A 61,309-nucleotide genomic window follows, 5' to 3' on the forward strand; every position below is an offset into this window, starting at 1 on the left:
ATCGAGCCCCGCATCGAGCCCCGCATCGAGCCCCGCATCGAGCCCCGCATCGAGCCCCGCATCGAGCTCCCTGCTCCGCGGGAAGCCTGCTTCTCCCTCTCCCACTCTCTCTGCTTGTGTTCCCTCTCTCGCTGTGTCTCTCTCTCTCTCTGTCAAATAGATAAATAAATCTTAAAAAAAAAAAAAAAGAGTCCCATGCTCTACCACCTGAGCCAGCCAGGCGCCCCTTCCTTTGTTTTGTTTTTTGTTTTTAATTTTTTTACCATGTAGGCATCTCTAAACAATACATTATTTAAATTTGTTTGTTTTTGAATCTTTAGATTTACATGCCATTTGCTTTGCAATTTGCTTTTTGCACTCAACATTATGTTTCTGAAATTCATCCATGTTGATTTTCACTTCTGTGTCACAGTGTTCCATTTTATGAATGTGTCACAATTCGTGCAAATTCCTGTTGATGAGCAATTGGAATTCTTCCAGGTGCTATGCAATCACCAACAACGTTCAGATAAATGGTCTTGACTATGACTTCTAGCGCACGTAGGCAAGAATTTCTCCAGGGCAGGGCTGTCCAATACAACTTACTGTGATGATGAAAATGTCCTGTATCTATACTGTCCAATATGATTGCTTGTGTAGTTACTGACCACTCGGAATGTGACTACTACAATTGAGAAAGTAGATTTTAAATTTAATTTAATTGTAATTAACTTAAAATTAAACAGCCTCAAGTGGCTAGTGGCTACCATACTGGATGGAGTAGCATTACAATATACACCCGAGAATAAAGTTGCTGGGTTATAGAGTACGTGTGACTTCAACTTTATAAATATCAACAAATGTCTTCCAAAGTGGCAATATTAGTTTATACTTTCACAAACACTATGTAAGAATTATCAACAGTAGTTTTTAATGTCTGCCTTTAAAATTTTTACCTGTCTACATATTAAGTGGCATCTTATCACAATTGTATTTTCCATTTCCATCATGACTGTTTATTTGCTAGTCATGCTTCTTTTTTTGTGAAATGCCTATTTTGTCTTTTTTTTGAAAGAGAGGGAAAGAGAGAGGGTCGGGGGAGGAGCAGAGGGAGAGGGAGAGAGAGAATCTTAAGCAGGCTCCACACCCAGCACAGGGCCCCACATGGGGCTCCATTCGAGGCTTGACAGGAGGTTCCACGCAGGGCTTGGGGGGCGGGGAGGGGCTCGATTTCACAACCCTGAGATCATGACCTGAACCGAAATCAAGTCAGTCACTTTTTTTTTTTTAAGATTTTATTTACTTATTTGACAGAGAGAGACACAGCGAGAGAGGGAACACAAGCAGGGGGAGCGGGAGAGGGAGAAGCAGGCTTCCCGCGGAGCAGGGAGCCCAATGCGGGGCTCAATCCCAGGACCCTGGGACCATGACTTGAGCTGAAGGCAGATGCTTAACGACTGAGCCACCCAGGTGCCCCAAGAGTCAGTCACTTAACCAACTGAGCCACCCAGGCACCTCTAGCCAAACCAATTTTAAAAAGGTAAATAACCCAATAGAGAAATGGGTAAAGGACATGAGCAGGCATTTCGCAGAAAAGAAACATGAACAGCCAATACATTTATGAAAGGGTGGACACCCTCATTCTTAATTTAGAAAATGAAAATAAAATTTCACATCAGGCTGGCAAATTCTTAGAGTTTGAGGATACTCAGTGCTCATGAGGGTGTAGGGAAATAGGCACCCTCGTGCATTGTTCTGGGAACATAAATAGGGCAATGAGGCAACACCAAGCAAATGTGAAAATGCACACACTCCTTAGTCCCGGGTTTCTTTTTTTATGATTTTATTTATTTATTTGAGAGAGAGACAGAGAAAGAGAGCACAAGCTGGGGGAGCGGCAGGCAGAAGGAGAGGGAGAAGCTGCCTGCCCCAACCCCGCCACCCCGATCAGGGAGCCTAATGCGGGGCTCGATCCCAGGATCCGGGATCATGACCTGAGCCGAAGGCAGATGCTTAACCAACTGAGCCACCCAGGCGCCCCAAGTCCCAGGTTTCAAGTACCACTTCATACAGTGCAGACAACACAGACTAGCAGTTTCTTCCCCCTCACTCACAAATGACATTCAGCACCACCGAGACGGACACCGACTGGTCGCTCTGCAGCTTGCAGGTAAAGGTGACTCCGTTGTCATTTTCACTGATGGAAGAGACACAGACAGAGCTGGAGCTGATTTTGCTTCCAGATTTCAAGTCCACTGTCCCCTCTTCTCGGTACCAGAGAAGTTCTTCCTCCCTGGTGTGGTTTTGAACAGCACATTTCAGAGATTCTTGGGAGCCAAGCCAGGTCCAGAATATAGTTCTCAGTTCTATCGTCCACAGTTCAAACAGAACCTGGGAGGGCAGGTTACCATTAAAGTAAAGTGAATGATCTAAATGGTATAAACAGGGAATAGTTTAAACAAATCACATTACACCAGTGCAATGAAATACTCTGCAATATCTAAATAATTAAAATAGTCATATTCATCTATATGATTTTACAAGGGAAAATCTCCATAATGTAATATTAACTAAAAGAAGGAAAATGTTTAAATGATGGTTACCAGATTTTGCCGGACATTGGAGCCTGACGTGGGGCTCAATCTCACCACCCTGAGATCATGACCTGAGCCGAAATCAAGAATCAGTCACTTAACCGACTGAGCCACCCAGGCGCCCCTGTCTATTTTTCTATTAAGCTGGTTGTCTTTTTCCTATTTATAATTAGGAATTCTTTGTATATATTTTAATATTTTTTTTTTTAAAGATTTTATTTATTCATTTGAGAGAGAGAGAGAGCACAAGCTGGGGGAGCGGCAGGCAGAAGGAGAGGGAGAAGCTGCCTGCCCCACCCCGCCACCCCGATCAGGGAGCCTGATGCAGGGCTCGATCCCAGGACCCTGGGACCATGACCTGACCTGAAGGCAGACACTTAACTGACTGAGCCACCCAGGCGCCCCTTAATATTTTTTTTTAATTAAATGTGTTACATATATCCTCAGTGTATCCTTAAAAACATAAACCAGAACAGGTCTCTTCACTCCTTTCCATTGCCCTTAAAATAAAATCTAAACCTCTTTCTGGTGTAGTTAGCACTGAAGTTGACGCCCCACAGCCATCCCATCCATCTTGCCTCAGGAGAAGCAATGCAGTTTGGGGAATCGACTATTGCACTAGGGATAGGCTGGATGGATGGATGCAAGGGTAATCCCCTTCCCTTAGCCAATGACCAGTTCAGGAAAGGACACATGACCTCATTGCAGACAGTACAATTCAGGGTGAAATTTGCCAGATGCTTCTGAGAAAGATGGTCTTAACTCTTAGAAAGAGGTAAGAAAATGCCAGACTTTTTCCCGCTAGACTTGAAAAAGGAAGCATGAGGGGAACAAGGCCAAGAATGGTGCTAACACTGTGGATGGCAGATCCTGGTGCCGGAAGGAAGCTGGGTTCTTTCTGACCTTGTTGGTCACTGCTTGTTCTATACTGAGGCCCTTGCCCTTCTTTCCCCTTTCCTTGCTACTTTTCCCCAGAGATCCTCCTCACATGGCCAGATCTTTATTGCCATTCAGTCTCAGCCCGAATGGTCACTTTCTCAGAGGGACTATTTATGCTCCCACTATCTCTGACCAGTCACTATCACATCATGTTGTTTTATTTTCTTTATATCGCTATTGAAATTATCTGCATTTGTTTATTATGTCTCCCCCACTAGAATGTAAACACCAGGAGGGCAGGAATCTTGTCTGTCTGTCTTTCCTGTGTATTTCTACATCTAACACAGAGCCTGACACACAGTAAGTACTCACAGAATATTTTTTGCATTAATCAAAAAATAACGATTAATATTATATTTCATTTTCTCTACTAGATTGAAGCTCCTCGAGGTCAGGGACCAATGTGTTACTCATTTTTGTATTTCAAATGCCTAGTGCAGTTGCTGCCAAATAGTAGATAGTTCAATAAGCTGTTGAATAAATGAGAGAAAAAGGAGGAAGGAAGGAAGGAAGGAAGGAAGGAAGGAAGGAAGGAAGGAAGGAAGGAAGGGAGAGAGAGAAACGAAATATTTGGGAGAAATATAATACTAACCTATTGTCTTTTTGGGCAATATCACTTGAAGAAAATTTTCTCCCATTCTGCTTGCTACCTATGGGGGAATTTTGTGGATATAGTAATATCCCCATGAATAAAAGATGCATGACCTTCACATTGCTTCAAGTCTGACTATCAACAATCTTTTCAACCTTATTTCTTACCACCTATATGTCTTCTTGCCTCCTATCATTTGCTCTTGCCACACCAAATTCTAGTGCAGTTGAATTTTACATAAGGGATACATTCCTGAAAACTACGCAAAGTCCAAAATATCCATAACTCAAGACTATTTAGCAATAGTATTTAGCAAGACTATTTCGTGATAAATGTAAATTTATTGAAGGGAAGGTACTATTTTACTAGCTAAAATGACTCCCCCATCTGGCAACAGCAAAAGTAGTTTTTTTTTCCTTCCTTTCTTTTCCTTCCTTCCTTCCTTCCTTCCTTCCTTCCTTCCCTCCTTCCTTCCTTCCTTTCTCTCTCTCTCTTTCCTTTTCTTTCTTTCTCTCTTTCTTTCTTTTTGCATAAGTACTTTCTGATTGACTGAGCCACCACCAGCTTTGAAAGTATACCATTTCTGACAAATGTTAAACATTGTGAAGGCTTCACATTGCTTCAAATTTTGTGCACGCAGTAAGATGTTATTGGTAGTTTATAATGAGCTATTTCAAATTTGTATAAATAAAATACTCACAAAACTTGACCGGACTTCCTTACTTTTCCTGAATCACACTCAAGCCCATTTGTGCCTCTTTGCCTTTGCATATCCTGTGTCCCCTGCCTGGAATGCTCTGAATGGCTAGCATCCAGAACAGTGAGTGAGTGACAGAAACGTCATATCCAGAGGAAGGAATAATATTGCTGATATAACAATGTTGTTCTAGAACATGGACAATGTTTCCAAAAAAAAAAAAAAAACAAAAACCTCAGACATGATTTACAACTGATGTCAAATATGTCAAACACTTTGAATCTGAAGGAGGGGTAGCAGGATTGGATTAAGCCTACATGGAGTTTAGGAATGGCGGGGAAGGTAGAAGTCCTGAATTGTCAGTTACCTATACTCAGATGGGTACATCTGGAGGAAAAGTGTAGTGAAGGGATATGGGTTCCTGTGGTCCCCAAGAGTCCCAAGATTCAGTATCTGAAAGCCTTATCCGAGTCAGCTCCTGCTGATTTTACTCATTTGGGGAGGCAGGAATTTGGGGGTTAAGGGTAGGGAGGGGTGTAGAAGGAGAGAAGTAGTCCTCCCAAACTGCACCTAGGTCACCCGAAACCAGGGGATGAAAAACTAAAATATAAATAAATGTAATAAATGTAAATGAGTGAAGCAAGCTTGATATAAAGAAAATTATATGGGCTCCCTTCACTTTTTTTTTTTTAAAGATTTTATTTATTTGACAGAGAGAGAGAGACAGCGAGAGAGGGAACACAAGCAGGGGGAGTGGGAGAGGGAGAAGCAGGCTTCCCGCTGAGCAGGGAGCCCAATGTGGGGCTCGATCTCAGGACCCTGGGATCATGACCTGAGCCGAAGGCAGACGCTTAATGACTGAGCCACCCAGGCGCCCCCCTTTCACTTTTTTTTTCACTTTTGATAGAGAAATGACTATCGTGGGGAAACAATATTTTCAAAAGAAGCCAGTGGCCCAGATTTGTATACAAAACCTCCCAATTCTAAATATTGGCTCAAAAATTTCAAAACACCATGCAGGCCAAGCAATACATCTAAGAGCTGAATTTGGCCCAGCAGAGCACCAATATGTGACTTCAGAAGCTTACTGTCAGGTTTGGTGAACTATCAGAAGGCTTCCTGATCAAAGCAAATCTCAGTGTTAACTAGGGCAACATTTATTTATGATTATTTTAATTTATTTTTAAAATTTCAGTTCAATTGGGCGCCTGGGTGGCTCAGTTGGTTAAGCGACTGCCTTCGGCTCAGGTCATGATCCTGGAGTCCCGGGAACGAGTCCTGCATCGGGCTCCCTGCTCGGCAGGGAGTCTGCTTCTCTCTCTGACCCTCCTCCCTCTCATTCTCTCTCTCAAATAAATAAATAAAATCTTAAAAAAAAAAAATTTCAGTTCAGTTAATTAGCATATAATGTATTATTGGTTTCACAGGTACAGGTCTGTGATTCATCAGTCTTAATAACACCCAGTGCTCATTACATCACATGCCCTCCTTAATGTCTATCACCAGTTACCCCATCCCTCCACCCCCTCCCCTCTAGCAACCCTCAGTTTGTTTCCTATGATTAAGAGTCTCTTATGGTTTGTCTCCCTCTCTGGTTTTGTCTTGTTTTATTTTTTCCTTTCTTCCCCTATGATCCTCTGTTTTGTTTCTTAAATTCCACATATCAGTGAGATCATATGGTAATTGTCTTTCTCTGAATGACTTATCTCGCTTAGCATAATACCCTCTAGTTCCATCCACGTCGTTGCAAATGGCAAGATCTCATTCCTTTTGATGGCTGCATAATATTCCATTGTATATATATACCACCTCGTCTTTATCCATTCATCTGTCGATGGACATCTGGGCTTTTTCCATAGTTTGGCTATTGTGGACATTGCTCCTATAAACATCTGGGAGCAGGTGCCCCTTAAGATCACTACATTTGTATCTTTGGGGTAAATACCCAGTAGTGCAATTGCTGGGTCATACGGTAGCTCCATTTTCAACTTTTTGAGGAACCTCCATACTGTTTTCCAGAGTGGCTGTACCAGCTTGCATTCCCACCAACAGTGTAGGAGGGTTCAACTAGGGCAACATTTAAAAGTAGAATACTTGAGTTACATCCTAATCCAGAATTCCATCCAACACAAAAATCTGGTCTTTTCCATCAGAGTAAAAGCAGGTGACCAACACATGTCGAAGACTGGTGGACAGCACAGAATGGGGAGCCAGGATGCAGATTTCCTTGAGACTGGTCCTGTTTGCCTTAACTGGGGGGAGCCCATGGAAACAACAGGCGGTCAGCACATCTGCAATGGCAGGTGGCACCACTTCACAGGATTTATAAAGACTTCCTTTGCTAATATTGGGGACTTCATACTAGAATTGTTTCTGGTTGCTTTGTTCTATGAGGTGTCACTGGGCCCAACAACATCTCTTCTGGATGGAGTTAGAGGGGTAGGTCCTAAGAATTCTATTCTTGGGGAGATGTCTTTCTGGATGGGTCATTTGGGGTGAGCCCCCTGGGAAACCAGTTTTCTTCCACACTTTGTCTCTGTGCTCGCACGGGGGCTGCACACATGGGTGTGAGTTGCTGGGTGGAAAGCTGGTACTAAGGGTGCCACCCTGACAACGAAGGCCAAGTAGGAGACCTGGTAAAGCGATGATAGGAATCTCTGGACATGGGGTGGGGAAATGTATTCACTGGCATGAAAAGGGTGGCACTGGCTGCAAAACTGGCCCCTCCACCCTCCCCAGTGATTCCATCCCTCCTCTTTTCCTGGGCTCTTATTCTAGCCATTATACCCTCTGGCATCTGGCATCCCTACTGGTTCCTGCCTTTCGTCCTCAAAGTAAACATAACTTTTTCCTTTCTCCGAAAAGAGCTTCCTTGATAGTTCTTCCCTCTCAGCTTCCTGCAATGTGGCTCCTGCCCACTGCACTCTTCCACGAAAGCTGCTCTCTCTCAGCTCACCTCTGATCCAGTTGGCAAACTTTCCTGAAGCTTTCAGTCTGCTTCACCATCTTCTCCTTGCCTTCCTGGATTCCAAGACATAACACTCCATGTCTTCTCCTACCTCTCTGTCTGCTCTTTCTGTCCTTTCCTGCAGTCTCCTCTGTCTTCACCCGTTTCTTAAATGTTGCTGTTTCTAGAGTTAATGGTATCTCCATATGGCTTCCTTGTAATAAACAGTAAAAGATGCACCATACTCTGAGCACAGCCCTGGGCCAGGGGGGTGTGGCTTGTCAAGCAGAGCTTGGACTAGGCTTCAGGTCCTATTCACCCCAATCAGCCTGGCACCCTTGTGCCTCGAACACCCTATAAAGCTGCATGCTGCCACCCAGGGTATTACCCTCAGTCCTCATTCCTTTTTTGCTTTACTCTCCTTCCCTCTGCAACCTCATTGACTCTCATGGTTCCAAGACTGGCGTGTCTTACTTAATCTCTGGACATCTTTTCATTTATCTCCTGTACTTTTGTTCTTGGAGGTCCTGTGGGTGCCCCAAACTTGCCAAGGCCCGAACTGAACTCATTATCTGCTTGCTTACATACTCCCAGTATGTAACAGCTTACAAACATCTATTTTTCTGTATTCCCTCTCTGGGGTAATGACACCACCACCCAGCTTCTCATTCAACTGAAAACTTTCCAGATTATCTGTGTCTTTTCCCTTTCCTCAGTTTTTTTTTTTTTAAAGATTTTATTTATTTGACAGAGAGAGATACAGTGAGAGAGGGAACACAAGCAGGGGGAGAGGGAGAGGGAGAAGCAGGCTTCCCACGGAGCAGGGAACCCGATGCGGGGCTCGATCCCAGGACCCTGGGACCATGACCTGAGCCGAAGGCAGACGCTTAATGACTGAGCCACCCAGGCGCCCCTTTCCCTTTCCTCAGTTTAAGGATCATCTCCCAAAGGCACTACTGGAACAGCCTCCTAACTAGTTTCTCTATCTCCAGAATCTCTTCCCTCTAAGTCACCCTTCTCATTGGGTTTCTTTCTTTACACAGAGTTGAGCATACTGCTTCTTTGTTTAAAAACCGATTCTTCTAATTAATCATAGGATAAACTGCAGATGCTGGGGCATGGCATATAAAACCCCTCATATCCCGACCAAACCTATCTTTCCAGTTCTGTACCTTGCTCCTGATCTCAACACCTTCCTTGCTCTTAACCACATCAGACTATGATGCACAGTTTCTTCAACATGGTTTTGCCATGTGCTTTAATGCTCTGTACCTTTGCTGGCAACTTCTGTGCCCTTACTCTGTTTTTGTTTGTTTGTTTGTTCATTTTTGCCTTAAAAAATCCCATCTACTCTAAGATTATGCTCACTTGTCATCTCGTTTTTCGGGCACTTCTGGCCCTATTTAGTGCTTCTCTCCTCCCTGGATCTACAGTATGACTGGTATGCTAGTATAGATTGTCTAAAAGTTATTTTGCATCCTCCCCACTGCATTGTGAGTTTCTTAAGGGCAAGCTTAAGCTTTGTTGGTCTCTCTATCATCAGCAGCTTGCTCTGTACCTGGTACATGGAAGATATTGGATACAATTTTTTTTTTTAAAGATTTGATTTATTTATTTGAGAGAGAGAGTGAGAGAGAGCACATGAGAGGGGGGAGGGCCAGAGGGAGAAGCAGACTCCCCGCCGAGCAGGGAGCCCGATGCGGGACTCGATCCAGGGACTCCAGGATCATGACCTGAGCCGAAGGCAGTCACTTAACCAACTGAGCCACCCAGGCGCCCGGATACAATTTTTTTTTTAAAGATTTTATTTATTTGACAGAGAGAGACACAGCGAGAGAGGGAACACAAGCAGGGGGAGTGGGAGAGGGAGAAGCAGGCTTCCCACGGAGCAGGGAGCCCGATGCGGGGCTCGATCCCAGGACCCTGTGATCATGACCTGAGCCGAAGGCAGACGCTTAACGACTGAGCCACCCAGGCGCCCCGATATTGGATACAATTTTATAAGTTGAATTGGGCAGGATGGTGAGACATCATTTTGTGAAGGACCAATGATTTTTTTCAGCATAATATCAGCCTGTTCCTTTTCTTCAGACATCAGAAGAATCTCAAAATAGAGGGCACCTGGGTGGCTCAGTTGGTTAAGCATCTGCCTTCGACTCAGGTCATGATCCTGGAGTCCCAGGATGGAGTCCTGCAATCGGCTCCCTGCTCAGCCAGAAGTCTGCTTCTCCGTCTGCCCCTCATCCTGCTCATGCTCTCTCACTCTCAAATAAATAAATAAAATCTTAAAAAAAAATCTCAAAATAGGACAGTAGATGAGCCCTGTTGGAGATAGTTATGTCATATCCCCAAACTTTGGCTAGGTCTCTGTAGAGACATAGAGATTGTGCTTTCTCAAATAACTAGTTTCTGAGTGTGGAATTTTCCAGATAATGGGGTACCTTAGAACCAGCGATGATTTTCAATCTAGGACCTAGGTTCCGGGTTCCACAATAGACTCTCATTGTTCTGAGTTGCAGAAAGGGTTTTCAATAAGGCAGATGTATTTGTATTTGCTTTATCATCTGTGGGCCCCATCCCAACATCTCATTAAAGGTTGAGATTTCAGAGCACGAAAAACAATATAAAAAAAGGGCTTCGAAATGTCAAAACCTTCTAAAACAACTGACTCATCCTAAAAGCCCGTGGACAGGATAGGGGTGCTCATTTGCAGGCAATACAGTGTTGATGCGTCGGACTGACCTCCGTCATTCCCCTTAGTTAAGCCCACAGTACATGCTGGGCTAAGCAGGAAACGCTCGCTGACTCCGTGAAGCCCAGAATGGGTAGTTTCCTTGAAATGAGCAGATGTGTATTTGTAGAACCGTGGTAGTAGCTTCTGAGTGGGTGCGAAAGAGCTTGGTTCCAATTCTCCCTCAAATACAGGAACTTGGTTCTGACTGGAATCCAAGCAACAAGTTGCCATCGAAAATGCAGTGAATGGTCAGCGAAGGATGCCCATAGGAAGAGCCTTTGGGAAGTGTGTGTGTGTGTGTGTGTGTGTGTGGATCAACCCATCCTAAGCGTGTGTGTGAGAGAGACAATCAACCCTTCCTACGCGTGTGTGTGTGTGTGTGTCGATCAACCCATCCTAAGCGTGTGTGTGAGAGACAATCAACCCTTCCTAAGCGTGTGTGTGTGTGTGTGTCGATCAACCCATCCTAAGCCACGCTTAATAATGCAGCCCGTCAGCTCCGCCCACTGCCTCGAACGTCCTTTAGGCTCCTGGAAGGGCTCGCTGGGTCCAGTCCCCAAGGCCAGAGTATTCGGGCTCTGGGCCCGGCGCGGAACCGCTCGGCCACCCGGCAGCTCGGAAGCGGCGGCCCGGCGGGCCAGGCGGCCGGCGCGGAGGTGGGGAGGGGGCGCGGGCGGGCGGCGGCGCGCGGTGAGCCCGCCCGGTCGGCCCTCCCCCGGGCGGGGCCAGCCCACACGGCGCTGACTCAGCAACGCGAGGGGGAGTTTTGTCCCTCCGCGGACCCCGTTTCCCCGGGCCTCAGCCCTCCGCCGCCACCGAGCCGGTTCCCCCTTTCCGGCGCTCGGGCCGCGAGCGGCGGGTCCGGCCTCTGAGGCAGCGAGCTGCGGTGTAACCCCGGTGCTCCCCACTGAGAACCCCGAAACTACCGTTCCCCAGCCGGGCGGTGTGGCCACCATGAACAACGCGGGTGAGGCGCCGCTCTTCCCCGCCGAGGCCCTACCGGGTCCTCTCGGGGGTGCTCGGCTGGGCCCCGGAGGCCCGGCGGCGGGGGGAACCGGGCCTGGGACCGGGGGCGATGGCGGGAATGGAGCTTTGTGGGCGGGCTGGAGCCGGTTTGGAGGGAGACGGCGCTTGCGGGAGGTCGCCGGTCAAGCGCTTCGCCGCCGCAGGGGTCAGCTCCGGCTGCTCGGTCTCCCGAAGTTAGAGCCAAGCAGTGGGAGTCTCGGATCAGCCCTCTTCAGCCTCCTTCTGGTGTTACAAATACCATTTGGTCTTCCAACAGGACTGAATTCGGAGAAGGTAGCTGCTCTGATTCAGAAACTGAATTCCGACCCTCAGTTCGTACTTGCCCAGAATGTCGGGACCACCCACGACCTGCTGGACATCTGCTTGAAGAGGGCCACGGTGCAGGGTGCTCAGCATGTGTTCCAGCACGCTGTGACTCAGGAAGGCAAGCCAGTCACCAACCAGAAGAGCTCAGGTGAGGTCTTCCAGCTCCTTGCGCACTTCTCTTGACCTTCCTGACAGTGCCCCATTTTGATGTCTTAAGAGTGGTCTTGAGTAGAAGTTTGTGTTGAAGGAACTTGAAGTAAATTTCCAGAGAACAGGCACAGGGAAAGGCAGGTCCAAGGGCATTACCTTGGGACTTGTTTTGGTCCTCTGTGCCTTGATAGTGTATCTGCTTTGAGCACTTAAGTGTCAAGTCCAGGGTCATCTGTTTGAATGTAGTTCACTATATTCTGTCCTGAAGTTAGGTGACGGTAGCCTGGTGTCTTGGAGATATGTGTTCTTGGTACAAAATGAACCATGCAAAAATGCTCATGCTCTAGAAACTCCCCAAGATGTTCTTGCCCTGAAGGCCATACACGCTGTGGAAAAGACACCATTTAATTGTATCAAAATATCATCAAATGTTATTTTTAAGTAGGCTTTTTGGTTGCAGTTTGAGCAGATATGCTAATGGGCTCACTTCCTGCTAATAGACCAGTTTGTAATATAGAAAAATACTCAGTTCTCATGCCTTACTGGTCAAGAGCTCTTGTTTTGGTGTCTAGCACCGCTGTCAGAAAAACAGCTACAGTGAAAGATTCCTGGATAACCAATCTTTCACTGTAGCTGTTTTTCTGACACTGGTGCAAACTGGTTATTCTTATATCAAAATTGTACTAAAAGAACTTTTTAAAGTGTATCCATTTAAAAACTACTCCCAGTCTATTTTTTAAAAAATATTTTATTTATTTGAGAGAGAGAACACAAGCGGGGGGAGTGGGAGAGGGGGACGCAGACTCCCCACTCAGCAGGGCGTGCAGTGTGGGGCTCAATCCCAGAACCCTTGGATCATGACCTGAGCTGAAGTCAGACACTTAACCGACGGAGCCACCCAGGTGCCCTACTCCCAGTCTATTTTGACAGAAAGCAATCAGTCCTTGCTGAGAGCCAGTCAGAATTCAAAGTGTACATTTCATATGGATATATTTTATTGTATGTAAATTATACCTCAATAAAATTGATTTTTAAATGTTAAGGGAAAAAAAGCTATGACTTTGCCATAATTACTGTTTTGCCATAGCAGGAAGTGCTTGGGATAGTGTGGACTGTCAGGCTACAAATGATCCAGTTAGTAATGTCACAGTGGTCCTACACAGTCAGATTGCAGTGACCTCTTAGGGAAAAGCCTGGAAATGTGCCTCTGGAATAGATCAGGTCTTATATATTCTGTAGTATCACTTTTATTTACAACAGATACAAATAGCACATGAGCTATGGAGTTTATTTTGGTGTAGTTTTCACATTAACAGTTCATCCAGATTTTCTTTACCGGGAAATAATTTATATGAGAGAGGTGGCATCCAGACAAACCCAAGGTAGAGATGAGCTCAGTCATTAGTGACTTTCAAAAACCACTTATTTTTAATTGTTTTTTCTTGTTACAAAATTGTTATTTTTTTTTAAAAAGATTTATTTATTTCTGGGGGCTCACAGGCAGGGGGAGGGGAGAAGGAGAGGGAGAGAGAATCCTCAAGCAGACTCCCCTTTGAGTGTGGAGCCTACCGTGGGCTCGATCCCAGGACCCTGAGATCATGACCTGAGTCAAAATCAAGAGGCAGCCACCTAACTGACTGAGCCACCAGGTGCCCCACAAAATTACTGTTCTTCAATGTAGAATATTTGCAAAATACCAACAGTATATATTTTTTTCTGTCAGGTCTTTATTCTGTGTGTGTGTGTGTGTGTGTGTGTTTAATATAGGTGGATACCTTACGTATTGTTAGGTAACCTATCTGCCTTTTTCACTTACCCATATAGCATGAACATAAGTTCATAGCAGTAAGGAAGTTATGCCGAAATAAAAGTCAAGGTTTTTCCCTCTGAATTTTCCTTTAGGAAAGAGAGAGTTACCCTTTGTTTGAGGCCTACAAAGATCCTCATAATGAGCACTCTTGGTTAATTCATTTTGAAGTAAAATACAATTTGGCAAGCACTTTACTCTGAAATGACCTCAATCTGTGCTAGTTTGGGATGTTTACAGAGATCATTTGATTGAATCAGTTTTTTAAAAAGGTGAAAAATTTGAACATAGTATATTCATAGGACAGGACCTCACATGGAAATGTTGGGTATCATTATAAATAGGCTAAAGATCACTTAAATCAGTACAGGTGATGGTGACATTGTAGAGTTTGTGATTATCTGCTTACTCGACAAGTGAAGAATATGATTGTAAAATTGACACTGGGATACAGTTTTCAGGGACAGCATCAGCATCATGCATGAATTCGAAACATTGCTGTGACTCAAACATACTAGATGGAAGAAAGATGATGTGTTCTGATTGTAAGAGTGGGTCTAATGATGGCAAAAGCACTGATACCAAGATGCAAGTGAAGAGTGAATCTGTGAAAATGACATATGTGAAAGTGGAAAAAACAATGCTGTATCAATTTATTAATGTTAACATGATTTTAAATATCTATGTATTTAAATTACTAAATGTTGTAGGTGGACGTTTACTATTTAATCTATATTTTTCAATGCCTGTATGATCCAGTTAGCTAAAAAACTTTTTCTTTTTTTTTCTAACGATTTTATTTTATTTATTTTTGAGAGAGAGAGAGTGCACCTGTGTGCGGGAGAGGGGGGCCATGGGGGGGCAGAGGGAGAGCGAGAACCCCAAGCAGGCTCCACACCCAGTGCAGAGCTCAATGTGGGGCTGTCTCACAGTGAGATCATGGCCTGAGCCAAAATCAAGAGTCGGATGCCTAACCAACTAAGCCACCCAGGCGCCCCTAAAGATTTAATTTTTTAAGTGATCTCTACACCCAATGTGGGGCTGGAACTTACAACCTTGAGATCAAGAATCTCATTCTCTACTGATTGAGCCAGCCAGGCATCCCAACAACTTTTTCTTTTGAATTCTCTATGGGAGAATGGGGAATGACTTATATTAGGGTCATCTTATGTTGAAGCATACACTATATCTTCCAGATTAAAGGGTAGGGTCTTTTTAAAGCTTTTGTCATATATTGCCAAATTGCTCTCACATCTTTTGTACCTGTTTAGACCTCTATCCAGACTGTATAATAATGCTATTTCCCAAATCCATCCCAATACTGGGCATAATCAGTTAAAAAATAATGTATCCCCATCTAACAGGTGTCTTATGATGAACTTCAAAAAATGTTTCTTTGCCATTTGTAATTTTTTTGGCCATTAAATTATCTATTCATGATCTCTGCTCATGTCTTTCTAGCAATATTTCTTTTTCTAATGTGATTTTCTTAGGTGATTTGTATTGGATTCTTTAAATGATATGTAAAAAGTTTTTTTCATATGTTAAGGATATTAAGCCTTTGCATATATATTTCAAATACTAAGTCCTACCTTTCTTGTTTTGTTGTTGTTTTAATCTTTCTGTTCTTTCTGATTTAGTTTTAAATTGTTCAAGATCTTGTCATGCATTCAGTTTTGGGAAACAGGGATAGGTCAATGTAATCTATGTGAACACTCAGTCTAATTTCTTGGTTTGCTTTCTTGTTTCAGGGCGATGCTGGATCTTTTCTTGTCTGAATGTTATGAGACTTCCATTCATGAAAAAATTAAATATTGAAGAATTTGAGTTTAGTCAATCTTATCTCTTTTTTTGGGACAAGGTAGGGGACTGATCTTGCAAGATTATCGTTTCAGTATCAACCTTGGTAGGGACGATCTCTTCACTTCTTGCTTTTCCAGTTGTAGTTTGCTTTCCATTATAGGCGGGACACCACTTATTCTGATTTCCAAAGTATCAAAGGTTGACTCTTCAAAGGCAGAACTGCTTTTGGTTGGTAGGTGGCTACTTTTTGCAATGGAATAAGTCTACTTACTGACTCACCTACTGCATCTTTGTTTCTTAACTTATTTAAAATTTTTTATTTTGTTTTTAATAATTATTCCTTTTACCATCTTTATTTAGGTTACTTGGTCTTTCTAGGACCTAATTTCCCATCTCTGGGTAGTACTTGTTTGAAAAACAGTAAATAATTTTATTTCATTTTTTAGTTTTTAAAATGTACATCATATAAGTGTTCATTAAATGTTTACTGATTAAGACTCTAAATATCAGATTTTGTTTCAAAATCAGTGCATTGTTTTGGATAAACTACTGGAATGTATCTATAGAAATAGAAGAAGAAACTTTAAATATTCTTAGGAAGCCAGATACTGATATTTAATTAGCAACTTTAGTTTAAAAATACCTACTATGGTGGGTCTGTGGTAGGCCCAAGACTCCTGTTGTGTTGCTAATGCCAATAAAAGTATTAGCTCTCTGTCCCTTTAATTTTATTTAACTTCTCTTATCTAGGTTGAACGTTGTTATTTCTTCTTAAATGCTTTTGTGGACACAGCCCAGAAAAAGGAGCCTGAGGATGGTAGACTGGTGCAGTATTTGCTTATGAATCCTGCAAATGATGGTGGACAATGGGATATGCTTGTCAATATTGTTGGTAAGAGCCTTTCTGTAATGGAACTGAAACTCAGCATGCTCAAGCAAGGCTTTGTAGTTGGGCATGGGCCATTTCTTTGGTGGTTATGTACCGAGTGAGTAGAATTAGTCTCCCAGAAGGGTATACAGTTAGCTCTAAGAACCTTTATCTCACACTCTCACCTTTTAAGTACCTTTCTTAAATGAGAGGTAAGGAGATAGCTACTGTGAAGAGTTGGTTGGAGAAGAAGCGGTTGTATTAAATAGAACTAACTTTCTATGAAAAAGCTTATCTCTTTTCCATTAATGTAATCAAGACACATATTGAAACTGCAACTGTTTAAAAATATCCTCGTCCAAAAAAGTGTCTTTTGGGAAAACTTCATCATGCTGAGCACTTTACAAAGTATTATAGATAAAAAGAACGGAATTCACTCTTAGATATATTGATAAATATACAGATTAAATGACCTGTTTATTAATATGAAGCATAAGGTTGTTAAGTTTTCTGACTTAGACCAGCAAAATACGGCCTGTTCTTTAAAGCAATAGCTATTTTTGCCACAGTTTCTAGTGCTGGAGTATGCTTTTACCTTATTGAACACCAAAATGTGTTTTCTTTTAGAAAAATATGGTGTCGTCCCTAAGAAGTGCTTCCCTGAATCTTATACGACAGAGGCAACCAGAAGGATGAATGATATTCTGAATCACAAGGTGCAACATATGGAGCAGGGTGGGATTGAATTTAGTATACTTATCTTAAAACTCTTAACTAATTTTCCAGGGGGATTCCTGGGCATTTCAGTATACACAGTTTATGTACAAGGTAGCTACTCAGTGTCTATCAAAGGCAATGTAGCTACGTATTAACTTTAAAAATAATTGAGATTAGAGGTTTTTTTCTTTTTAAAAACCTTCTACTTTTATTTCTATTGATTTAAATGTTTTCTTATGGGTTCTGAGGAAAGAGAGTCCCATGCTTAAAATGGGCCGTAAGCCCATTGGATTCTAGTGGAAGTTGGCTGGGAGAGCTTTATGTTCTAGTAAAACCAGAGAGAACTATTTGTGAGACTTCCTTAAAGAGTATGCAGAGTTCTGAGGCATCCCCAGACCACATCAGTGTAGTTTATCCACCCACTAAAGATTTGTTGTGGTCACTGAACTGCTTTTTATTGCTTCAGTTATCTTAGTGAATCATTCTCTTTCTCTACATAACCCATTTTCCCAAGGCAGGATATATATATATGTGTGTATATATATATATATATTTTTTAATTAATTAATTTATTTTTTTGAGTAAACTCTACACCCAGTGTGGAGCTTGAACTCACAAACCCAAGATCTAGAGTTGCATCCTCTACTGACTAAGCCAGCCAGGCACCCCCAAGGAGGGTTATAAATCTTATAGGGATGCTGCTCTACCAGCCAGACATCTTTTTTGAGTACTGGGAGTTGCCAGAATCTGCTCTCTTGATCTACAAGGCTGAAATTGGATTTGTCACCCCTGGGAGAAAGATTACATTTTAAAATCAACTATAGATGTGTTTCCCTAATATTAGAAGTAGGTTATTTTTCACCCAGGAAACTCAGAATTCTTATCCACAAGTTAAAAGATCCTTAATAGTATATCTTTGGATTTCATTTTAGAGGAGAGCAAGATCCTTTTTAGAGCACTTGGTTAGATTTAAGACTTTCCTTTATCTTAGGTACTTTCAAAATTGAAAACAACAAAAATGAAAACTATAGGGTTGGCATAGCCATTGTTATAATTATTTGGTAAAGGAGGAGAAGTGAACAACCAGTAAAATTCTAAATAAAAATCTACTCGAGTGACTTAGTGGCGTAGTCATCTTAAGTTTCCTGCTTTTCCTAGGGGTGACAGGCGTTACGGAATCAGACGTTTTCCCCATAGCCAGGCACATACTATCCCAGAGGGTATCATCAGTTGCAGAACAGGAACAGTTCCATCTAGAATTCTTTGGGAGTAAGCCATGTTTTTTCCCTTTATGGAAAATTTTTAGCTATGTGTGTAAGTGGACTGGTTGGGGAAAAACATACATGTTTTTATGAACTTTGCCCTGGATCTTGGCTTAGTTATACTTCAAAAGAACTAGGAGTGGTCTACCAGGCTCGTTTACAGTTGAAGTTGGGTTAACTATTTGGAGTACTGAATAAGTTTCTGTCGTAGTTGAGAGAATTCTGTATACGACTACGGAACCTGGTACACAGTGGAGCGACCAAAGGAGAAATCTCAGCCACACAAGATGTCATGATGGAGGAGGTAACAACAATTATTTGGATTTTTTGTGATTGTTCTAAAGAGCTCTCAAAATATTTCCATCGGTTAAACTGATTAGGAAGCGTAGTCATTGCAGTAAATGTAGAATTGAATTGAAAATTACTTACTTTACAGCTGAAAAAACTGAGGTGTAAACTTTGTATTTTAGTATGGGACTTGCATTTAACATCTTCTGATTCTCAATTTAATGTTCTGTATAATTCATTCTTTTATTCATTTCATGAATATTGAATACCTGCTAGGACTTTGGCACTAGGGATACAAAAAAGAGAAAGACATAGTCTCTACAAAGTATTCGATCTCTTGGAAAAAGAAACACATGAATAGTTATGGTAAATCCTGTGTCACAGGTTTGTAAAAAAGGATTTTTTAGTCCTCTAGGATTCCCTCCAGAGGAGGGAGTAACTAATTCAATGAGCTGAAGGTTTTGTAGGGAAGATATTTGAACCAGCTCTTAAAAAGCAATAGGAATTTATCAGATGGATAATTGGGAAGACCATTCCAGACAAAGGGAATTGCATGTACAGTGGCATGAACAAAGGTAGAATCCTTAGAGAATAGTGTAGCTGAAACATAACATCTTGTGTGTGATTGGTAGCAAATAAAGCTAGAAAGGCAGAGCTTGGGCAGTGGCCAGGACTCTTGGCTTTATTTTGTAGGAATAAAGATGGGAAGCTATTGATGGTTATGTCACTTAAAATTATGTAAAAACATTTTGGAAAACATAAAAAGCATTAAACAAATGTTAGGTGGTAATAGCTATTATCAAGGTAGTTAATCTTTATTACTTAAGACTATACATAATATAGATGAATATGTATAAAACTATGAATTACTTTGAGAAAAGAAAAAGCATTTCCCTTTTTCATCCAGTGGGCCCATTACTAGGAACCAGTCAACTAACAGTTTCCTTTCAAAACTGTTTGTATGGAATTAAAATGACCTAACTTTTTCACTGCTATGGACAAACCTAATGCTTCACTCGTGTTTTCCTTTGAATTTCAGAGAGCCAATAAAGTGTAGTTGAGAGCATGGTCCCTGGAGTCAGACTGAGTTCTAGTCTTCTCATTATTTAACAGGTGTGTGACCTGGGACAGGTTCCTTAAGCTCTCAGGTCTGTTCAATTATAATGTGTCTAGCCCAGTGCTTAACACAGTAGCTGTTTCGTTTCTTTTTTTTAAGATTTATTTATTTATTTGAGAGAGAATCTCTCCCGACATGGGGCTCAATCTCACAAGCCTGACATGGCCTGAGCTAAAACCAAGAGTAGGACACTTTATTGACTGAGCCATCCAGGCGACCCTATTTCTTGAATATTCATTGAGTGGATTGAATGCAGGGGTTTCATTTTCCTAATGCATTTAAATTATCTCATATCTGCCTCTTTCTTCTAAGGATTCCTATTTAGGAAAGGTATCTGAGTGTAGTAGAAAAAAATAGTCTTTGGAGTTAGACATGGATTTCAGTTTTGGCTTTATCACTTACAGCTCTTTGATTTGGGGTAATATGCTTAACTGGTCTGAGATTCAGTTTGGGATTTAAAATATATTCCTCATTGGATTTTTGTGGAGATCAAATAAGGAATTAAATAGAAGAATGCAAGGTATGGTGTAAGTTGGCTGGGAGAGCTTTTGTCACCCATAGCACATAGCAGTTGTCCAGTAAGTGTTAGTTCTCTTCCTTCCAGCTTGGAATAATCTCTCTTGTTGAGGCCGTATTTCCTGCATAATTTGCCTTCATTTATGATTATAGTAAAATGGTAGGGTGTAGTAAGAATGAAAGTTCTGTAAAGAGTTATGGAAAAGAGCCTAGATAATATTTCTTGCAAATCATAAGCATCCTGTTGGCTTCTGTTGTTTGTTTTAATGATCTTTCAAATGGGTCAAATGGATCTAAGATCCATGTCCTGACCCTGGGATTAGCTGATAGAAATTAGGGCAGATATATTTCATACATTTTTCCTTCCCTGCTCCTACCTCGGAAAAATAGTAAAACACCACCTTACTGAGTCCTGAGTATGGATGTTTTATAAGATTATTTACCTAATGATTCTGCCTAAACTGTTGACTACAGAATTCTGTGTGGTAGGTCTTTAGATTTTTACAGTCCCCTAAACCCCTCTTTATTAATCCTGACTCTTTGGTAATGAAGAGTCTAGCTATAGTTTTAAAGCCACAAATTAGTACCTATGATTTGCCTAGACTTGTAGGCACATCAAAATAATGACTAAATCAACAGCCATGAAGCTCAGATAGCTTTGAATGAAATGTGTTTGTACTAAAGGCATTATTTAGAGAAGTGCAGGTTGCTTGTTGCGATGACAGACCAGACAGATCCATTTTGGAAACATGTAGTCACCTCTATTGCAGTGTTTTCTCGGTGCGTCTACTCTTTTTTAGCCTCCAGATCTCCTTGGGATTATTAATGTATTCTCTCAAAACTGTTAAAAACAAAACACAAAACAAAGACTAGAAACAATATTTACCAAGGTCGTGAGAAGAGATAGGAAGCCATTGTGATTTGCTTAAGAAATTCTATAGCAGTGGCTCTCAGGAATATAGGCCTAGGCTTGCTCCAGATGTGCAAGATCAGCTTCCCTGAGACCAGAGCCTAATTATCTGTATTTTTATTTTTTATTTTAAAGACATCTTTGAATAAAAAACATTTTCTAAATATCAAAAATATAAGAAGTATACAGTGAAAAGTCTTCCCGTCCTGTTCTCCATCCTTCTAGTTCTCATGTACCCCCAGTTTTATTAGTTTGTTATTATGTTAGTTGTTAGTTATCCCTCCAGAAACCTTTTTTTTTTACAATCCAATATGAATTTATATTATTTTTCTCCTCCTTTTTCTAAAGAGATGTTAGTATATTACTCATATTGTTCTGCATAGTGGTTTTTTTTTTTTTTAACTTAATATGTCTTGGTAACCTTTCTATATTGATACATAAAGAGTTTCTGCATTTTAAAAAATATTTGCGTAGAATTCTGTGTATGAATATACCATAACTGATTTATTTGGTCCTTAGTAATGGACATTATGATTATTTTCAAGCTTCTATTAAAAATATAGTAAAAAATCTTGTACATACATCATTTTGCATATATGCTTATATACTTGTAGGTACGTTTCTAGAAGTAGAATTTTTTTTTTTTTTTAAGTAGGCTGCATGGAGCCCAGTGCAGGGCTTGAACTCACAACCCTGAGATCAAGACCTGAGCTGAGATCAAGAGTTGGACACTTAACCAACTGAGCCACCTAGGTGCCCCAAAGTAGAATTTTTTTTAAAGTAAGCTTTACTACACCCAGTGTGGGCTTGAACTCATGACCCCGAGATCAAGAGTTGCATATTTTACCGACTGAGCCAACCAGGTGCCCCAAAGAAGTAGAATTTGTGAGTCAGAGAAAATACTCATTTGTAATTTCAATATGTAATGCCAAATTATCTTCTTTGGGGATTATACCAGTTTATACTCTGATCAGCAACAATATCTGATAGAATCTTCCCTCCCACCCCACCCCCCCGCCCCGTTAGTTTTATCAAGGCAATATATTTATCAAACAACCGGATACTTACTAATCTGATAGGTAAACAGTTGAAAGATAAACAATCTGATAGGTAAAGTATCTCATTGTAGTTTTAATTTATATTTTCTTACTTTGAGTGGGTCTGAGCATCATTTCTGTGAACTGTCTATTCATATCTTTAACTTGTTTTTCTTTTCTTTTATAATTTCTAGGTACTCCTTACCCCTTAGCCCTTTTTGATATAAATTGCATTTTTTTCTTAGTCTGTTGTTTATCTATGTATGATATGCTTTTTTTTTTTTTTGCCATGCAGAATTTTTTACTTATATATAGTCAAATTTGAAATCTTTTATAGTTTTTTAATTAGAAAGGCTTTTCTCTAATTATGAAAGAATTCTTCCATTTTTCTTCTAATACTTGCTGTGTTTTGATTTTTATATTTGAATCTCTAATCCATTTAAAATTTCTCCTGACATAGAGTATGAGGTTTGGATCTAACTTTTTTCCCCCAAAGGTTACCCTGTTTACCCACATTTTTTCCTCTCCATCCTCTCTCTACCCCTTAATTTGATGTCATTTTTATCATTCTAAAGCCTCTGGGCTTTCAATTTTGTTCTGTTAGTTTATTCATTTGCCAATAACTCTATTTTAGTTGCTGGAGCTACTTATAATGTTGTAGTATTTGTGAAGCTAGTTCTATTTCATTCTTCTCTTACTGTTTTCCTGGCTAATTTTGTTTTAGCATCTGTCCAATTAAGGCATCTGTACTTTTAAAAGCTTCTCAGATGATTCTGGTTAAGATCCACTGCTGTGAAGAAATAACGTTTTCTGTATGGTCTTCTCTTTTGGATTCTGGAAGAGAAAAGGGAATTATTCTTTTAATAGCCTTGGAGGACATCTCTGACACTGAATAAGGAACTAACCTCAGGTTAGTTCTTCAAGGTTCTTGAAGGAAAGAGATAATGTTCACCTATTATTTTCCCTTTTTACTAAAGAGATATAATCAGGAAAAATCAGTAAGTACTTAAACCAAAGGCTCTCTTTAATAGTTAAAATTCTGAAGTAATATGAACTAAATATTTAAATTCAGGCAGTCTCCTTTAAGTATTCTGGAGCTGAAAGTTAGTTGAATTCCTTCAGGAATGAAAATTTCATATCTCTAAACAATATAAAATCCTTAGTTAAAGTGGAGATAAATTGTGTATCATGTTTGCTTACAACCCTAAATACATTATACATCATTATCTGTCATGAAAACCAAATGTAATGAAGACCTTTATTCCTTAACTTTGTGAACTATCATTTAAATGTCTTCATTGGATCTGAAGTCACATTTTTCTTTTTAGCCCATTGAGGATCAGAATTGTTTTGAAAATAAACCTGCATTTCTTCTATCATAGTTAGTGGATATTATAAAAAGAAAAACAAAAGCCTGGGAACATGTTTTCTTCTTCTTGAAGGAGATGAAAAACTTTTATCCTCCCAACTCTTGACTTGAAAAAATGTTCAAAATTGCTTGCTGAGTCAGACATGGATCCAACTAGCCCAAGATTCTATTTTGATGGTAGCACCCAGGGGGCATACTGTGTGAAGCATTCTGGACCTCCACAGCATTCATTCAAATATTTCTCAGTGCCTGTTATATGGGAGGAGTTGCAGAGAATACATTTTAAGTAACTTATATTTAGTAGGGGAATAAAATATGTAATACAAAGTGAAGTAAAGTAAATGTCTTAGATATGCAAGCATATCTAATTCCAAAGATGGAATTGGTACATCTTCCTTGGGGGATCAAGAAAGGCTTCCTGGAGAAGGTTGCATTTGAGATGTGCTTTGGAATGAAGTGAGTTTGGAGTGAAAAGCATTCTAGATATGTCCAAGGCAGATTTGATGAGCAGTGAGCAGGCTAGTTTACCTAGAATCTTAGGGAGGAGCTAGAATGGTATTTCTCAAAAAGGAATTGGAAGTCTATGTGCATTGGAATCATCAAAAGCTTATCAAAAAATACAAATTTCTGGGTCCCACTGAAAATATACTGAATCTGAATCTCTGGGGATGGGCCCTGTAATCTGCATTAAATTAGTGATCCTGAGGCACATTGAAGTTTGAAGCTAGACTAATGTGGAAAGTTGGACATAACATCCTAAGAGTTTTGAACGTTAGGATGAGAGTTTAATTTAGTCGGAGATGAGCAGTTAGGAAAATTTTGGAGGAGTAATGTGAAATAAAGCTGCACTTTAGGAGATTAATTAGGTGAAGCTGGAAGGAGAGTTAGGGAGACCAGTTATGATGTTGTAGTTCAGGTGGCACTGATTAGGCCTGAACAAGGGTGGTGACAATAGAAATGGAGAAGAGGGGAGAAGTTGAGAGAGCTCTTAGAGGAAAAAGCTGTGTGACTTGGCAGCTTATCTGCCAAGAATTCATCATTAAAAATAATGTTAAGGAAGGGGAAGAATGAAGGGGGGGAAATCGGAGGGGGAGACGAACCATGAGAGACGATGGACTCTGAAAAACAAACTGAGGGTTCTAGAGGGGAGAGGGGTTAACCTGGTGATGGGTATTAAAGAGGGCACACTCTGCATGGAGCACTGGGTGTTATACACAAACAATGAATCATGGAGCACTACATCAAAAACTAATGATGTAGGGCGCCTGGGTGGCTCAGTTGGTTAAGCGACTGCCTTCGGCTCAGGTCATGATCCTGGAGTCCCAGGATCGAGTCCCGCATTGGGCGCCCTGCTCAGCAGGGAGTCTACTTCTCTCTCTGACCCTACCCCCTCTCATGCTCTCTCTCTATCTCATTCTCTCTCTCAAATAAATAAATAAAATCTTTAAAAAAAACCCAAAAAACTAATGATGTAATGTATGGTGATTAACATAACAATACAAAATAAAAAAAATAATGTTAAGGAAATGAATAAACACAAACAAGAAAGAGAATCAGACCTATAAATATAGACAACAAACTAATGTTCACCAGAGGGAGGGGGTTGGGGGGATGGGCAGAATGGGTGAGGGGGAGTGGGAAGTACAGGCGTCCAGTCATGGAATGAATAAGACATGGGAATAAAAAGTACAGCATAGGAAATAGAGTCAATGGTATGGTAATAACGATATGTGGTGACAGGTGGGAGCTATACTTGGCTGAGCATAATAGCCTAATGTATAGAGGTGTTGAATCACTGTGTTGTTTTTTTTTGTTTGTTTGTTTGTTTAAAGATTTTATTTATTTATTTGAGAGAGAGAGTGAGATAGAGAGAGCATGAGAGGGGGGAGGGTCAGAGGGAGAAGCAGACGCCCCGCTGAGCAGGGAGCCCGATGTGGGACTCGATCCCGGGACTCCAGGATCATGACCTGAGCCGAAGGCAGTCGCTTAACCAACTGAGCCACCCAGGCGCCCTGAATCACTGTGTTGTACACCTGAAACTAATGTAACATTGCGTGTAAAAATTTTTTTCAAATTGAAAGATTTTTTAAAGAGTAAGGTTAAGGGTGCCTGAGTGGCTCAGTCGGTTAAGCGACTGCCTTCGGCTCAAGTCATGATCCCAGGGTCCTGGGATCGAGTCCCGCATCGGGCTTCTTGCTCAGCGGGGAGCCTGCTTCTCCCTCTGCCTGTCACTCCCCCTGCTTGTGCTCTGTCTCTCTCTCTGACAAATAAATAAATAAAATCTAAAAAAAAAAAAAAAAAGTGAGGTTAAGGTTTTAAGTCTGGTAGCTGGGGGAATGCTGCTGGGGTTCACGCAAGTCAGAGAAACTATTTTCAGAGACCCCTGTGAAGAGGAGAAACATTGGCTTTAAAGTGTCTAGTCCCAAGGCACTGTCCACTGGAAATGGCTTTCAAGCATATGGAAGCAATTCTGGAGCTCAGGAAAGGGAATGGTCTAGAAAATTGATAGTGATGATAGTGCAAATGGCTGAAGCCTTGGGGGTGATTTAAATCCCTGAGGGAGAATAGAAGGTGTTGTGAGCATGTTATGAAGACACACGTATGCGTTGTGTCTTTCCACAGTGTCAGCTTTATCCAATCATAAAGCAAGATTAAAATAATTGTAAAGTAGGTTCAGGATTCCAAATTCAGTGACGTTTCACTGCATGTTTAATTTGGCTTCATACACATCACACAAGGCAAAGCACAATACAAAGTCCTACAGCAAGCAAGATACAACAAGAGTGAGGAGTAAACAAATGCGAAGTCAGTCGGTGGGCACGCAGTTGAGATGAGGCCTTGGCCTGGTTAGGGTCACCTCTGGGCGTGCTACTCGTTATGTTCAAGCAGCGGAGAGTCTGTTATGTTCAGAGATAAAACAGGCAGAGCCTCAATGGCAGTTGCCTTTTTGATTTGGTCAGATGTGAAAGGGTCAGCGTCTGGAGGGTCTGACAGTTTGCTGCAAAAATCCTCCATTTTTAGAGTTAATCAGCCATGGGCCTTTTGCAGGCTTCCTCTGATTCTGCTATCAGTTCTGTGTGTCAGCCTGTGCTGGATTTGGCGATCCAGTTATGGAATGGTTTTGGCTACAACACCCTTGGCTGCTTATGTCACTGCTTGATGTAAGTCACTGCTTGATATGAATGACTCCATCTTGCTCCCTACAGGGGGATAGAACAGATCTGAGTAAAGAATTCTGGAAAATACCCATTTCCGTAAAAGTGAGTGCCAGAACTATGCTGTGATGTAGGCACTGGTCATCAGGGTCAGATGTTGCAGACTGGTCAGAGAATATAAGCACGGAGAAAAGGCTGCTGATTTCCTGAATAGGGGTGTGTAGAACAGTGTCAATAGAAAGGGGAAGGGAAGGAGCTAGATGGAGAGGAGTCAGACCATGGCGAGAAAAGCAAGGCAGTTTCAAGAAGCTTGGCAGTGAAGAGAAGGAAAAAAGTTGATACTCATTAATTCCACAAGTATTATTGGAGTACCTACTAAATATTAAGCATTTCTAAGTGCTAGGAGTACGGTGATGACCAAGACAAGACATGGTCCCTCCTCTCATGGACTTTACATACTAGTGGAGGGAGGGAGACAATACACGAGTAAATGAACAAGAAACTATCTAATATGATACGTACTTTGAAGAACAAATAATACGGTGATTGATGAGGTGGTCAGGAAAGGCCTTTCTGAGATCAAATTTGAGCTGAGACATGAGTAACAAGAAGCCAGCCATGCAGAGATGTGGATACAGAGCATACCAGACAGAGCGGACAGTAAGTGCAAAAGCCATAAGATGGGAGAAAGCTTGGTATTTTTGAAGAACAAAGGAAGGCAGTGTTGCTTGAGCTTGGAAAGAAGGTGGGGGAGTGGTTGGATGGGTCTCCTAGAGGAAAGGAGAACTGGCTTACATGTGTCCTGCAAGCCAGGGTAATGAGTTTGCATTTTATTCTAAATGAGGTAACCATGGCAGTTAAAAAAAAAAAAATCCCTTTGAGTGTTTTGAGAATAGATAGTAAAACAGAAAGTAGGGAGAAAGTAGGGAGACTAGTTAGGAGGCTCTTCTGGTCACGGAAAGGTTATCGTGATTGGGACCAAGGTGGTGAGGGTGAGGATGGAGAGAAGTAAATACATTTTGGAATATATTTCCAAAGTGAAGCTCTCAGGACTCACTGAGGTGAAGGAGACATCAGGTGATGTCATGGTACCTTGAGGTGGAGGTCTTGCAGATATGAGAGGAGGTGTTTTGGCAGTTAGGGCAGTGTGAGGGAACCAGTGTGTGCAAAGGGCAAGCAAATGCAAATGAGAAAAATAATAAATAATAAGGTTTTGGAGGAGGGAAAGAATAGATGTGGTCTGAAGTAGTGATTTCAAACTTTAATGTGCTCACCCGTTCACTAGAGAGCTTGTGAAAATGCAGATTGATTCAGGTCTGGGTGGAGCTGGAAAGTCTGCATTTCTTTGATTCAAACACCACTCTAGAAGTAGCCTCCGAATCATCTTTTGACGGGGCGCCTGGGTGGCTCAGATGGTTAAGCGTCTGCCTTCGGCTCAGGTCATGATCCTGGGGTCCTGGGATCGAGCCCCGCATCGGGCTTCTGGCTCAACGGGGAGCCTGCCTCTCCCTCTCTCTCTGCCTCTCTCCCTGCTCATGCGCTCTCTCTTTCTCTCTCTCTCTCTGTATCTCTGTCTCAAATGAATAAGATCTTTAAAAAAAAAATCATCACTTGAATATTAGTTATCAGCTCTCTATATGAGCTCATTTAACATCACAGAAGGGCATATACCTTTTAAGTATACTTTTTAATGTCTTTCCCTGCCTGAAAATAAATTTAATGCCTCCAGAAAGTGTTTCCTCTGCCTGCTTTTGCAGGCACAGGTGGGTGTTCTTTATTATTTATTTATTTATTTATTTTAGAGAAAGAGAGGGGGGCCCGGGAGGGGGAGGGGGGAGAGTCTCAAGCAGGCAGAGCCCCATGCAGGGCTTGATCCCAGGGTCCTGAGATCATGACCTGAGCTGAAACCGAGAATTGGATGCTTAACCAACTGCGCCACCCAGATGCCCCTTTTTGTTAACAGATTGTTGCCTTTCTTCCACTCCCCACTAGAAGGCAGTAGAGAGCTGTCTTCTCTTCTCTGCATATGCGCAGTCACCAAGGTCCCTACTCCTTCCCTCTTGAAACTAGCTTATTTACCCACCACATGGAACTTTCTTCAAAGTTCAGCTGTTTTCTTTTACCACTTTTGTATCCTATGGCCTTTCTACTCTGTGATCAATAGGTCATTTTACCTTTGAGCCTAATTCCTCGATCATTAAGTTGGAGCAGATGATTTCTTAAGGGCACTGTAGCTGTGCATTTTTGTAACAACAGAAGCAACTAATATTTCTGCAATGCTTTAGACTTTATTGTACACTGTCTCAACAACCCAGTGGTGTAAATACAAATGAAGATTCCAAGATTCTGTCACTTCTGTAGTGGTTCTAAGCACTGAAGTCTTTTGGCTCTGCCAGTTTCGCTCCATTACAAGTAGTTGGGTGGTTGTCTTTGAACCACCTTTCCATTCTAACCCTTCTCATTACTACGGTTTCCCCCATTCCGTGTGTGCCTGTAGCAGCTTTAAGCTCTCACCCTTGTATGGATTCATGACCGACTCTCAACCATTTGCATCCTCCCTTCCTCCTCCCACTTGATGTCTGTCTCCCCTTGAGCCAGGGATATGGGAATTGACTCAGTCCCACATCATTTGTCTTTAAAATTGAGATTCACACGTTCCATGCCTCATGTTTTCTGTGTCCTTTTTTCTTTTTCCATTCCCTTTATTGATTATTCACCATGTTAGACTTCAGCAAATCATTGAAAATGAGCAGATCTCCCTGGGTACAGTATTTTTAGAGACCAATTATAATGGACCTTTTTTCATAAAATTAGACTTGAGGGGTGGAACCCTTCTTTATAATTTACATTCTGCCTACTTACAGGCCATATAATAGGTAATAATATAGGCAATAAATACAAAATGGATATAAACTGCAAATAAGACTTGGGCCTTTCTGACCCCAACTGCAGCTTTTCTGATACATTGCAGGTTGGTCCACAAATCCACATTTTGAGGTTAGTTTAAACGTAATTTTCATTAGCCAAAGATATGAAACCATAGAAGCCAGCTGGCCACAAGAGGCAGATATAGATGGGACATATGGCAACAGAGCTTCCCTTTACTCCCCAGAGTGTACAAGGGAAGGATCTCAGTGAGTCCTTCACCAAGATCAATTTTTGGCATACCACTGCCCTCTTATATTTGGCTCATGTCACAATTTTAAGACAACATTCTCTAACAGTCTATATTTAAGGGAATAATTACAAACATTGGATTCTCCTGGATATTTTGTTGTTATCGTTGTTTTTTTAAACTGTATTCAGAATCAGCGAGGTCACATAATTATTGGGTTGGGAGGTTAGAGAAAAGCAGAACAGTTCCCAGGTGTCACTGACACATAGATCTTTCTGCCTTCGGCTTTCTAGCATTTTGGAAAGCCCATATTCCCTGAATCCACTCCCTTGGCTCTGTTTTAACACTTTTTGTCAGGTTGGTTCCGGTACTAAGTTTAATATAAAATCACAATTACGAGTCATCTCATTCAGTAAATATTTCTTTAATGCATATACCTGGTACTGTCTAGCTAGGCATTGGGGATTTAGCAGTGAACAATATAGACAGGAATCCTTGCCTTCATATAGTTTACTTTCTAATAGAGAGATGAATAAAATATATAAAAAGTATAATATGTCAGAAGGTAAGTGCTATGGAGAAAAATAAAGGAGAGAAAGATAGAAGTGCTGGGATGGGGAGTGGATAATTTCAATTGAAGTCACAAATATATTTCCCCACGTGGACTAATTGTGGTTTTTCATATGTACTTATATTCTGAGTAATACGGTTATAGCCTTACTTTATTCAGTTGTGTGTAATGACTTGTGTTCAATGTCTGGTATCTTTCTTTTGTCCTGAATGCCAAGTGCATCTTGCGAGAAGCAGGTGACACTCCCAGGTTGACCACCAGAGAGCAGACTTGGCTGTCCAAAGCTCTCTTGTCAATTTTGTACCTTCGAGAACAGAGAATGTTATTTTAGAACAGCAGAGCCTCTTATCAAGAAGATATAGTATCAGGGCTTCTGGAGATTATACTTTGGAAGTTTTTTTTTTTCAAGTTGGAGTTCATTTAACTATTGTTAGTTGGCTTGGAACCAAATATTCTTTCCAGAGTGTTACACACTGACCTAAATGTGAATGACTTTGGATAATTTATAATCCCAGTAAACAAGTAATATAAAACAAAGCAACATGTTTCAAATTATAGTTTTACTGAAATTCAAGAGAAAGAGATGTCACTCTTATCCTCATTCATGCCTTATAGACATCTTTAATAAAAATACAGATTTATAAAACATATGCATTAGGGCATAAGCATTTGTCTTGCAAAAGGATTCACCATAGAATCCATTTAGATAGTAAAAATGAATTTCCACTAATGCATTTTTGGAGAGAAAGGAAGAAATTATTTAACATTTTTTCTTTAGATAGAGCCAAATGGACAATAAGGTACTATGTAAATTATAGTGTAAAACATTTATATTTATATTTAAAATGTGTTTAAAAGTAAACAAATTCACCTAGTTGTCATAAACTTCACTGGGCCTGGCCCTAGCCTTTCCCTTTTATTGGCCACTGCCTGGCAGAGCTGGATAAACCACCCTTGGTTGACTGAGAATTGATCAAAATGGTCTCACTGATCAGTATGGCCATACACATGTGACAAATACTAGTTGGTAGTACACATCATTTAACAATGTGATGGTTACTAGAAAGGAGGGGGATGGGTGAAATAGGTGATGGGGATTAAGGCATGCACTTGTCATGATGAGCACAGGATAATGTATGGAAGTGTTGGATCACTATATTGTACACCTGAAACTAATATAACACTGTATATTAACTGGAATTAAAATAAAAACTTAAGGGGCGCCTGGGTGGCTCAGCCGTTAAGCGTCTGCCTTCGGCTCAGGTCATGATCCCAGGGTCTTGGGATCGAGCCCCACATCGAGCCCCACACTGAGCCCCACATCGGGTTCCTGGCTCAGCGGGGAGCCTGCTTCTCCCTCTCCCTCTCCCTCTGCCTCTGCCTCTCTCCCTGCTCATGCTCTCTTTCTCTCTCTCTCTCTGTATCTCTGTGTCTCAAATGAATAAATAAAATCTAAAAAAATAAAAAAAAATAAAAAAAATAAAAACTTAAACGCCCATCATTTAAGTTTACAAAACCTTCCTTGTCTAAGCGTGTTCTAAATGTAGACTTTCATTGACATTGTCTTGAGCATAGTTACCAGTGACTGTCCTCCTCATGATGACAGATTCCTAAGGTTGCCATTTGTGACCTTGGTGCTGAACAAATACAAATGATTCTCTAATCCGTGTGAATCCCAAACAGCTCATTAATCCATGGTTAGAGTAGCTCAGTTACAGTTGCTAATAGGATGCCCTGCCTCTGGTGTTAGAAACCAACCTAAGAATGATACAGCATTAAGAGAGTGGTGGTTTAAGGACCAGCTGTTCAGGCCCTTGTAGTAAATCCAAGTAAAGGAACATTCTCTCTTGGAAAACAGAACATAACAAAAGGAAAGGCAAGCATTACCTCTTCTGTTGATTAATCTACTTCTGTTAAGATAGTAGAATCATGCTCTGTTTTCTATAATAACCCATGAATTAAGCTCTTTATCCTGAATTATTGGCCTAATGTCATAGTCGGGTCCTGTTGTTTGCTTTCTAGCTTTGGTTCAGAACATAAGGTTGAACCGTGGTATCAGGTTCCAGTGTGTCCCAGGGCTTTTTGAGGCCTGGAATGCAGTGGGGATAATGAAGAGAAGGAAATATATAGCAATTTCAGTTTTTGCTGATGAAATACAAATGCAGACTTAGAATTAGGAGATCTCGCATGTGTGTTCCCTGATGAGTGAGGAAGTCAGATAGGGACTGGGGTAGCTAATAAATTTCCCTCAAGGTTAATCTGGAGAAAGTTCTGGCTTCTGAAATCAACCACTCAGGTACAGCTCAGGAGTACCCAAAACTAAGCTTTTTAAGTGGTCTTTCAGGGCGAAAGTGGTAGATGGGGATGAGAGAAGCATAGATTATCTGGTGATTTCTCTAAAACAAAGGCAGGAGCAGATATTTCTGAAGGGAAAGGACCATAAAGTGAGGGAACAATGTGGGTTCTCTTAGTTTAAGGACAACAGAGTTCTCCAGAGTAGGTGGTCCAAGAAGAGGAGGGGAAAGAGCGGTGTTTCTTATAGGTTGTAGCTTTGTTTTGTCCTCTGAGCTTTCCCTTTTGCCTGCTTTTAGGATTAGTAGGACATTATTTTAAAAATAAAATAGCTTCACTGCTTCCAAGAATGACTGCAATATAGGTAGGATTGGCTACCCTAATCTTACCCATATTTAGTACACCTTAAAATTTAGAAGGACAGAGTTCAGAGATTACTTCATCCTAATAGAGAATTTTCCAAAGTCTTAAGTATCTAGTCTATGAAATGAGAAAATAACAGTGTTACTTTGGGAGCCATTGTTCTTCCCTTAACTAGAGGAAAAAGAGATGTCCTTAATTATAAATGGAATTGATAGATGATGATTTACTTGTATAATCAGCTTGTGGCAGGTGTGAATCCATGATCTGTTTGTCAGAAATGGACTGGAGCTGGTGTGTTTGACTTAACTACCACCAAGTTCTGGATGTTGGAGTGTAGGAAAACATTGCCTATACCTGTGAGTAAATCCTCAACCATCAGAATGTTTTTAAAGAGAGCAGAAGCCCAGTTTGAACTCCTAAATTCAAATTTCACACAAGTCACTGGAGAAGAACTTTTGATTTAAGAAAACTGTTTTTAATGTGGTTCTGCTAGGGCTTGTTGGGATATGTCTAAAACCTAGTTACTGTCCCTACTGATTAAATCTAGCTGGGGGTTGGGGGGAGACCTTAAAGAAACATAAACGGCTCTGTGGAATCAAATGATAAATTCTTATGCCGGAAGTGTTCAGAGAAGGGAACAGTTAGTGTGAGCTGGAATAATTAATTGGTGAAAGCTTTCTAGGGGAGGGGTATCCTGCACTGAGCTGTAAAGTATGGGAGTAGGATTGGGATCTCAGGAACAGAGGAGACAACAAAATTATGAAGGTGATAATGAACTGAATGCATTCAGTGGACAGTAAAGAGAGACACAGACAAGCCTGACTGGAGTGTGGGATCTATGATGGGAAATAGGTCTGGTAAAGTTATAGGGAACCTTTAAAAACTGGGAAAGACACATTAAAACCACAGTGAGATATAATTACATAACCACCAAAATGACAAATTAAAAATAGAATGTCAGGTATTGGGAGGAATGCAGTACAACTGAAATTTTCTTACTTTTTTTCCCTCTCATACTGACAAGTATGTCAATTCCTCAGCCCCCTTGAGAACTGTGTGGGTAAAAATGTCCATAGCAGTTTTATTCACAATAACCCCAAACTGCAAATAACTCATATGTCTCATCACCAGGAGAGTAGATAAACTGTAATCTGTTTACACAGTGGAATACTACACAGCAATAAAGAATGAATTAGTAATACCCACAGCACTATGGCTGGATCGCACAGGCATTTTGTCAACAGAAGAATGAGATACAAAAGAGAATATGCTGTATGAGTCCATTTATATGAAGTTAAAGAACAGGCAGAATTAATCAATGGTTACATAAGTCAAAATGGTAATTACTTTGGGGGAGGTGTGGGTTATTGATTGCAGAGGATCCAGGGAACCTCTGGAGCCCTGGAAATACTCTGTATATTAATCTAAGTGGTAGTCACATGGGTATGTATGTATGCAAAAAGTTGAGCTGTATATTTCAGATTAATACACTTTACATACTTATTGAATATATGTTTTAGTAAAAAAGTAAGAATAATCAGGTTCTGGAGTTTAGATTTGTTGTGGGAGGTAATAGGGAAGCATTATGGAATCTTGAATAAGGAAGTGACTGAAGAAACGTGCTTCTAAAATGATTCATCCTCTAATGATGTGGAGAATGGAACAGTGTTCAGATCAGCTATTATATCTAGATCAGATCTAGTGCTGCGTACTATAGGAGAGACAAAATATCCATGACCCGGTCCTTAGCCTTAAGAAGTGTATGGTCTTAGGTGCCTGAGAGGCTCAGTTGGTGAAGCGGCTGCCTTCAGCTCAGGTCATGACCCCAGGGTCCTGGGATCGAGTCCCTCATCGGGCTCCTTGTTCAGCAGGGAGCCTGCTTCTCCTCCTTCTGCCTTCCGCTCCCCCTGCTTGTGCTCTCTCTCTCTCTGACAAATAAAATCTTTAAAAAAAAAAAAAGAGGGCGCCTGGGTGGCTCAGTTGGTTAAGTGACTGCCTTCGGCTCAGGTCATGATCCCAGGGTCCTGGGATCGAGCCCCACATCCGGGCTCCCTACTCAGCAGGGAGTCTGCTTCTCCCTCTGCCCCTCCCCCCCCCGCTCATTCTCTCTCTCTTTCGCAAAAATAAATAAATTGTTTAAAAAAAAAGGAAGTTTATGGTCTTTTGGAGGAGATAAGTTATATGAAACCCAGAAAGTTACAGTGATAAATGCTTGATTCATGGTGGTATGGAAACAGCCCTGAAATCAGATGAGTTCAACTCCTAATTCTGTCATTTATTAATTTTCTGACTTCAGTCAAGTTACTTATTTCCTTAAATGTTGGTTTCCTTATCTATAAAATAGGAATAACATCTACTTTTGCTGAGAAGATTCAGAGATGTGGTATTCAAAAATTATAGTACAACACAGTAGACATTCAGTAAATGTTCCCTTTTCTTAAACGCTGTACCCACCCATAGAGCGGTACTTGTTTTGTTTTTTAAACAATGTATGACCTTTGTTCAGATCATGGTTCTGGCACTTATTGGCTATGTGACCTTAAGTAGCTTACTTAATTTCTTTGTCTCACTCTCTTGGGGGACAGAAAAGGGAAGGGAAATTATACCTTGAGTGAGTGTTACGAGAATGAAGAGAACCTAGCAGACACGTAGTATCTAGCATGAAAGAGGCACACTAAGTAAATACAAGATCCATTTCTCTGGAATGTGATGGAGTATACAAATGTGTAATACAAATAATGCAGGCAGTGAGTGATGAAATTGGATCAGAGTGGGTACTATGGGGTGGAGAAAGAATAGGCTCATCATGTCATATTTTTCCATACTGTGACCTTGTTTATACAAGGTGTTTCTCTATGCTTCTATTTTTGTCTTTTTATAAGATGAAAACAATACAAAATATATCTTTGGATTGTAATGATGCTAACTTGAAGGTGTGACATTATTAGAAACTATGGTAGGGTCTCATAACCCTTCCACTAGAAGTTATTCTTGTTCTAATAATACTTCTAATAGGCATTGTCACCCAAGCTCCAACTGAAAAGTTAATGTCTTTTCTATGAGTGGAGACCCCTGTCACAATCAAAGGAAAACCTAGATGCCTAAAGGGAAGGAAATCCATTTATAATGTGTGCCGTTATTTGTCACTTGAAATATAATCAGCAGAGCAGCAACCCAGGTCTTGTTGGGTATCAGTGGTGAGTGGTTTCTTGGCTAAAGAAGTTTAATTTGCAGGGCAAATACTAAGTACTAAATATTGACATTTCAGAATTGTATTGTTCAGAATGGTCATGAACTCACAAGTCAACTGATCAAATCCTGGACATCAGCCTTCAAATTTTTGGAGCAATGTTAGATTTCCTGTGAAACTTCTGGCCTGAATTAGCTGCTGATTCCTAGTGTTTCCCAAGCTTGAGGAAAACGAAGAGGTAAAAAATAACACTTTTCCCTAGCCATTGCTCATTTGTCCCCCTTCTTTCTTCCAGATATTCCGAGTGGTGTGCATTTGTTTGGGTAATCCACCAGAGACATTCACCTGGGAGTATCGAGACAAAGATAAAAATTATCAGAAGATTGGCCCCATAACACCGTTGGAGTTTTACAGGGAACATGTCAAGCCACTCTTCAATATGGAAAATAAGGTTGGAGACTGGCACTGGCAGCCACTGGCTATTTACTTTCAAATACCTGTTGTCTACAAGGAAGGGTCTAAGATTCTTGAGCTAACATGCATGGTCATCAAACTGGACACTAAACAAACTATTTTCTCCTTTCCTCTTGAGGTATTTTATGTACCTAATGATATAGTCGGTCATCTGAGGATCGGTCACCTTTCCCCAGTGCTCCTCTTCGGAAACTTCTGATATAGGCCAGCAGTCAGTTTAATTCCCACACACTTCCCTGATTTGGGCCCAGAATCAATCTCAGGTGCAAGACAAGAAAAGGAGATTAGGTGTTTCTCACCGTGAGTTCAGAGCATCTCTGTACCATGGGCCTCACTGGGGACTTTCACATGGAAAGGAGCACTGTCCCATCCTAGTTTTTCCTGCTCTCTTCAGGTCTTCTCCACCAATCTAGCAAGATGACCAGAACCACTTACTTCCTTGGCATTTTGACCCTCTTATAAGCAAGTGGCTTTGTTTTAGGAGTGGAATCTCAGCTTGATTGCTGTGTTGCCAGGAATTGAGCCTGTCTTATAACTTGAGAACAGGAGTCTTGGAGTGATGGGATCTCCATCTTGCCTTATTCAGTGCATGCAACTAATTCAGAATTAGTTTTGGGGCAGTTCTTGCCAGTAGGAAAAACAAGTAGATGCAGCTCCCAAAGTGTGTTCCTTGCACTAACTAGATTATGCAAGAATTTCTCTTCACATGACTTTGCCACCTTTTGTTTCTTTGTTATTTAGCAAGGGATTTGTAATGTTTTTTTCTTGTAGGCAGAAGTGATGACTTTAATGCCCACATATGTATTTAGAGGAGAGGTGAAGCCTTGTTTGAGGTTCCTGGTTTTATGTTCTAATCAACATGTTATTAATCTCAATAGATTTGTTTAGTGAATGACCCTCGGCCACAGCACAAGTACAACAGAGTTTACACAGTGGACTACTTAAGCAATATGGTTGGCGGGAGAAAAACTCTATATAACAACCAGCCCATTGACTTCTTGAAAAAGATGGTCGCTGCCTCCATCAAAGATGGAGAGGTTGGTAACGTTTCTGTGTCTTCCCCATTGGGGTTAAAAACCTCTTCTCCACTTGTTTGGTGTAAGAGGAAGACAGGATTTATGTTGACTTTCTTTTTTCCTCTTTCCTCTATTTCTAGGCTGTGTGGTTTGGCTGTGATGTTGGAAAACACTTCAGTGGCAAGCTAGGCCTCAGTGACATGAATGTGTGAGTACAAGAAATTTAAAATAGAAAATCATCTGTGGGCTGTTGTTGTTGGAGTGCACTCTTGGTACGAAATGACTTAGCTGAGGTTCACCCGAAGATTAAGGTTGGCCTGAGGGTGGGTCTCTCTCTTTCCATCTTGTAGAGTTTGAGGACTCATAGCATAAACTCCACATAATGTATATGCTGTAACCTGGGAAGTCAAGATCATACTTCATATTTAAGTTGAAGTTGTTGCATGTTCCTAAAAAGCCATCTTATATGAGAAAAACACTTTAAAAAAAAAATTGATTACTGTATAAATCTGCTCAATACATTTGAGATGTAATGAAAGGTTTTCCAGACTTCTTGTTAGCTATTTCATCCTCCTTAACTACTACTCTTACTTTGATGCCTTATGTATTTTGTCTTTATGACTACTAGGACTAATTTGCATGCATACTTTAAAGCATGCCTCCTGGTTGTTTATGGCAGTGAAGGTTCATTTGCTAACTAAATCATACAAAATTCCTTGACTGTTAAAATAAACCCCTTTACGGTTTCTTACCGTTACCTACAAGAAGTTGAGTAAATAATTAAGAACAGAGAAATCTGCTGAAAGAGAGAATTCATGAATTTTTTTAACTTTGACAGTATTCTCCAATATTTTTGACATTATTTATTTAAATTTCACTATCAGTAGTGGTCTAAATGAGTTCAGAAACTGGGTGTTTCTGAACTGGGTGGTTCACCTCAGGAGAGACTTTTTTTTTGAGAGGGAGGGATAGGGATGGGCAGAAGGAGAGAAAGAATCTTACGCAGTCTCCATACCGAGCACCAGCCTGATGAAGGGCTCGGAGTTCCATCTCACGACCCTGAGATCATGACCTGAGCCAAAATCAAAGGTTGACGCTTAACCAGCTGAGCCACCCAAGTGCCCCAGAAGAGATCATTTTTTGAAGAACTTACTTCAAAAGATTTTTTTTAAGGTTTTCTTGCCAAAATAACCAATACAAACTCATCTTGTCAGCCTTTGAGATGGGGAATTTGTTTAATTACTTCATATTTTCTTCAGTACGCTTGTAGCACATAGAGAAAGAAATCCCATTGAGAGACCAAATTCTGCATGTGCACCATATTCTCTGAAGAACTGCAGCCCATATTTATTTGGAACTGTGGAGCTCCTTCAGTTTCTTTTATGTTCCTTTTACAACCAGAAGCCAGTTTTCCCCCTTGATTGTACTGTCTTTATTCTTTACTACCATTCTTTTTACAGCTATGATCATGAGTTAGTGTTTGGTGTCTCCTTGAAGAACATGAATAAAGCTGAGAGGTTGACTTTTGGTGAGTCACTTATGACCCACGCCATGACCTTCACTGCTGTCTCAGAGAAGGTATGACCCTCAGCATGCTTACTTCAGTGTTTGCACAGATGGACCTACATTCTCCTGTAGACTGTTATCTAACAGAACTTCATTCATGTGATTTCTGTTAAAAGTTAGCTTCCAAGCAAGACACTGTACTTGCGTCACTTGGGGTTTGGCTGCATGCTCAGAGGTAATAAAAATAGGAATTTTCCATGAGGAACAGAATTTGGGTCGAAAGGGAGTAAGGAAGTAACAGCTCTGCTGTGACTTTGGAAGTTCTTGATGTGAAGAGAGGTCAGCAAGAGAACCTGGGGGAGAAGATAACTTCTATGTATAAGGAATTAAAATATGCTGTGAAAGTGTTCATATCTTGATGACTTATATTTTCAGACTTACCTTCTTTTCATTTGTCATTCAGATTCTTCTGCAGTAAAATGTCAGTAACAGTAATCTATGGACTCCTTGCCCATTGCTGGATTTATACAGAGCTATTCAGGAAATTGGATATAAAGTATTTAGAATTTCCTATGAAATACTCTGAATAGTAATATCACTGTTTCTAGAACCTACTGTTGGAAACAATAACTGAAATTTTATCTTTCACAAATAAGCTTCCCCATTTCTAGGCTGTAGAGTGTATATTTCATTCCTGTGCTCACGGATCAAAGGAAAAAAAAATTTAAGACTACTTTAATTCTTTACCACTACCAAAAAAAAAATGTTCGTTTTCTAGTCTAGAAGGCATTTTTCATAAAATACTATTAAAAAAAGGAACAAAATACTAAAGTAAATAAAATACTAGAATACTTAGAATAAAATACTAAGTGGCTTATATTTTATATTTTTATATTTATTTATATTTATGTTTGCACCTGCTGTATTGGATTTTAACAAAAGCTCCTTAAATTAAAGTTAAACTTTTAAATTATTTGGAGAATTATTAAAAAACAAAAATAAATGAAAAACCTGTAATTGCCAGGAGATGTTCAGTTTTTTTTATCATTTTCCATCTCTGTTACATCCTAATTTTCAGAAATCAAAATCATACACACTGTGTCATTTTCTCTGGAACTTCCATTCTTTGACTTATGGCTTATAAACATGCGATTGTTTTCCTCAGGGAAATGGAGCTACTTTATATGCTAATAGTATAAAGCAGAATTTATATTATCATAACTGGAATTCTATATTGAAATCTCTCTCTTCCCTCCAGTTTGGGTTTTTGACTACCATAGTAATTTGTACTACGTTTGAATGATTATGCAAAGATAATGCTAGTAGCTATATTCTGGGATATCCTTTATTGGTTGCTGATTTCTTGGAATCCCTATGATGGAGGTCCAGGTATAATTCCATATTATAGATGACACAGAGAACAGCTCTGTCTAGGTCATGCAGAAATTCATTGGCCAAGGAGAGGAAACATTTGCAGACTCATTATAGTAAATGACCTTAGGTGGTATAGATTCTAACAGTATTTTTAAAAGGAAAGTAAAAATGTACTACAATGGGGGGAGTAGAAAGCCAAAACAGACACCTGATAGGCTAACTCCAGAATGTATAGTTTAATTATGTGATTTTGAAGGTACCTGGGGCTCAAATTAAGAGGTAGTACAGATAAGGGTGTTTGAAACTTGTTGATTTGATTGTTGGCTATTTCTGAGACTGAAAATTACTGAGATCTAAGAAAACTGCCAAGAGAAAAATCAGATCCCATGTAGATGAGACTCATGCAGTTATATGCAAGTAGGAGTTGACAGATGAAATCATTAGGAGCCAGCTCTCTTCTCAAAGATTTGAGTTGTTTTGACATCAGCAAATGCCCTGGGTAAATGTAAAAGATAAAAGTCTTCCCAAATGGAGCCTTCCTCTTGTCCTTCTCTGTGTTACTGTAGTAAAGGTTATGAATGAAGGTTATCATTAAGTGTCATTGTCCCTTTAAGAAGATTATAATTGAGTTCATTTTATTAATGAAGATAAAAGAGGGAGAACAGTAGAACTGTGTCTGGCTTTTGTTTTACGAAAGTAGTCTTTTTACTTTGGCTTTGCCATTCAGTCTCTATTGTATTAAATTCAGTATTTGTGTAACTGAATCAGTAAAAGCGCACATTTGGAGAGTATCATTACTTGGTTCCACTAAGTAGAAAATTAGGCAGTATGATGAGAATGTGTTTGTTTTCTTTTTAAAACTCTGACTAGGTCTTAGAGTCATTTCTAAAATGAATACAGTGGGAAGCCTTTACAGAGAATGCTGATTGATTAAAAGCAAGGGTCCCTGGTTTCAGATGGTGTTCACCACTTTTAGTAATTTAATATTTCATATTGTCAGCCAAGTAGCAATTTAATATGCTTATTTTTGGTGTAGAATATAATGTAAAGGAGAAAATAGTATTTGTTTTGTTACATGTATTGCATTTTTACTCCCAAGAGAGTTAAACCTCACTTCTACTAGAGTATCCCTTTAGTTATAGTAGAGAATATATGGCCCTGATCATGTATATCATGGCTGTATAGAGAAGACTGTTTCTTCTGAGTGGCTGAAGAAGAGCTAAAATTACATGACACCTCAGCAGGAGGGATCTGTTTCAGACTATACATTGTTATCCACTCTTTTGCAGGATGATCAGGATGGTACATTTATGAAATGGAGAGTGGAGAATTCATGGGGTGAAGATCACGGCCACAAAGGTGAGCTTAGTCTGGTAATGCTAACTCAGGGTGACTGGAGTCTGCGCTACTCTCTGCCTCCTAAGAGATACGGGTAAAAAGCTGCCCTAGTGTGTAGCATTTTTTAGTAATTAGTGCATTAGCTAGACTATTCTACAGAAAATCTGAGGATCTCGTTTGCCTCCATGATCCCTATGGCCAGCATGTTGTGCCTGAACCCACAGTTGATTCTGAGACCAGTATATGCTGGCATTCATTCCAAACCATGTTGACCCTACTAGACCTCTTTGTACCAGAACCACTTGACCAATGAGAAAGTTGAGTTTCCTTTGCCAGGATGCTTGCTATATAGCATTTGGTGGATTTTCATGTACTGCACTAACTCTCTAGAAAGTCAGAACCTTCCGAGGGGGAGAATGAGATTGGCAAGAAACTTTAGCCATTTATTGGAGTCTCCTTAGAAGTTGTGAAGTCCAAAGAGCAGAGGAATGCTCTGGTTACCGTTTAGAATTGTTCTCTTCTGACATATCAAAACATTGGGCTAAAAGCTAACAGGTAATATATGAGTTATAGAAAAGTAGAAAATATATATATAAGCAAAATGAAGAAAATAAAAATTTAAGGTAATCCTATCACCCAGAGATCACCATCGATTAACAGTTTAGGGTATATTCTTGCAAATTTTTTTTAAAGATTTTATTTATTTGAGGTGGAGAGAGAAAGCACACACGTGCACGCACAGGAGCAGGGGGGAGGAAGCAGAGGAAGCGGGAGAAGCAGGCTCCCCACTGAGCAGGGAACCCAACACGGAGCTCCATCCCAGGACCCTGGGATCATGACCTGAGCTGAAGGCAAATGCTTAACCAACTGAGCCACCCAGGCACCCCATATTCTTGCAAATTTTTGAGACCATACTTTTTAAAGACAACTTTTCATAGTAGATGAAACCCTTTTAAGGTGTTTTTTAAGATTTTATTTATTTGAGAGAGAGAGAGAAGGAGTTGGGGGGGGGAAGAGGGAGAAGCAGGTTCCCCGCTGAGCAGGGAACTTGATGTGGGGCTGGATCCCAGGACTCTAGGATCATGACCTGAGCCGAGGATAGACGCTTAAGCGACTGAGCCATCCAGGTGCCCCTGAGGTGTTTTAATGCCTTAATTTTTAGGGTTTCTTTTTTAAAAAAATATTTTATTTATTTATTTGACAGAGAGAGATACAGCGAGAGAGGGAACACAAGCAGGGGGAGTGGGAGAGGGAGAAGCAGGCTTCCCGTGGAGCCGGGAGCCCGATGCGGGGCTCGATCCCAGGACCCTGGGATCACGACCTGAGCCGAAGGCAGACGCTTAACGACTGAGCCACCCAGGCGCCCCAGTTTTTAGAATTTCAAACCCAAAGAGGCAACCACCATAGAGTATTGGGCGAGAGAGCATGTACATGCATGTGTGTTTGTGGTATTTTGTAGTAGCTCCTTACCAGAGTCCATATTCTTAACATTTAGCCAGTGGACTTTGGCTAGGAAAAATGCAATAACCACAGCTTACTAGACTAGCTAGAAGACAGAGAAGAAGTAGGGAGGGAATCCTGTGAGAGATACCCAAACATTTGGAATCAAACTTCAGCACACATCCCACCAACCAAGGATCAGCCAGAAATGTCCTTACTAAATAAGGAAAAGAAAATAGAGATCTTAGTAACTCTTTGCCTGTTGCCCATTTAGATAGTGATTTCCCAGCTGTGTTTGTCAGCCCTAGGATTTCCAAGGGTAAGAGGTTGGGGGGGGTGGTGCAGGTTTGGAGGTGAGCTGATGTCATTTATATTTGAAAACTACTGTCTTAGAAGAGTCTATTAACCTCTGTTTTGAACTTGACTTGAGTATGCTGTGATTCAGCAGCACAGGCCAAAACCTGGAAGCCATTTGATTTGTTGTTCTAAGTCTTTCCATCTCCCCATAATGTGATCCTTGGTGGATTTTGGCTGACCATCCCTGGGATCTGCCATGAAACTCGGCAGCTCGTTGTTTGTAAACAAATACAAGCACTGTTAGTGCATTTCTTTCATCATCAGTTGGGTGTGCCCCTTCTGTGATTTCTGCAATTGTTCTGTGGTTATGGGCTGCTTGTTAAATTAACTATTATGAATTAAAGTGCAGTATATCTTGAAATTGGTGATTCCTTATATGATGAATTTTATTTTAAGACAAATATACATTGGGATTAGGTGGAGAAGGGTAGAAACCTTAACAAACTTAGCAGAAAAATCAAGATAACTCATGATTTAGTTACATCTGCAAATTGGTAGTAGTTAAGAAATGGGTGCAAAGGAATAACTTGTCTTGAATTGGAAGGATTTGATATTTGTAACATTTTAAAACCTAAGAGATTGTTTCAGATGAACCTCTGTACCTTCTGTTTCATTTTTGGTCTAATTTGGTCCCTGTAATTGGGTTTGTTATCATAAAGGTTAGTGTTTAGGAAAAGGACTACAGTTATGGTTTAGATGAGCCTGGATCTGTTGGCTTGCTTCCGTGATATTTTTCCATCTGTAACAGTCACTCGGTTTGTAGATTAGTAGTGTGTTTTTTGTTGTTTTTGTTGGCCTGTCAATAACCAGTGTTGTGGCTTGACCAGCCCTTGTGGTTTTTATTCTGATTGCAAAATGCCCTTCAGCAATAACCAGGAAACTTTGAAAAAATAAAGATTTATTGCTTACAGAATCTGGAAATTACACAGTTCACCTGGGGCCACACATCGAGGTTGCGGGTAGACAGAGAGCATGCATGTGCCTGGAGTTCTGCATTAAAGCGGGTTGAGGGTGGAAGACTAGGGTTTCGCAGGCTCACTGTTTATTGGTGAATTTAAAACATAAGAGCAGGAGCTTAAAGTGTGGGAAGAGAAGAAGCAAGTGGCCTAAATGGTCAGTTATCAGAATCAACTAGGATCTCTAAAACAAAGGAGCCTCAGTGGGGGGAGGTGGCCTGGCTCTTTATCTAGTCCTGTGGCTGGCGATGTGTTTATTTGAGTTAGCCATCTTTGCCCCATGCCTTGGCAATCAAAGCTTAAGTCGGGCACTTGCATTACAAAAAAGAAAGAAAAACAGCTATCAGGGTTTACACTACGTGGTGATATCCACTTAACGCATGTTAAGTCTGGCAAATGCTCTGTTTTGTGTAGTGTGAGTTATTGTCTTTATTACTTTGAACCTAAATACCTACTCTTTTATTTTTTTAGATTTATTTATTTATTTGAGAGAGAGAGAGAATGAGAGACCTCGAGAGAGCAGGGAGGAAGGGCAGAGGGAGAGGGAGAGAGAATCCCAAGCAGACTCCATGCCACGCACAGAGCTGATGTGGGGCTCAGTCCCACAACCCCAAGATCACAACCCCAGCTGAGACCAAGAGTTGGAAGCTTAACCAGCTGCACCACCAAGGTGCACCCCTAAATACCTACTCTTAAAGAGGATTCTGGAGCATTTTGTTATTTTTTTTCCCATTCAACTATACCTCTTTAAAAGTTTTGTTTTTGCTGATTTATTAATTCCATTATGCTGAGAGAGCTGAGGTCTTGATTCCTGTGATCTGCCTGTAATCCTTGGTGAAATCTTCAGCTGTCTAGTTAAGGTTAAACTAACTTTTTTGTTCTTGAATAACAGAGCAAAGCATTTCAGTAGAGAACTAAAAGATATGAGCTGAGTGGGGGTAGGGAATAGTTCCTTTAAAGCCAACATAAATTATTTTCATGTATTTCTTAGTAATATTGGGGGGGGGCAAAGGGAGAGGGAGAAAGAATCTTAAGCAGGCTCCACGTCCAGCACGGAGCCCGACGTGGGGCTTGGGGCTCTATCTCAAGACCCTGAGATCATGACCTGAGCCAAAATCAAGAGATGTACGCTTAACTGACTGAGCCACCCAGGCGCCTCTTAGCAATGTTCCTTTTTACTTAATGGGAAAGAAGGAAAGATCTAACTTAATTAGCACACTTGGCCTGACCTGAGTATGTGTAGTATGTTGTTATGCTGACGATAGGTCTTCACCCCAGCGAGGCCCTCCGGTCTGTCAGCCTGGTGGGCACTGGCCAGCGTGTGTGAGGCAGAACGTGTTTGTGCTCTCTCGGGAGACAAAACAGTCTTAAACAGCAGTGCTAGGGTTTTGTTTCTGTAGATAACATTGTTAACAGTTTGTTACTATTCTCTTTGGGATTTCTGCCTGTTAAGATTGATGGTTTCTGAAAAAGCAGTGTTGATGATACAAGCTAGATATAAACACAGCAGATACAAACACGCATGCTGCCCTTGCCCTCTGCCCAGGCCTGCCTTTGGTCTTCCCCATTGGTCATGTTCATGGCCTTTCTTACACAGAGCTGACTAAGTAAATCGAATAACCTGTTTACCAAAATGGACAAAAGTACCTTCTGACCCCAAGAGACATAAAAGGAGGAATTAATTCTTGTCTTACTGGGCCCAGTGGGTTACTTCCTATTGGCGAATTCCAGTATTCTTAGCTGGACTGAAAAGTGGATACATATCTAACATGCTGTATTAGCAACATGGCCTTCTTTCTTCACCTGCTTCTTAAAATACTTGGCTGTGCATTTTTTTTTTTTTTTAAGATTTTATTTATTTATTTGACAGAGACATAGCCAGAGAGGGAACACAAGCAGGGGGAGTGGGAGAGGGAGAAGCAGGCTTCCAGCTGAGCAGGGAGCCCGATGCGGAACTCGATCCCAGGACCTTGGGATCATGACCTGAGCCGAAGGCAGATGCTCAACGACTGAGCCACCCAGGCGCCCCTTGGCTGTGCATTTTGTACGTTTATGGATCATATCAGAAATGGAGGGGTGCCTGGCTGGCTCAGTCAATAGAGCTCTGACTCTTGATCATTTGAAGGTTTATGTTCAAATATAGCACATTGAGTTCAAGCCCCACATTAGATGTAGAGATTACTTAAAAAAAATAAAAATCTTAAAAAAAAAAAAAAAGGTGGATAGGGCACCTGGGTGGCTCAGTCGGTTAAGTGGCTGCCTTCGGCTCAGGTCATGATCCCGGGGTCCTGGGATTGAGCCCCGCATCGGGCTCCCTGCTCAGCAGAGAGCCTGCTCCCCTCCCCCCGCCACCTGCCGCTCTGCCTACTTGTGCTCTCTCTCTCTCTCTGTCAAATAAATAAAATCTTTAAAAAAAAAAAAAGTGGATTTCACAACTGGAGGATGGAACAGACCTTGGGACTTGTTCCATTGTCTTTCATTTTGAAAAGTTGGTAGGCTTATTAGAGTAAAATAGTTTGTAAAACATTTAAGAATTTAAAATAGAGGAAATTACCTTTAGTGCATCTCTCTTAGAAATTCACCTGAAAAGAGCATACTCTTTAAGCCAAGATAACCTGTAGGTCATCTAGCTAATAAGTGATTGAGCCAGAATTATAATTCAGACAGTGACACTAGAGCCTATTTTCTTAACCACGAAACTCTGCTTCCTCTCAGCTTCTCTGTCTAGTAGCATCTACTCCACTCATGGGAATAACAGATCAGTTCATGATCTTTGGTGATCAGAAACTAGTGGTGGAGGGAACATATAAAACTATAAAGGGTCTAGAAACCTCATACATGTCCCATGCCAGGAGAAGGGGCTCATGGAGCACCATTTATGGCTGGGAATCTGAAGAAGGAGGGAGGGATGGTGTACCTGGTGAAGGTTTATGTTCAAATATAGCACATTGTGAGTTGGGCAAGTAAAAAACTCTAGCCACCTATTATTTCCCACAATTACTGTGTCCATGCTGCTTTATAATATGTTGGGATTTTTTTTTTTCCTTAACTTTTTATCATGGATAATTTCAAGCATCTGTGAAGTAAACAGAATAGTATTAAGGAACTCCCCTATGCCCATCACCCAACTTCAATAATTATCAAATTCTGGCATGCATATAACAAAGTGTTTCTGAGAATCAATAAATTGAATTCTTGGATGGTCTTCCTAATGAACCATTTTTATTATGGAACTTGACTTCTTTATGCTTGGTTCACTTAATCATGAGAAAGTCTGATATAGCACAGCTCTGAACATGGAATTATCGTGACAGAGTTCTTCATGTCCATTAAGTCTAGTTTCTTAATATGCTAAATAATAGAACCTTAAAGTGAGGGTAGGGAGGATATTATTTTCTAAATCTGCAGTGGTCACTGAAAGAAAATATTTCTTGTTTTTTTTTTTTTTTAAGATTTTATTAAGTAATCTCTACACCCAAGGTGGGGCTTGAACTCACAACCCCAAGATCAAGAGTTGCATGCTGTACCAACTGAGCCAGCCAGGTGCCCCAGAAAACATTTCTTTGAAAATTTTTGTCTCTCCTAGTTTTTATTTTGAACCAAGATTTTTCATTTTTCAAATTGCTTTTGTGCCTTTCAGATACATCAACATTTAAAATTGTTTTTAACCCACATTCTTCATCTTTTCTTACAAATAGCCTCTCTGTTCCTGATTTAATTTTAGTGAAATTTCTAGACTTCCTCCTAAAAGAGAGTCTTGATTTCCATCAAAGAGACTTTGACATATTAGAGATTAATCTGGAAAGAAATTTATGTGGCTGATTCAGATTATATCTGGACTTCTGTTGCTTCCTGAAGACTAACCTTACCAGCCAAACTATTCCATATGATTTTGGATATCTAGGCAAAAAAGTCATCATATCCTTCATCTAATGTTATATTGTGGAACCAGGAGAGACAGTTACTACTTTTTTTTTTTTTTTTAAAGATTTTATTTATTTATTTGAGACAGAGAGAATGAGAGAGAGCACATGAGAGGGGGGAGGGTCAGAGGGAGAAGCAGACTCCCTGCCGAGCAGGGAGCCCGATGCGGGACTCGATCCAGGGACTCCAGGATCATGACCTGAGCCGAAGGCAGTCGCCCAACCGACTGAGCCACCCAGGCGCCCCAGTTACTACTTTTTTGATTATAGATCCTGGACAGTAATTTAGCTCTGTATAGTTTCAATTACTCTATCAGTAACATGGATAATTTCTGTTTCCTTATGAGGTCCTACAGTTTGTCTATAGCCATCAAATGAAATAATGTATGAAAGCATGTTTCAAACTGTATGCTGCCACAGAACTCTGAAGAGTTTAGGAGTGCCTGCGTGGCTCAGTCGTTAAGCGTCTGCCTTCGGCTCAGGTCATGATCCCGGGGTCCTGGGATCGAGTCCCGCATCGGGCTCCCTGCTCAGCGGGGAATCTGTTTCTCCCTCTCCCACTCCCCCCTGCTTGTGTTCCCTCTCTTGCTATCTCTCTCTCTGTCAAATAAATAAATAAATAATCTCTAATAAGAACTCTGAAGAGTTTAATGAGTATTCCATATTTCTGTCAGGGGTACTCAGTATCATAGTTCATAGCATCTTTATAAGAATTCAAAATTTGCTGATGCATTTGTATTTTTCCTCATGGCATCAAGGTAGAGTAACTCAGGATATGAGCATGGGTGATTATACCCATGTGGTATGTGAAAAACTGAAACTTACTGAGAGGTTTTCACTTACTTGGATTGCACTGTGTCAGAGATAGAATTGGGATTCAGATTTCTTTTTTTTTTCTTTTTTTTAAAGATTATTTGAGAGAGAGTGCACACATGCAAGTTGGGGGAAGGGCAAAGGGAGAGACTCTGAGGCACACTCCCCAAGCCTATCACGGGGCTCAATCCCAGGACACGAGATCATGACCAAGAGTGGGACACTTAAGCAACTGAGCCACCCAGGCTCTTTGACAGAGACAGCTTCCCTAAAAATGTTTATTACCTATAAAAGATAATGTATTATTTGCAGATCTGTTTGAGATTCAGTTTTGTGTATCAAGCACAAATAATGTAAATTATAGGCAATATTGAGCTGAATGTACTGAAATAAGAGAAAATTATATGCGCTAGAAGCAGAGGTTTCTGACTTTCTGGAAAGGGGCAAGATACAAATTTATGTCACCTCGGGGTTTTCATGGAAAAGTGCTGCTGTTATCACCTGGGTGTCAGAGTTCCTTCAGAGGGACCTCTCGTCCTCCATCTTTATTAACCAAAAAGCCTGCGTGACTGGGGCTGAAAAAGAGTGCGCATGAGTGGAACAGAGCAAGCGTGCGCTCTCAGGTTGGCTGCTGCTTCCCTCTCAAAGTGTGTGACTAGGAAAGGGCTGCCGTTTGTGAGAGGGGACAGACTATGGCACCGTAGCTCCTTTTGACCTGTGACCAGGCCTCAGTCTCAGGGACAAATCTCCTCACACTCACATGGAGTTTTGTGCGTGTGCTTGCTTTCTCCTGGGGGGAGGATCTACTGTTTTCACCTGATTGTCTCCAAGGTGTACTTGCATTGGTTTGAGAAGGATAAAGGGGAAACACTGGTGCCAGACCGCCTGGGTCCTGGCAGTCCCACCTGTTGGCTGTATGACCTTGGTCATGGTATTTAACCTTCCAAAGCTGTACGTTTCTGATCTATAAAATAGGGGTGATAACTGTACCTCCCTCCTAGGGTTGTTGTGAGAACCGTGCCAGGCATGTAAGGAGTGCTCAAAAGTATTAGCTGTCGTCGTTCCGTCGTTACTGTTACCTGTGAACAAAATGAAGGCAGGACAAGAAGGCCCCTTAAACTAAGTTCCCTTCTAGAGGAGGGCTGTTTAACCTGCCCACACCTCCAGTTTCAGACCTTGAAGAATTCAGGATCGTAGTGTGAGCACTGCGCTGCCTCACCAGCTTACCGGATGGATGGCTCGTCAGGCGGGCTTAGTTTCATGAGAGACAGCAGCGGAGGTGAATAAACCTAGTGCTGAGGAAAAACCATTAGCAATAGCTTCCCCTCTCATTTATCGGTGGGATGCAGGGAACCGTGCACAGACCATGGTGGAATGAATGTTGGACCCTCCAAGGAATTTACACGCATTCACCGGGGACACAGGAAGGGGACTTGAAGAGGGCTGTGACGGGGCAGAAGTGGCATTCGTGGTGTGCTCCTCAGACTGTAAGATACAGGTTAAGTAGCCCCAGAAAGGCAAGAGAAGAGACGATTTCTCCAAGAAGGCAGGTGACCGAGAAAGAGGAAGAACTGGAGAGGCCCCCTCAGTGGGGAGGCAATAGGAGGACACTGAGGCTTTGGTGGGGGAGCGGTTAGCGAGAAGTCAGGGACTACATGGCGTCAGGGAGAACTTGGGGGTGAATAGTGCTGCCGCGGAGCCACCAGAAAATGGGTCAAGGGAAAAGGGCTTGGGCGGCTTTTAGAAAAGAATGGCAGCCCAGCTGTCCTGTTCTACCACATCAGCAGCAGTACCGGGCCCTTCCAGTGCTAGGTGCAGTGAGGAGACAGGACGACTGAAGCTGGGACAGTTGAGGTTGTAAATCTCGCTCCATATGTAGTGTTTGTAATCCATTATAAGAATAAGTAAAACATAAACACAAGAATAAGTGCAAAATAATGTAGGGGATAAATTGCAAGGTAGATGGTGAGTGATTGGAACTGTGAAGGCTCCTTAGTGAGTTTTCAAGAGGGAATGGAGTTTTAGGAAAGGTCATGACTCTTTTGGAAAGGAAGTGGGAGGCCAGCCAGAGAAAGGGTAGCTGAAAAGAGGGTAGCGCTTGGCATGTGGAGCATGCTTCCGGTAGGTCTGAGGAAGGAGGCCAAGAAAGAGTGTGAACTTTTGAGGAGATCAGACAGCAAGCTTTGCCTGAAACAGGAGCAGTGACAGAGAGGTGTCAGGGAGGTCATTGAGTTTCAGTGGGAAAATAGACCCTTGGGTGACATCTAAATCTTTCGTCTCCTGTCCATTGTTAGAGACCTGGCAGAATTGTGTGTGTTCTCAGGCTCGTCTGGATCATTCCTACTGGTCCAGGGACTTCTCCAGAGAAGTCTGACTGGTCGGTACATTGCCTTCTCTCCTCAGCCCAGAGGCAGACAGGCTTCTTCTGGACTCCTTAGCAGGGGACACTTCCTCAGAAGCATATGCTTCTGCTCTGTGAACTTGGTTGTGATTTGATGGTTTAAAAAAATACATCCTATAAACCAAAACAACCTTCTTTCCCTACCATATTTTTCACTCTGTAAGTTCTCTAGCTTTTGTTTCTGAGAAAAAGCCACAGGTAATATCAAGCTGTAAGAATATCTCGTATCAGCAAAAGGTTCAGGAACGTGAATGTGTCCCCACCATACAGGCAGACTTTTCTGTTTACTCTGGAGGAAAAAGAAGCCTCTTCTCAGATCACTGTCCAGTGTCTGTCTCATAAATGGTGCTTTTGGTTCCCTTTCTCTCTCTCTAATACCCAGCCCATCCTGTTCTGTCTTCGAAATTCATGCAGCCGGAACACATGACGTCTCTTTGATTTAAAGATACAGAATACCTGATAAGCAGCCACTGGGCACATGACGTGACCTTTGATGAGGCATGTGTGAGCAGGGGGAGTCGGTGCCGGGTAGGTGCTGGAACTAGATGATGTGCTGTCACCTGTTGCCTTGGCCCCAACTGCCAAGTCTCTGAATGCTCTAGAGGAGGGGGCAAAAACTGAATCCGAAGACCTAGGTTCGAACACGGGCTACATGACTTTAGACAATTCATACCAACCCTTTCTGCCTTGTAGGGTTGTTGCAGGATTAAAATCAAAACAAAGACAGTGGGTGTGAAATTGCATTGTGAAATGAAGCTCCCTGCAGATTTATGTGTGTGCTTTTGTTTTGCTTTGCTTTCTAAAGTGTAATTCTTGTAATAAATCATAAAATCACGTTGTTCCAAAATCAGATTACAAGAAAGCATATAAAGAGAAATCTTGTCTCTGTCACTCTCCACTCCCTTCCCCTCTTTCAGGTTACCATTTCTGTTAGTTTCTCTTCAGTTCTCAGTGTGGTTTAGTGCATCAAAGTTAACACACCGTGTTACCCTGCTCTGCCTCTTGCTCTCACTTCCCTAAACAGCATGTCTTGGAAGCTTTTCATATCAGTATGTTTCCATATCGGGACAGCTTCATTATTTCCCATTGTCTGCATGTACCATAGTTTATTCAGCCAGTTCCCTTACTAATGGAACTTGGGGTATTTCCAGTCTTTTGCTATTACAAACAATATTGCAGTGAGTTAATATAATATATGCACGATGCTTAGAGCAGTGCCTAGCATATGGTAAGTGCTAAATGAGTATTAGTTATTATGCATAAATACATACTATGTTCATGCAAGTACTGTATGTCTGTGGGACAGGGTTTCAGAAATGGCATTAGTGAAGGCGGTAAATGCATTTGAAATTTTTGTAGATATTGCCAAATTCCATTTCATTTTGGGGGAGGGTTGTGTCATTTTGCACATTTGCAACATACCCTATAGAAATGGAAGGTGTTGGGGCGCCTGGGTGGCTCAGTTGGTGAAGCATTTGCCTTCAGCTCAGGTCATGATCCCAGGGTCCTGGGATCGAGCCCTGCGTTGGGCTCCCTGCTCAGTGGGGAGTCTGTTTCTCCCTCTCCCTCTGCCTGTCACTCCCGTGGCTTGTGCATGCGCGCTCTCTTGCTCTCTCTCTTTCTGTCAAATAAATAAAAATAAAATCTTTTAAAAAAATTTTAAATAGATAATTAAGCTTGTACAAAGATTTAGTTGCAAAAATATTTATAGCAGTGTTGCTTCTAAGCATGAAAAAACAAGCCAGACTTCATCAGTAGGGGATTGATTAAATTCATTTTGGCTTACTCATCCAAACTCAGCATTTAAAAATTATGATGTAGATAGTTGTATTCTTTAATATGGAAAGAGATGAAGTGGAAAATAGAGCCTGTGTGGTACTTTGTTATAAAAGAGCATGTGTGATGTCTCGTTTTTGTTAAATGTATAGAGTCTACATGCAGAAACTTTATCAAAGGCTGCATGTAAAACCTAAATAGGGCTTATCTCTAGATGGTGGGATTGTAGGCAGTTCTTAAATTTATATTTCTCATCTCCTGCTCCTCATCCACTTCTTCCTCCTCCCCCTCATTTTCTTCCTTTTCATCTCCCTCCTCTTCCCATGTTTCCAAAATCGGTTATAATAAGTGTTAATTATTTGGGTAATCTTTAGGATTGGGAGTCAAAAAACCAATATAAGAATTCAGAAGTTTTGAGGAGAAAATCACCTACCCCGTTGAATAAAATTATCATTTTGTTATATTTTGTAAGGTTTTTTTTCACCTGCATATCTAGATTTGTAACATAGTTTGTAATTATGTAAGATATATTGTTTTTATATACTTTACTTTTATCGCTTAAATGTTTTCCATGTTGCTACATGGTCTTTGCAACTTCTTTTAAATGACTGGCTAATGTTCTGTGAAGTAATTTCTCAGTATTTATTAGGAAGTTGGAAATATGAGACAAACGCCAGTGAGATTTTTGCTGTCCTTTCTTGGAGGCTTTCTTCAGCCTTGAGGTTATCACCATCAGGTGAGAGATCGGCAGTGACTTAATGAGGCCCCGGGAGTCTGGCCTCCTTAGGTCCGTATGCTGCCAGACGCATCCATCAGAGCGGAACAGAAACTTGATATTGTCACACCTTTTTCAAAAATAGCCCCCCAAAAACACCCCACATTAACCACAAATCATTTGTCAGTGAGGTAAAATATCTCATAGAAGACAGCAAAAAATAGAAAATGTATCTAATTCATAAATGATAATATATCTAACCTTAATCAAGTCTGAAAGATTAAAATGTTAGATCTCTGGTAGAATTTCAGAAAACTTTTTTTTTTTTCAGGTAAAGATCTTCTTCCCCTTAAACTAACCTGTTCAATACTATTCTGTTTCTGTGTGAATTTGGCCTAATCAGTCTAGAGTTGTATCAACAGACACCGCTTTTCCCTTTATAGACCAACACTACCCTTTCTCTTAACAAATACAGAAACATTGGCAGTTTTTTTGAGGGACTGTTCACTTATTTTATTTCTTTCTCATTGCATGTAAACAACACTTTAAAGCTTAAGCAAAATGTGATTTCACCTTAGTTCCTAAAGCTGACTTTCTGTTTCCTTAAATATAATATTGGGCTCCTTGTTGCAGACTTTTCTTTTCCTTCTTCCCTGGGGAACGCCTGTTCCTGGTGGCCAAAGTGCTTATGGGCTAGAAGCCGCAACTTTCTTCAAATCAAAATGGCCACTTTAAACCTACCTGAAAAAATAAACCTGCCTGAATGGGTACTTTGCTGCTGCCTTACACGGCACTCACTCGGGTTTCAGACATACTGATCCTAATCTCAAACTCCCAAGACACGCAGGATACAACAGTTAGAGCAGCCCCAAGTTCATTATCTGCTCAGGGTGCAATTACCTGGCAGCCACCTAGACTGTGAGGTTTTTGTGGGCCCCCAAAGAACTCATATCCTGAAGAGAGAGACTAATCAAGGCAGGTCCTCTAGGTAGGGACACTGAGAGGCTGGATTGCAATTGATAGGAGTTTTAATTTGTGAGGACTTAATCTGATCTGCTTTTGGAACAAGATAGTGTACATGTACTTATTGTCCATTTTCTCTGTGCATTCTTTGAAGGCTCATTTGATGGTGTGACAATAATACTGTCATAAGGACACAGAACTTTATTGCATGAATCTGCCTCTGTCCTTCCCCTGCCTCACTGTCCGGAGCTACTCTAGGGATTTATTTAGCCTGCATTATGGGAAGGGGAAGGATGACTAATGTCTCAAATGGTGGGGTGTTTAGTAGTCTGGTTTCCTGCCCACTGAAAGCCCCTCTTGGGAAGGCAGATAATGAATTTTTCAGGAAGCAGTGACTTAGGATGCAGCAAGAAATGGTACTGGTTGGCCCTTCCGCTGCCCGAATTGATAGTTGGTATCGGTTGATAGGACTATCTGTCCGTTGAGAGAACTTAGTGGCAGTCGCGTAGGTGATAGTGCGGGCCGGGTCCTCGACTGATGGACACAAGCAAAGCCAGGGACTTCGGGGTATTGAATCAAGGCAGGAACCAGGCTGCAGCATTGGTTGGTCTGTGTTCCCCTTGCCTGTACCTTCGGTTGAGAAGAGGAGCGCTGGGTCAGGAGGCGGGCATCAGTGGACAGAGATGCATTCCCTTAGCCGACTTGGAGCCCTTGAGCACTTCTCCAGGGCGTTTTCTTGTGACAATAGACATCCTGTGTCTCGGCTTCTGTCAGAGGTGAAGAGGAGAATTGGACACAGGTGACCTCACCAAAACAGTTGTGTTTTCATGTTAAATAATGTCCTCCGTGACACCATTTAGCTTACACAATTAGACTTGCCATCATGTTGCATTTTACTTACTTAAATCGGTCTGGCCTTCAGGGCGGCAGTCGTCAGCGTGCTCAGGACTCCTGCGGGTCCCTGGGGCCCTCTTAGGGGGGTTGCAAGGTCTTCCCTTCAACAACAGATCCGTATGAGGCCAGCTTTTACTTCCTCTCCTTCAGCCAGAACAACAGATTGCAACAGATCGAAGACAGAGCAGATACAAGAATTCTCTCTTCTGTGAAGCCAGACATTAAATTGTAAAACAAAGCCATTTTTCCAACTTAAGTTTATTTTGTCTTGGAGAATATAATGGCTTTTTCCTAAGAATATATTATTTCTATTCATGGTTTTTTTTTTTTAGTTCTTATGAATTTGTATTTTTAACTTTGTTTGTATTTCTAACATGGTAAATATCGGTAGGTGTGACCCACATAAACAACTTTTTGGCATCCTCAGTCATTTTAAGAATATACTGGAAGTTTGAGAACTGCTGCACTAGAGGACTCCCTTGGAAGAAATACCTACATCTTCTTCCTTTCTCTTGGTCCCATGTAGTGAGAAATGATACAGCACAGAAATCGATTTGCACAAACACTTTGAGAGAAGAATGGCTCAAGCGTCTAGTATAGAACAGGGGCCGAGTATGGTGAGGTGGTTGTGACGGTGGGGCTGGGGATGCTCGCTCGTCCCTGTGAGCCCTTGGAGGTGTAGGTGCACGTTTTTGTGCTCTGTGCTCTTTCCTTGACCAATTCTTGTTTTAAATGTACACACTTTAGTCTCTCACTTTAATTTTGCTCTTTATATTATCAGTGGCTCAAGTGAAACATTTTCCCCCTGTTTAGGTTTGTTGGAAGTATGTTCCTGAAGGGGAATTTGTTTTGTCCTAGTGGAGCCTGAGATACAGTTTAATCCTCCTAATGGGAAAAGGCAGGCTTCTAAGATGGGTAGATGATTCCTGACACCACGTTTTCCCTCAGCTGAGCTCTCAACCTGGGGTGTTTGTACAGTCCTACCCACTGGAGAGATCCATAAACCCTAGAGCCTTACCGAGGAAAAGAGGTCAAGACGCTGTCTCAGTGTTCAGTTCTGCCTGATCTTCACCACAGATGTTCCACTAGGAAAGCAAAGCCTGTGTTATCCTTTGACTTACACAGGATCACCTGCAAACAAGCGGCTACCTGGGAGTGATGACACAGCCCCATCAGGTTTCCCCTGACAGCTCAGTAGCTTGCAGGAATTTACAGTAGAGGGGAAGGTGGAAGAGCCAGTGATGCTGAGAAGGTGGGTAGGGTAGGAATGGAGCTAGTGTGCTTGCCCAGGCCCCTTGGTGTTGGCTCTGTGAACAAGAAGCCTTTCCACCTGTCTTCTAGGGTCACGCACTCCTCTTCAGCCCACACAGCCTGGGCAGTGCAAGGGCACGGGATCTGCTAACAGTCTTAGGTCCGAGGCCCAGGTCTGAACCTCACCTGTGCGATCGGGGCATGTCACTTAGGTACTCTGAGCCCCCATGTTCTGATTGGTGAAATTATAGCCATGCCTGTCCTGCTTCACAGAATTGTTAGTAAGAATTAGCTTAAGTGAGGTTCTAGATGGGAAAGCTGAAAACCATGTGCAAATACAAGTTTTGTGAAAAGCTTCTTTATCGTGCCAGTAGGGCTTCTGCTCTTTGCCCCTTGCCCTCTGCATTCATGAGGCTTCTGTGCTTTTCTCCAGGTTACCTGTGCATGACAGATGAGTGGTTCTCTGAGTATGTCTACGAAGTGGTGGTGGACAGGAAGCACGTCCCTGAAGAGGTGCTAGCTGTGTTAGAGCAGGAGCCCATTGTCCTGCCGGCCTGGGACCCCATGGGGGCCTTGGCCGACTGATGCTGCCTCCAGCTCTTTCCTCCGGGACCTGAAGTAGCTGCAAAGGACAGATCCAAGGACTGAAGCCAAAGTTACCGGGTTCCCAAGGACACAGTCAGACTCTTGGATTTCTCCTCCAGGAACCTCTTTGGAGAAGTGCTTTATGATGAAACAGAATATTCCTAAAGGGAAAGATCAGGTCACACTATGTACTCTCCTCATTTCCAACAGCTCAGGATCTCTTAGCATTTTAATCAGATGTCACTGTTTGTCCTAACTCTGTCAAAAAGGTCTGGCTTAGTGTCTTTGAATAAGACAGGAGAGGATGAGCAACTGAAGAACATGGAGAGAAAATGGACCTGATGCTCCTTGTTTCTAGCGTAGAGTTGGGGGAGGGTTATCCTAAGATTTGAGCTTTCAAACTGCATGCTGCCTGACGGTATCACTGTCCTTCCTAGGTGGCAGTCACTGAATTCAGTTTTTTTCAAGGTAATTGTACGTGCCTCTAATAGCCCAGGAATGGGAGGTTGATCAAGTCTGACATGATTCCTTCCTGTTGTTTGGAACTGTGGGAGAGCACAGCTCTACTTGAGTCAGGGGTAAGCAGAGGCTTAGAGAAAGATGAGTGTGAGAACAACCAAAACCTTATCATGATCTGAATTATAATCCTTAGGGGGAGCTCTAGCCAAAAGGTTTAACTTCTGCCTCTGGAATTGGGAGTTGGGTGGGCAGGAAAAGGTGATACCATTCTTTCTGACAACTAGATGGTGCTGAGAAGCTTTTGAATAAAACACTTTGCTAAATGAGAGTAAGTGGTTATTTGATCTATCGAAGAGTTTCTTTATTTAGCAACAACTTGCTAAAGGAAAGTAACCAGGTGACTCATACTCCTCAAAATAGAGAAGCAGTAGGATCGCTCAGGGCTTCCCTGCTTCACCTTCTCTGTGGTATAGATGATCCTTCCCAGCCAGTGCTGATCCTCACTGGCTTCCGCAGAGGATGTCCAAGCACCACATCTAAGAGAGCTTGTGTCCCTGCCACTTAACCATTTTTTCATCCAGATCCAGGGCCGCTACAAGAGTAAGACATGAAGCTTTGCTGGTCCAGCCTTGGAATTGGCTGGAGAATATGTGTTTTACTGAGACTGGGTCTCCCTTTCACTGAAAGCAAATAAATATTGCCTCCTAATCAACATTTCCATCAGTGCCTGAGCCCCCTACCTCTGGCTTCCCTAGAATCTTCTCAGTCCTAGCAGGGGATATTGTCTGTCTTGGCACTTTCCAAGATAACATTAGATAAAGGCTCAAGCTTCAGTCGAAGTGTTTACAATATTGTTGTAAACCCTTGCTGTTCCAAGCAAGATAGATAAACCCATTTCTAGACACATCATGGCAAAACCCTAGAACAGATCTTAAAAGCATCCAGGAACACAGATTATTCCCTCCAAAGAAAAGACAATTAGATCGACAGCTAACTTCTCATCAGCAACTATGTAAGCAAGACAGTGAAACATATCTTCAAGGTGCTATGAGAAGTTAACTGTGAACCTAGTATTCTGTACTCAATGAAATTGTCTTTCAAGGGTGAAATAAAATACACTTCCAGTCAAACAGAAAGGAAGTGATTCCGTATGGAAGATCTGAAATGTGAGAAGTATGTGCATCGTCTAAACAAAAAGTGCCTGTAGGTAAGTCTAATAGGGTTTAAAGAAGGATGAAACTAAAATACATGGAAGAAGATAATGATAATTAGGGAGGTGGTTGGACTAAACATATTCTTCGTCATTCAGGAAAAAGATAAGTATATCAATTAACTTTAGACCTTGGTATGTTAATAATATATCCTAAAATTTTCTAGATGAACTACTAAAAAATAAGCAGGGTATGGTTTCCAAGCAAGAAGGTAATCAATCCATGAGAAGACAAGATGGTGAGAGAAAAATTATGCAAGACAAATAGAGTGTCCAAAATAAGACGGAGATAAATCTAAATGTGTCAATAATTACAATATATAAATGTTCCTGAAAAAAGACAGATTGTCAAACTGGAGGTTTTTGGGTTTTTTTAAAGATTTTATTTATTTGAGAGAGCATGAGCAGGGGGAGGGGCAGAGGGAGAGGGAGAAGCAGACTCCCTGCTGAGCGGGGAGCCCAAAGCGGGGCTCGATTCCAGGACCTGAGCAGAAGGCAGATGCTTAACGGACTGAACCACCAGGAGACCCTCAAACTGGAGTTTTAAAAGAAACTCAGCCATAAGCTAATTATAAGAGACATCAGCAACCTGGGATATAAAAAGGAAAGATACATCAGGCAGATACTAACCCAAATAAATCTGGTCTGGCTATACTAATAACTAGCAACGTTAGGGCTGCTCTGAATAACCAAACAGACTGATGCCAGGGTATGTTACTCGCAGCCTCCCTGGAGTCCTGCAGCATAGGGACCCTGGAAATAGGCTTTAAAACAAAAAGCATTACTAGAGATAGAATCACTTCATAATTACATGTTTACTTGATTCTCCAGAAAAAATACAAAGATTCTAAATTATAAATTATTATGTACCTAATAACCTCAAAGTACATCAAACAAAAACATAACTATATGGCAAAATAATCCAGTATGATAATGGAAGATTTTAATACACTTCTCAATTGTTGATCGATCAAGCAACCGAAAACTCAAGTGAGTATATAAAAGATTTAAGCATTTAGTAAGTTTGGTATAATGGATATCTATAGGACACCGCATCTAATAACTGCACATTCTTCGTGAGCACACATGGAACTTTTTCATGGCCATATATTGGGGAGTAGAGTCAACCAACAAATTTCCAAGCGATTAAGTTAGAAACTAAAATTAAGAGCTAACTAGAAGGCTCCTATATGTTTAGAAATTAACTCATAGGTCCAAGAAAAAATCATAAAGGAAATTTAACCTGAATAATGATAAAAAAAATACTGCATATTCAAAATGACAGGTATAGTTAAAACAGTACATAAATTTTAAAAGCCTTAAAATTCTATTAAAATCGAAGAAAAACTGAAAATTGAGCTAAGCATCAATGTCAAGAAATTAGAACTACAAAATAAACCTGAAGAAAGTAGAAGGAAATAAAATGTATGTGCAGAAATTAAAGATAGGATCAACAAAGCCATAAGTTGCTTCTTTAAAAAAAAATGAAGTAAAGTAGCAGATCTTGACGAGAC

At 41.1% G+C, this 61,309-nt stretch overlaps 1 protein-coding gene across 1 annotated transcript; it reads left to right on the forward strand.

Moving 5' to 3' along the window:
* Nucleotides 1-11,212: 11,212 nt before the first annotated feature.
* On the forward strand, nt 11,213-58,913 carry BLMH (bleomycin hydrolase). Its single transcript, XM_035027649.1, has 12 exons — nt 11,213-11,449; nt 11,765-11,962; nt 15,523-15,632; nt 16,325-16,466; nt 17,070-17,158; nt 18,633-18,725; nt 36,640-36,795; nt 37,697-37,855; nt 37,975-38,042; nt 39,295-39,412; nt 42,004-42,073; nt 57,975-58,913. Exons 1-12 carry the CDS (start codon nt 11,437-11,439, stop codon nt 58,124-58,126), a joined length of 1,368 nt encoding a protein of 455 aa, XP_034883540.1. The 5' UTR covers nt 11,213-11,436; the 3' UTR covers nt 58,127-58,913.
* Nucleotides 58,914-61,309: the final 2,396 nt, after the last annotated feature.

The sequence above is a fragment of the Mirounga leonina genome, unplaced genomic scaffold (assembly GCF_011800145.1).
Source record: "Mirounga leonina isolate KUSES-001 unplaced genomic scaffold, KU_Mleo_1.0 Mir_200, whole genome shotgun sequence".
NCBI classification, from domain to species: domain Eukaryota; kingdom Metazoa; phylum Chordata; class Mammalia; order Carnivora; family Phocidae; genus Mirounga; species Mirounga leonina.

Bases quoted from the DNA above. Each gene is read 5' to 3' on its own strand.
- BLMH (XM_035027649.1), top strand. The intron at 16,467-17,069 runs GTAAGAGCCTTT...GTTTTCTTTTAG, and splicing joins TATGCTTGTCAATATTGTTG to AAAAATATGGTGTCGTCCCT. The intron at 38,043-39,294 runs GTGAGTACAAGA...TTCTTTTTACAG, and splicing joins GGCCTCAGTGACATGAATGT to CTATGATCATGAGTTAGTGT.